This window comes from Schistocerca nitens, chromosome 7, assembly GCF_023898315.1.
Source record: "Schistocerca nitens isolate TAMUIC-IGC-003100 chromosome 7, iqSchNite1.1, whole genome shotgun sequence".
NCBI classification, from domain to species: domain Eukaryota; kingdom Metazoa; phylum Arthropoda; class Insecta; order Orthoptera; family Acrididae; genus Schistocerca; species Schistocerca nitens.
The window spans coordinates 210,633,010-210,705,098 of NC_064620.1; positions in this window are offsets into that span (position 1 = coordinate 210,633,010).

Consider the following 72,089-nt stretch of genomic DNA (forward strand, 5'->3'; position numbering starts at 1 on the left):
TGATGTACTCTACTAGGAGCCTTGTAGGCACAACACAAAACGTTAGCGTCATTACCTTTATTACTTTTACCACAAGTCCCCTTTCATTAGCAACTTTGAGCCAAGCACAAAATCAGTTACCTCTCTATTATATATCGTAAATAGTTTAGCAGGCTGGACATGGCGGTCTTAGTCTTAGTTTCTAGCTTTAACGTACCCTAATCTCTCCAACGTTTGCTGGCCGCTTATGCTGCCCATGTTCTAAGCTTGCCCGGGCATCCAAACTATCGTCTCCTGTTCCCGCGATCGGTCGTCCATCTGCCAGAACGTCGGCCCCGGTCTGGTTGTACAATCGCGGTCCGCGTCAAAGAGCTTCTCTCTGGGCTTCAGGTTTTCACTGTTCCACCTCCTTTCCGGGCCACTTTGCGTACACCTCCATGGTGTGTTCCTCGCCCTTGCCTTCGGCTCGACTTGGCACAGGACCCGAAGGACTCAGTCCCTCCAGAGGCCTTCCGCCGCCGCTTTTATTCCATCCTGGCCACGTATCAGGGCTCTGGCATTGTTTACACTGACGGTTCGATGGTTGCTGGTCGTGTCGGGTATGCGTTCGCTCTAGGGGACCATTCCGAACAACGTTCCTTGCAGGATGGCTGCAGCGTTTACACTGCTGAGCTGGTCGCCATCTTTCGTGCCCTAGAGTATATCCGCTCCTGCTCAGGTGAGTCCTTCGTTATCTGTAGCGATTCCCTGAGCGGTTTACGAGCTCTCGACCAGTGTTTTCCTCGTTCTCGTCTGGTGATGGCTATCCATGAGTCCCTGCATACTCTTGTGCGTTGCGGCCGCTCTGTAGTCTTTGTGTGGACCCCCGGTCATGTCGGTATCCCGGGCAATGAACATGTTGACCGCCTGGCGAAAGAGGCCACGAGTAAACCATCTCTCGATGTTGGCCTCCCAGAGACTGATTTGCGTGCAGTCCTCCGCCGAAAAGTTTTTTCGCTTTGGGACGCTGAATGGCGCGATCGGATCACGCCCAATAAACTCCGTGCCATTAAGGAGACGACGACTGTGTGGCGGTCATCCTTGCGAGCCAACCGCAGGGACTCAGTCATCCTTTGTCGGCTCCGCATTGGCCACTCCCGGCTGACACACAGTTTTGTACTGCGCCGGGAGGACCCTCCTCTATGTCGCTGCGGGGCGGCTTTGACAGTGGCCCACATTTTGTTGGCCTGCCCCCTATTAGCTGTGGTCAGGCAGACATTTGCGCTGCCTGATACGCTCCCTGCCCTTTTATCTGATGACCCTGTTATGGCTGGCTTAGTTTTACGTTTTATTCGGGCAGGGGGTTTTTATCGTTTACTCTGAGTGTTTGTTCTGTTCTTTTGTGTTGATTCTGGCCATTGGCCTACGATTTTACGCTGAGTTTTTAATGTGTTCTCGGTGGTTGGCTTTTCCGTTTTATCTCTATGGTCGGCCAACCACCATCACACTCTGTGTGATTTTAATTTGTCTTGTCTGATCTCTGTAGGAGTATTTCTTGTCCTGTGTCGTCTGACGTTTTTCCTGCTGTTCGTTTTTCTTCTCTTTGGGTGGTTTTAATTTTTTGGAAAAAGGGACCGATGACCGTCGCAGTCTGGTCCCTTTAATCCCCCAAACCAACCAACCAACCCTAATCTCTTCTAGTTAAGTTAGTTTTTAGGATGGTAGATGTTAAAAGCATGGTGAGCGATGGCCAGCGTCTTGAGAGTCATTCCAAGACACGGACTGCCGCCCACAACCAGGTGATGGGCAATATTATACCTATCTCTTCTCTATTCAATTATCTTCCTTCCTTCTTTCTGAATATCTAATTTCGTTTTGTTTATTAATATCTCACTCGATTTTGTATTAGTTATAAGTTTTTCTAATGCTGCACAAAAAAAATATCAAATGGATGTAAGCAAATAGAACCCGCCTCCACATGGCGGGACACGGGCAACGGTGGGAGTGGGGACGGGAGCCGGTGTGGTGTTACTTTCAGTCACACCGGACCCCGGACCCAGTCACAGCGGCTATGTGGCAACATACGACCCACCATAAGAAATTAGACGGTGGGTCATAAAAATTAAGCAGGTAGTGAAAAAAAAGTGTCCTTGGGGTTGGATACTGCCCCTAAAGTCGGAAGAATCAGCAATGACGAATGGCATGAGGATACAGAAGGCATTGGAAACCACTGCATTAAAGACCCATAATGTCTATCCACAGGGCATGTGACCTGTAATTGAATAAAGTGTCATGATGACCTCTCGGTTGTAAAACATTACGGATTAGCCCCTATTCGGATCTCCGGGAGGGGACGGGCAAGTGGGAAGTGACCATGAGAAAAAGACTGAATAACCAGGAAGGATAACGTTTTACGACTTGTGGCATGGAAAGTCAGAAGTTAGAACGTGGTATAGAAGCTAGAAAATCTGAAAAGGGAAATGTAAAGTCTCTACCTAGATATAGTAGGGGTCAGTGAAGTGAAATGGAAAGAAGTCAAGGATTTCTGATTAGTTGAGTATAGGGTAATACTAACAGCAGCAGAAAATGGTATAGCGGGAATGCGATTCGTTATGAATAGGAAGATAGGGCAGAGAGTATTTTTACTGTGAGCAGTTCAGTGATAGGGTATTTCTTATCAGAATGGATAATGAACCAACAACACCAATGATATTGCAGGCATAACCGTCGACGTCGCAACCTGAAGATGAAGAGATAGAGAAAGTATATGAAGATATTAAAAGGGTAATAAAGTACGTAAAGGAAAATGAAAATCTAATAATCACGGCGGACTGAAATGCGGTTGTAGCGGAAGTGGTAGAGGTAAAGGTTACAGATGAATATGGGCTTGGGACAAGGTATGAGAGGAGGAAGGCTAATTTTCTGTAATAAATTTCAGCTGGTAATAGCGAAAAGCTTGTTCAAGAACCACAGGAGGAAGATGTATGAGTGTGAAAAGCTGAGTGATACGGGAAGATTTCAGTTAGATTACGTCATGGCCAGACAGAGATTCCGAAATCAGTTACTGGATTATACTCGTAAGGCGTACCCAGGAGCAAACAGAGACTCAGATCACAATATAGTAGTGATGAAGAGTAGGCTGAAGTTTAAGATATTAGCAAGGAAGAATCAATACGCAAAGAAGTGGGATGTGGAAGTACTAAGGAATGACGAGATGAGATTGAACTTGTAAAAGGCTATAGATACAGCAATAACGAATAACTCAGTAGGCAGTACAGGTGAAGAGGAATGGACATCTCTAAAAAGGGCAATCACAGAAGTTGGAAAGAAAAATGTAGGTACAAAGAAGATAATTGCGAAACAACCATGGGTAATAGGAGAAATACTTCAGTTGAATGATGAAAGAAGAAAGTAGAAAAATGTTCAGGGAAATTCAGGAATAGAGAACTACAAGTTGTAAGTAGGCTGTTTAGGTTTTTTTATTGGTAACGCCACCTCTGTATGAAAATCACTGGCTGTGCTGTGTGCAGTCTGTGGCTGCTTTGCATTGTTGTAATACTCGCCATTGTAGTGTTAGGCAGCTGGCTGTGAACAGCGCGTAGCGTTGCGCAGTTGGAGGTGAGCCGCCAGCAGTGGTGGATGTGGGGAGAGAGATGGCAGAGTTTTGAAATTTGTCATGAACTGCTATATATATTATGACTATTTAGGTAAATACATTGGTTGTTCTCTATCAAAATCTTTCATTTGCTAACTATGCCTAATCAGTAGTTAGTGCCTTCAGTAGTTTGAATCTTTTATTTAGCTGGCAGTAGTGGCGCTCGCTTTATTGCAGTAGCTCGAGTAACCAAGATTTTTGTGAGGTAAGTGATTTGTGAAAGGTATAGGTTAATGTTAGTCAGGGCCATTCTTTTGTAGGGATTTTTGAAAGTCAGATTGCGTTGCGCTAAAAAATATTGTATGTCAGTTTAAGCACAGTCCTGTAAAATTGTTCAAAGGGACGTTTCATATGTCGACCCTTAGCCGAGGATACCTCACTGGAACCTTCTGATTTTTTTCTTGTAGTTTGTGTAATTAGCGTAGATTTTGTTTATTGCTAGCGCGTAATTGTAGAATCTCCTTTGTAGTTGCAGTCTTTCATTGTTGTACAGTAAAACAGTTGTGACATGCATGTAGATTTGCACCAAGTATTTAAGTAGACATTATTTCCATTTCTATGTTAATGTGTTATCTTATTTTGCTTTTCAAATTGTGCTTTTCTGTGTTATCGTGTGAAATATTGTGACAATAATGGCGTGTGAAAAACGTAACACTAGGCTCCAAAGTAAACTGAGAAATAATAGTGACGACGAGCGTAGCTTGCCAGCACCACTGTGTAATGAATTAACAGACGTTCAAAGTAGTAATTTGGTAACTGTGCATATGGAAATGGAGCGGGCTGCAAACAATGGCGTGGACAGTGAAACAATTAGTGAAGAGGGAAGCATTATCGATCGATCGGTCGGCAACAGCTCGCCTCAGGAATCGGGAATGACAGGACACAATTTTGCAAATATTGTAGACTCAGGTTTTGGGTTCTCACCGTTTTCTCAAATGAGTCAACACACATTTTCCACTTGTCAAAACGTGAATGTTGCCGGTGCAAATTCACTGCCGAAAAGCACTGGGGAACATGTTTTAGACACCAGTGCATTGTTATTACAATTAATTCAACAAATGGGACAAAAGCTTGAAAAATTAGACACAATGGAACAAAATCAGAGACAAACACAGCAAAAGCTTCAAAAATTAGACACAATGGAACAACACCAGAGACAAACAAAGCAACAGTTAGACACAATGGAACAAAATCTTCAAAAGTTAGACAAAATGGAACAAAATCAGAGACAGACACAGCAAAAGCTTCAAAAGTTAGACACAATGGAACAAATTCTTCAAAAGTTAGACACCACACTTGAACAAACACATGAAGATTTAACTACTGAGTTACATAAAATCCAATCGAAATGTCAAAAAGTCTGTAATGACGTAAAAACACAAATTTGTGAGCATTTCCAACCTATTATTTCGCGTCATGAAAATGCATTACAGAATCATGAAGCAGCCATAAAAGAACTGCAAACTATTGTTCATGAAAATCACGACACCCTACAAGCTAAAATTGACTCAGTTGCATCTACCGATTCGGTTATGCAACTTGCAAATCTTAGGAAAACTTAAAAGACACAGTAGATACGATTTCAACACAAATGGACACTCTGAAACTTGGTTCAGAAAAACACACAGAGGAAATAATTTCACTATCGGATAAAGTAGCCGAACTTTCAGATCAGTTCACTAACTTATCTACAAAGGTAGATGATGATCTGAATGACACAACACCTGTAGCCTTCACTGACATTGAAGAGTATGAAGAAATTAGAAAATTCAAACAAAATCAATATCAAATCAATACACAGTACAAAAGAGAAATCCGGGAAGTACAAGATCATTTGGCACAAGTAATACAAGAATTACGTATTTCAGAGGACACTCGCGCTCCAGTACAGGAAGAGGGACATAGAAATACGGAACAGCCACAAAATAACAACACAGGGCACTTCGGAAATTATGAAAGAAATTGGCAAGGTACACCGAATTTTGAGATGGAACCGCCGAAACGACGTAACAATGACCGACATGCGACTCGCCGACATGATGACTTTGACTATAAGCTGTTCATTACTACACGGAAATTGAAAACGTTTAAGAATTCTGGCAACGACATTCATCCACAAGCGTGGCTCCATCAATTCTCTCATTGTTTTCTTCCCACTGGTCATTAGAGCATAGATTAGAATTTATGTGTGGCTATTTAGAGAATGAACCAGCTGTAAGAATGCGATCGGTCATTCACGATTGTCACAGTGAAGGAGAATTTTACCATGCCTTCCTCTCAGCCTATTGGTCTCAAGCCACACAAGACCAAGTAAAACGTAGCATCATAATGATGAAACATTTCGAACAATCTGAATTTTCCAGTCTTGTCGAATATTTTGAAGACATTTTGCATAAGAATCAGTATCTTTCAAACCCATACAGCCCCTCAGAACTCATCCGCATTTGCTTAATCAAATTGCCTGATCATTTACGACATATTATTTTGGCAGGACGTTGCAAAGACGACATTGAAGCCTTTCAGGGGCTCTTACAAGAACTGGAAATTGACACTGACAGTCGCGGAACGCGAAAACAGGAGCACAACAATTACAGGTCACATCCATCGCAATTCCGCTATGAAAGAAATAATAACTGGACACGACAAGGCTATTCTCACCACACAAATCGTGACCAAAACAGACACCACCCATATGACAACCACTAGCAGAGTAATAATAGTTACAGAGAAAGATCGCATTTCCGTAGTAATGAATATGACAGAGATTACCTTAGAAACAGACAATATGGGAACCAAAACAATTATTATCAAGGGAGACAGAATAACTTCAGACGCAACAGTTCGACGCACAGTTACGATTCAAGGAGAAATTCTCCACCACGTGACAAGGAAGAAACTACGGAATCTACCAACATGACGACAGACGATGTATTCGTAACGACAGACCTGAATTGCATCAGAACTGGCGGGATTTAAACAGGGCAGGGCCTTCTCGTCAGAGTGAATTTGTAGAAGTTAGGTCTCCTAATCCCAATAACGGCGCGCGCCAACAAAGAGACAGACAATGACTCGCACAGCAGGCAGCCGCGTGCGCCCGCTGGCTCTGAGAAAAATAACATAAGACGCTAGCCTTGAGAAAAATTTTTGCATTCTTTACCGATGTATAAAACATGACAATTGCTTTTCAGTTGAAAGTCTGAGTACTATGAAGAGTAAAGGTTTACACCACATTTCACATATAAAACCGTTTATTGAAAGATAATCTGCTTTTTAACTATGTCTTTGCCATAAAACGTTTCACTTCACATTTCTAGTATGCTTTGTCAGACTTAAGAAACTTTTAACATGCAACAATGTTTGAAGTTAAATATCCAGTCAAGAACCAAGTGAACTTATGTAAACAGAAATTACGAATGTATTGTTAAAGTGAACACACGACACAGTGTTGTTATTTGTACATTCTTGCTTGTTAGTTGCATGATTACGTAACGACTATCAGGCTTACATACTTAGGACACATACTGGTACTGCTAATGAGATTTTAATGCAACATTTTGGTTTACTTGAAAATACATTATGGATTTAAAGTGCTTTCTGAGAGATACCAGATGACACAGTGGTTAGTTTATGTGACAACTACACCGTTTTATCACGACGCTACTAATGAGTGACAATTTGCAATGTTGCTTTTGCGGTGTTTCTGTTTTATATCTGCACAGTTTTTCTGCATTATTTTGGAAAGTAAAACATGTTTTAATAGTAACTTTTGTGGTATAGCTACAATGAGACTGCCTTTTCCGTAGCACAACAATACGTTACATCACAGTACTTTCCTCATCACGGCAATAAGCGTAATAACTAAGATATCTATACGCAAAGCATTTCACTTTTGTGTATTATGAGGTAAGTACATTGACTTCTGCAGAACTTAGCTTTCGGAGGACGATAACTACGACACTTCCACAGAGATTATGTTGCAACAAGACGCACATTTAGCGCTACAGGACACATATTTGAGTGATTAATTTTGTACTTAAAATATTTATTTTTAAAGATATTTGGAGTACAATGATACAAAGGTTTTCCGTGATACATTTCATTCCATTGCTGTAATCTGTAACACCTAAGGGTATAATTACATTAATCCTCAGGGGGGTACACGCTTACTTTGTGTACCATGTGTTTGGCAAGCACAAGGAGCCCTAGCTAATATGGTATTTGCTTATACAACTTTACACATCGGTACCATATTTCTCTAACACATAAATTACACAGCTACCTGATCATTTAACAGAGAAAGAAACATTTTTTTTTACTACGTCAGTGACATATGTTTACGTAATTACACAGTTGGATAACTTCACACTTACGAAATTGTATGTTGTTTGTACTTTGTGAACTGTTCATATTTTTTTGGAACCATTGTGATACTATGAGAGCTTTGAATGATATATTTGGTATGGGATCACGATTTCTAAAGTACGTTTGAGGCAGATGACACTTTTGACATAAGCAGAGAGTTTTATTTTAGGTTTTGAAATTATTGGAGGAAGCTACGACGATTTTGAGAGTTGGCTGAGGTGTTATGATATTATTACGATGACTATGTGTATTATGCTGTTGTGGTATGTTTATGATCAATAAGCTGATGCTATATGAGTTATTTGAGTATGCTACGTATCTGTTATCATAAAATATTGAAGAAGTGTCGACGAATAAGGTAAGGAATAATGAGTAGTGGTTAGGGACTCACTCTGGTTTGTGAAACAGGTTGTTGGAAACCAAGAATCGTACTTTAAGAGTTATGAAATGTATGTAAATGCGTCAATGTATTACAATGCCGACGAAAACTTTTTGGACACTGTTATATCAATAGGATTTTGTTTCTACAGATTTGTACGCAAATTCTTGACCTGTGAAATGTTTTTATACGAGACTGCCACTGTAGCGGAAACTGTTGTCGTAAATATTTCGGTAAGAAAGGTAAGTGACCTTGACGTAATGCGTCTTGAGCGGCCACGTGTGCCAGCCACCTGGAGAAACAGCCATTAGGTAAAAAAAAGGCCATTAACCTCGCTATTGACATTCCTTTGTAGAAAGCATCGCAAATACGACAGGCTCATTACTTGGAAACATATGATTACTCGTATTTTGTGCTACTTACTGAAATGCTTATGAATTGATGGGAAATATTCGTACAACTGCACACCTGATTAGCACAAGTGTCTTTCTACGAGAATTGAGAGAATTTCTACTAACTTATGAAATGTCACATGACTATTGAATGATATTTTTATGCTTTGTTTTTCATAGTTGCTTATTTCATTTGATATCTAGTTTCCAGCTGTGTTGCAGCATTGCTTTTATAAAATAAAATGCATTTGCTAATGTGAACACTTTCTGTCAACAGATCTATTAAATAATAATTTTGTAATCCACATTCTTAAAAAAAAGGGAGCTCTTGGAATGGAAAGAACAATAAGAAGGGATTAATAACAGTAACTGCATACATAATTTTCTTTTCAACTACTTGGTAATTTGTTTTGGTAGAGTAAGTTATCGTGAAGCATCACTGTAGTGTTAAGAAGTGACGTAGGTATTAAACATGACCATTTTTACTGTAATATTTTTTCTGCTTGAGCTTTGTCATGTTGAGATATAGGTCCTAGCATTTACTGCTGTTTTTTTTTGCCAGGCATAATATTACTGATTCTGACTTTATATTACTGTGTTAAGCCAGTTTTACTACTGATTTATTTTTCTTGTTTGCTGCTCATTGCCTTATATTAGTTGTAATTTATGCTGCTTGCTTCGCCATTTGTGTTTTTGATCATTGGTGTTTGTGTTAATTGTTTTGTGCTGCTGCATTGCCTCGTCCCTTAGTTTAGAATCTGAGATCAGTAGATTTAAGTTAGCTTAAGAGGTGGTAGACTATATAAGAGAATGATTTGCGATGAATTGGAAGAAATGCATTGAGAAGTCATACGAAAAAAGTACAGAAAGCAGGTATAGATAGGACTTTTTGGAAATAATGAAGAACGAAGGGAGATCTCCGAGAAGTAAAGAAAGTTTTGTTTGCAAAATACTGCAGTAAAAGAAACCCTGTCCTTTCCTTGTGTTATCCCACTATGTGTTTGTGTTCCCTTGTGTATTTGTGTTTTTTCCTGTCTTTATGTGTTTAGCTAATAAGATTCATGTTGTAGAATTTTTCAAATACTATGTTATTTTCTTCATAAAGGTGTTTAGACATTATTTATTCTGTTTTGTTTTAATACTCATGTGTGAAGTTGATGTTTCGAAAGTTATTCTGATCTTTATGTATGTACTTATGTCATAATTTCGGTAACACTGATGTATCTGTTTATTTCTATTCTTTTGTAAAGCCTGTACCACTACAGAGTTATCTGTATTGTTATGTTCTTTAATGATGTATTTTGTACCTTTGTTATTGTATTCCTATGTTATAAAATTGTAATTGACACCAGGTCATCAAATTAAGTAACTTGTAAGTTCCATTTCACTGCACACGTTTCTGTTGGTCATGGTGTATGGACAGTATGTGAGCAGTGTGGACTGTTAGTGTTTGGACGTGTGTTGGTAATTCAGCAAGAGACTGGATAGCAGCATTGCTGGTTCTAAGGACAATTCCAAAAATTTTGTGAGTGCACAAGTGGTGGTTATGGACTTGCTATATAATCCGCAAGACTCTTCAATGGTGATGGTGCACCTGCACAATCACAACAGATGACAGCTGGCCATCTCTACAAGGACTACAGTGAGTCTGTATCTTTGATGACCCACCAGTACCATTATCTCTAGAAGGACTACAGTGGGTCTACATCTTTGATGATCCATCAATACCATTATTTCTACAAGGACTGCAGTGGGTCTGCACCTCTGGTGGCCCACCAATACCGTAATCTCTACCAGGACTACAGTGGGTCTGCTCTGTGATGACCTACCTACCAATACTTTTCAAAATTTCGACTGACTCTGCTGTGGGTTTGCTCTGTTGTGGCCCATGACCTGTCTGCATGTCGAGAGTCAGCACTGTCTTTCCGTTGGAAGCAAAACGCTACTTCTTCAAGACTGCATGGAAATCCACTACTTCCGTGTGCATTTTCTTTTACTGCTCAGACTTTGAGAAAAACACTGATATTTTACTGTGATGAACGATTAGGACTGTCTTCATGGACTGTGAGAAAGTTTAGCTTTTGACCAACTTTGTATCAATAAGTGTGTGCATTTGATTTCTTTGTTATTGTAATTATGAAATTTTTTTTCAAATCTGTATTGGCCACTGCCCAAACCAATTTGTAAAATTTTTTGTGGGGAGCATGGGGGCTATGTAAGTAGGCTGTTTAGGTTTTTTTTATTGGTAACGCCACCTCTGTATGAAAATCACTGGCTGTGCTGTGTGCAGTCTGTGGCTGCTTTGCATTGTTGTAATACTCGCCATTGTAGTGTTAGGCAGCTGGCTGTGAACAGCGCGTAGCGTTGCGCAGTTGGAGGTGAGCCGCCAGCAGTGGTGGATGTGGGGAGAGAGATGGCGGAGTTTTGAAATTTGTCATGAACTGCTATATATATTATGACTATCGAGGTAAATACATTGGTTGTTCTCTATCAAAATCTTTCATTTGCTAACTATGCCTATCAGTAGTTAGTGCCTTCAGTACTTTGAATCTTTTATTTAGCTGGCAGTAGTGGCGCTCGCTTTATTGCAGTAGCTCGAGTAACCAAGATTTTTGTGAGGTAAGTGATTTGTGAAAGGTATAGGTTAATGTTAGTCAGGGCCATTCTTTTGTAGGGATTTTTGAAAGTCAGATTGCGTTGCGCTAAAAAATATTGTATGTCAGTTTAAGCACAGTCCTGTAAAATTGTTCAAAGGGGACGTTTCAAAGTCGCTGAAGAATGAAATTAATAGGAAATGCACGGAAGTTAAGACGAAATAGTTGCATGAAAAATGTGAAGAAATCTAAAAATTAATGAAAACAACCTTTTTTGAAATTATAAGCAAGAGTGGTAACATTAAGAGTGCAACAAGAATTCCACTATTAAATGCAGAGGAGGGGTGGATAAGTCGAAAGAGTACATTAAAGGCCTGAACAAGGGAGAAGATTCCTCTGATGTGATAGAAGAAGAAATAGGAATCGATTTAAAACGATAGAGGATCCAGTATTAGTGTCAGAATCTAAGAGACTTTGGAGAACATACGATCGAATAAGGCGGAAATGATAGGTAACATTCCATCAGAATTTCGAAAATCATTGAGGGAATTGGCAGCAAAAAGGCTATTCATGTTGGTGTGTCGAATGTACGAGTCTGGCGGGAAAATATCATCCTCGCTATTCCGAAGACTGCAAGAGCCGAAAAGTGCGCAAATTGTCGCACAGTCAGCTCAACAGCTCATGCATCCAAGTTGCTGATAACATTAATACACAGTAGAATGGGTAAGAAAATTGAGAATGTGTTAGATGACAATGAGTTTGGTTTTAGGAAAGGTAAAGGCACAAGAGAGAGAATTCTGACTTTCGGCTAATAATGGAAACAAGACTAAAAAAAATCAAGACACTTTCATAGGATCTGTCGACCTGTAATAAGCGTTCAACAATGTAAAATGGTGCAAGATGTTCGAAATTCTGAGAAAAATATGGTAAGATGTATAGAAAGACGGGTAGTATACAATACGTGCAAAAGCCAAAAAGGAATAATAAGTGTGGACGACCAAGAACGAAATGCTCGGATTAAAAAGTGTGTATGACAGGGATCTAGTCTTTCGCCCCTACTGCTCAATATGTAAATCGAAGATGCAATGATGGAAATAAAACAAAAATTCAGGACTGGAATTGAAATTCAAGGTTAAATCATATGAAGGATATCATTCGCTGATGACATGGCTATCTTGAGTGAAAATGAAGATATATTAAGTGACCTCCTGAGTTGAATCATTAGTCTATTGAGTACAGAATACGAATTGAGAATAAATCGAAGAAAGAGGAAAGTAATGAGAATTAGCAGAAATGAAAACAACTATAACTTAACATCAGAATTGATACGAAGTAGATGAGGTTAAGCAATTCTACTACCTGGGCAGCAAAATAACCAATGACAGACGGAGCAAGGAGGACATCAAAAGCAGACTAGCAATGGTAAAGAGGGCATTCTTGGCCAAGAGAAGTCTGCCAGTATCAAGCACAGGCCTTAGTTTCCGACAATGTACGTTTGGATCACAGCATTGTATGGTAGTGAAACATGGACTGTGGGAAAACCGGAATAGAAGAGAATCGAGGCATTTGAAATACAGTGCTAAAGACCAATGTCGAAAATTAGGTGGACTGATAAGGCAAGGAATGAGGAGGTTCTGTGCAGAATCAGAGAGGAAAGGAACATGTGGAAAACAATGAGAAGGTACAAAATGGTATAACATCGCTTAAGAAATCAGGGAATGACTTCCGTATCAAAAAATATGGCTGGAGAATGAGATTGGAATACATCCAGCAAATAACTGAGAACCTACGTTGCAAGTGTTACTGTGAAATGAAGAACTTGGCAGAGGAGAGGTATTCGACGTGGGCCTCATCAAACTAGTCAGGAGACTGACGACTCAAAAAAAAAAATGAAAGAGGATGAATAACTTATTGTCATAAATAATTTGCTTTTTGAAACCCATCATGTTGCGTAAAAATTTTTCTCAAAATGATAACTGTATACGATAATTTTCGTCAAGAAGCAAGTGCGCGACGCCAGCTATTAACATACTGACCGATGTGTCTAGGTCAGTCAAGGATATAGTCAAGGTCAATGCCATATCAGACATAACACTGTAGTAGATGCTAGCAATTGCAGCATCAATTTACTGTGACATGCATTAAAATCTTTCGTTGCAAGTAAATTAGTGAGCTAGATCGTGAATTTCCATATATCCAAACGTATTACGTTAAGAAATTGTAATATAAAATATACCATAACTGCCGAAACTAAATCAGGTTAAGTCGTAGAAAACCATTTAATGACATCAGTGAACCACGTAAAACCACACCGGCAATGTTTTGTTTATTACGAAACATCGTAATTGCCGAAAAATAAGTTAGCTATGACATACTACTGAGCTAGGATGTTTTTATACTAACAGATAAAAACCAAAACAGCATATACAAGCAAGCATATACAAGCAAGTAAACATCAGCTCACAAAATGTTGCAACGTAATAAAGAAAGCCAACCTCACACAGTACCCTAAACCAAAATATATTATAACGGGAACACACATTCCTGTTACACATAGATATTAAAACTTTATTACGCTTTTAATTCCACATACCGAATGAAGAAGAATGGGGGCCGGCTATTTGAGCGTGTGGGGATTGGGGACATGTCTAAGTTGTAGAAATTTTTTGGTGAAGAATGTGTACATAGAAATTCAAACTTTATTACACTATTAATTCCTCATATCCAGTGGTGGTGTTACGTGTGAGGGGGTGGGGGAGGAGGACCTTTCTAAAAGGTTGAAATTTATCAACGAATGCGAGTATAGAACGCACTACAGAGAGAGCAGGGAAAAACAGTGCTAATGTTTATTATATATGTTTTATTTTTTAATTATTTTACTCTGTTATCTTATTGTTGTTGATAACCAGGGTCCATGGCTTCTTGGGGTCTGCGTCACATTCGAACCCTACCATCAGCTCTTATGACCTGAAATTGGGACTCATCTTACCAGGCCACGGTTCCACGGTTTAGCAGTTGTGTACGCTTCAACCGATATGGTCACGAGACCAGAAGAGATGCTGCAGACGATGTCGTACTGTTAGCAAAGACACTGACGTGGGTCGTTTGCTGCCATAGCCCATTAAACCCAAATTTCAACGCACTGTCCTAACGAATAGTTTCGTCGCATGTCCCACATTTATGTATTTTAAACATAGCTGCACAACAGCAAAGGTTCCACGTAATAAAATTATAAACAGCCGACCAGTTGCAATGGGTAAAGAAATCTTTACCTAGGTATCAACAAATTTAAATTTGTCTTCTTCAGAAGGTGGCCTAAGGACAATCAACATCATAGCTTACATTAGAAAGGTATGAAACTTAAGTCAAGAATAGATTTTAACACAAATTAGAGAGCTCTTGCATTACAAAAATATGAGAACGACGACTGGGACTTACAACTTTACATTAGTATGGACTGATGTATCATCGCCGTTTTTACAAATGTCGGCATAAATCCATTTGTCAAAATTAAAATATAGCCCTAGAAATAGGGTTTGTCACGTAAATATAAATTAGTACATGGATGTTGCAGAGCTCACAACCGACTGTGTGTAATCGGCCGGCGTAGTTACTCTGCGGCCAGGGCAGGTGGCGCTCATGGCGCGAACCATGTGCCGATTGGCGTACAAAAGCAATGTAAAAATTATCAGTATTAATAACGTCCTTAGATAAAGTAACAATAAAAACAAGGAAAGCGTTTAACACTCCCGTTATAACAGTATGGGAGCCTTCGTACAATTAATGTAGTTATACATCAAAAAGGCAAGTGGCGCTTACGCCGAGAGAGTTACGCACAGTGGCATATACAGTCAGAATATAAAAATTACATTACTATATTAGTGAAGCCCAAACACGGTATATATGTCACAACTTTAAAATTGGCAATAATGGCTCTTAAGACAGAATTACGAACTCTGGTCCCCAATCCAGTTAATACACATTCACAGGGAAGCCACGTTTTAGAGCCAGACAAAATCACATAAGGGCTGATGTAGTGGCAGCCATACATCGTGAGAAAACCACATCACATAAAGGGTAGTGAGCTTAAAGATTTGAAAGCGCATCATAGCTTCCTGAGAAAATAGACCACTCAGGTTACCAGCATTAATGTTATACCATAAACAGTACAGGTTTAAAGCCGTCGAAAAATTGCCTACATGCAAGGTTCAACTGGTCGTTCAGTATACTACCGTCTTTGAGCTCTAGATGCTTAAAAATTTGTAACTCTTCCCACAGATCTAGCCTACGCCCTTTGACTTGTCTGTGTAGGATAACCGTGTCTTCTAACTGTTTAGGCGTATGGCCGGCTGTCAAGAGGTGTTCAGCAAAAGTAGAGCTGTGTATATTCACTCCTTTTTTACCTAACAGGTGTTCTTTATATCTTGTTTTCACAGCTCTGCCTGTTTGACCAATGTAATATGAAGGGCAGTTATTACAGGTTAGTTTGTAAACACCTGAATTGGAAAACCAATCGCTGGCAATCTCTACTGAATGTACAAGATTTCTTTTTAAACTGTTATCTGTAGAGAAGGAGACATTACAGTTATATATTTTCTTTAGAAGACGTTTAATCCTATACGATATATTACCCAAGAAAGGAATGGAAATAAATTTTTTAGCTTCTTTGCTATCAGTGAGGAGGTTGTTGCTCAAAGTCGAACAGTTTTGGGAAATTTTTTATGTTTGAGAAGATTCTTTTTTACAAGGGCTATGGTTTCATCAACCGGGACATTTGTATAAAGACTGACGATGTCAAAGGACACCAGTCTAGTGTCAGGTGTACATCTTACAGTTTGAATGTTGTTAATTAATTCCTTACTATTTTTAACAGAAAAATTATTTTCAAATGTGAAAGCATCTTTAATTTTAAAATGGAGGCGCCTAGCAAGTGTGTGATGTGGACTACCTATTCCATTCACTACAGGGCGAATCGGGTGATTTTGTTTGTGCAGTTTAAACTGACTTCTAAGCACGGGTGGTTTCGGGTTCATATTTATAAGCTCTTTCTTTTGGAATTTATTGAACAGGCTGACAGAACTAGCTAAAGTACGCCGGATTTCATTTTGCAATTCCGCGGTTGGATCTACGGTAACCTCAGTGATGTCATTTTCCTCAAAAAACTTTACATTCTTTTCTATATATTCATTTTTATAAGCCACGACAGCGGTGTTCCCTTTGTCACTCTTAGTGACTAAGGCGTCGTGTTCTCTAAGCTTACGATTAATGCTTTTTACTATACTATATTCGCCCAACTGCCCATTAGGAAATAATTTAATTTCTTTTCCTATTATGTTATTACATTCATAGGCACATTTGAATTGCTCGGTTTTCTCTAATTTCAGGGATTCTAAACCGATTTTAAGATCTACAATAAGATTACAGATAACTGGATATTTATCGAGTTGAGCAGGCAAATTACATTTAAGGCCTTTACATAACAAGTTATTCTCAGCCTGCGTAAAAGTAATATTGCTTTTATTCAGTATTCTTTCGTGAAATTGATGTTTGACACTATTGCCTGCTGTATTAACATTTTTACTTGTGGTCCTATTACTAAACTTCAACAAGTTTCATTCATGTCTGGCTTTGATTTCTTCTTTACGATTAAAGAGCCATTCATTAATACTATTCCACAGGTGGTCAATTTGGAAATTACAAAGATCTTTAAAGGCTTTAGTTAAAAATAGGTGTATACAGTAGGCTTCACTACTAAAAACATCTTTTTTCTTGTACAAATTCACTGTGCTATCCGAAATGACTGAACGCACTAATTTCTTTTTAACAGAAGGCACTTTGTTACACTGTTTAAAGTTTAAGTACGCCTTCACATAATCAGGGGTAATGTCTTTATCTAGGCACTGTTGATTAAAGTCGATAGCCATACCTGCTTTCACAGTTTTTAATTTGATGTCCATGTACCTGGTTGCAGCTTTTGATACCTCGGCGGGCAGGAATTTCAGTATTTTAAACATAGCTGCACAACAGCAACGGTTCCACTTAATAAAATTATAAACAGCCGACCATTTGCAATGGATAAAGAATTCTTCACCTAGGTTTCAACAAATCGGCACATGGTTCGCGCCATGTGCGCCACCTGCCCTGGCCGCAGAGTAACTACGATGGCCGAGTACACTCAGTCGGTTGTGAGGTCTGCAACATCCATGTACTAATTTATATTTACGTGACAAACCCTATTTCTAGGGCTATATTTTAATTTTGACAAATGGATTTATGCCGACATTTGTAAAAACGGCGATGGTACATCAGCCCATACTAATGTAAAATTGTAAGTACCAGTCGTCGTTCTCATATTTTTGTAATGCAAGAGCTCTCTAATTTGTGTTAAAATCTATTCTTGACTTAAGTTTCATACCTTTCTAATGTAAGCAATGATATTGATTGTCCTTAGGCCACCTTCTGAAGAAGACAAATTTAAATTTGTTGAAACCTAGGTCAAGAATTCTTTATCCATTGCAACTGGTCGGCTGTTTATAATTTTATTCCCACATTTATTTCTGCGATTATTTAACGTAGTATTGCTTATCTTTTAACGCCGCTGCTCTCGCTCGTTAGGTGAAAGCCGTCGGCCACTGCTTTGTCCTTAGTGTGAGTTTTGGTTTTCTCGGCACGTTCTTGGGACCGTGGATATCGGAATATTGATTTCCCTAACGATTTTCGAAATGAAATGTCCCTTGCGTCTATCTGCAAATACCATTCCGTGTTCAGTCTGTTAAGTCCCGTCGTACGTCCATAATCACGTCGGAAAACTTTTCACATGAGTCACCTGATTACAAACTGCGCCATACTACCACCAGCTGTATCTATGCACGTCGCTATCCTCTGACTTCTGTAACCTGTCCGCCGCTGGTAGCTGAGTGGTGCCGGCACCGTAGCTCATTGTATTCGGTCAGAGAACTGGTTGGCCTCTGTAGTAAAAAAACTGAGTCGAAGGATCAACAAACTAACTTGAATTGATGTCATATGACGTCCACAACGATCAACAACGAAAAAAAAAAAAAGTGTGCTCAGCGTGACAGAATGTCAGTCCTAACGGCCCGGGTTATGTTACCGGCGGGGTCGGAAATTTTCTCCGCTCAGGGACTGGGTGTTGTTTTCTCCTAACCATCATTTTATCCCCATCGACGCGCAGGTCACCGAAGTGGCGTCAAATCGGAAGACTTGCACCCGGCGAACGATCTGTCCGAAGGGAGGCCCTAGTCACACGACATTTACATTTATTTTACTTCTGTCCCTCAGTGAGTGATACGTGCATTGTTGTGAAACTATGTATTGAGTTTACATTCGTCGCGTATATTATTTACATGGAAGCGTCAAATCGAAAGACTTGCACCCGGCGAACGATCTGTCCGAAGGGAGGCCCTAGTCACACGACATTTACATTTATTTTACTTCTGTCCCTCAGTGAGTGATACGTGCATTGTTGTGAAACTATGTATTGAGTTTACATTCGTCGCGTTTGTTATTTACATGGAAGCAGAAGGTGTGTTGCTGGTTGATTCACCGTTGCACAGGGTGCACATGTAGATTTCCCCATACGACCATTTCACGAGTGTACCGTGAATATCAGGAATCCGGTAAAACATCAAAATTCTGACGTCAATGCCGCAGGAAAAGATCCCGCAAGAACGGGACCAACGACGACTGAAGAGAATCGTTCAACGTGACAGAGGTGCAACCGTTCTGCAAATTGCTACAAGTTTCAAAGCACAACGAGTGTCAGGGTGCGAACCATTCAACGACAAATCGATATGGGCTTTCGGAGCCGAAGGCCCACTCTTGTGTACTTGATGACAACACGACATATAGTTTTACGTCTCGCCTGGGCCCGTTAATACCGACATTGGACTGTTGATGACTGGAAACATGTTGCCTGGTCTGAGAGTCTCGATTCGAATTGAATCGAGCGGATGGACGTGTAAGGGTATGGAGAGACCCTCATGAATCCATAGACCCTGCATGTCAGCAGGGGACTGTTCAAGTTGGTGGAGGCTCTGTGATGGTGTGGGGCGTGAGCAATTGGAGTGATATAGGATCCCTGTTAAGTCTAGATACGACTCAGACGGGTGACACGTAAGTAAGCATCCTGTCTGATCACCCGCATCCATTAATGGCCACATTGCATTTCAACTGAATTGAGCAATTCCAGCAGGACAGTGAGACACCCCACACGTCCATAATTTCTACAGAGTGGCTCCAGGGACACTCTTCTGAGTTTAAACACTTTCTCTGGCCACCAAACTCCCCAGACGTGAACATTATTGAGAATATCTGGGAGGCCTTGCAAAGTGCTGTTCAGAAGAGATCTCCGTCTCCACCCCTTCGTACTCTTACCGATTTATGGATAGCCCTTCAAGATTCATGGTGTCAGTTCCCTCCAGCTCTGCTTTAGACATTAGTCGAGCCCTTGCCACGTCGTGCTGCGGCGCTTCTGCGTGCTCGTGGGACCCTACTGCTGATCCTGAAAGCGGGCAGCGGCCTTGTTACTAATTGTAGAGGCAACATTCTGGATGTGTGACTGATCTGGCCTTGTAACATTAACCAACTGCTGCTTCCTACGGAATTGTAATTCTTACATTCTTCTTGATGTCTTAGGGTATTCCCCCTGTCTTATATATCTTGCACACCAAATGGAAAAGTTTTGTCATGGCTGGCTCTCCCAAGACTATCAATAGTTCTGACGGAATGTCGCCTTCTCCCAGGGCCTTGTTTCAGCTTACGTCTTTCAGTGCTCTGTCAAATTCTTCTCGTAGTATTATATCTCCTATCTCATTTTCATCTACGTCCTTTTCCATTTATTTGCCCTGAAGTCCATCTCCCTGTATAGACCCTCTCTATACACCTTTCAGCAATCGATTTTTTGTTTAAGACTGGTTTACCATCTGAGCTTCCGATACTCATGCAGCTGGTTCTGTTTTCTCATAAGTCCTCTCTACTTTTCCTGTAAGCGGTATATGTCTTTCTCCTTGTGATATAAATAGGCAAAACCTTACAATTGTCCACTATCTATACTCGCTTAATCATTTTGCACTTACTGACAATCTCAGTTTCCGACGTTTATTTTCACTTTCGCCTGCTTCATTTACTGGATTTTTATCTTTCCTCTTTCCATCATTAAAATGCAATGTCTCGTGTTTTATCGAAGGATTTCTGTTAGGTTTGTTACTCAGTTGCTCCTCTGTTGCTTTCACTACTTAATCTCTCAAAGCTATCCATCCGCATTCTACGATATTCCTTTCCCTTGTTCTAGCCAATCGTTGTCTAATACTGCCTCTAAAACTCTCGGCAACCTGTGGTTCTTTCAACTTATCAAGGTCTCACCTTCTTAATACCCGACGTTTTCGCAATTACCTTTAATTTTAATGTACAATACATAACAATCAAATTGTTGTCAAAGTGCATACCTGCCCCTGGAAATGCCTTACAGTTTAAAATCTGGTTCCGAAATCCCTGTCTTGCCATTATATAATCAGACTGAAACCATGTGGTGGCTCCCGGTCTCTCCAACGTATCACACAGCAAGGCCTTTTGGTTAATGTTACAAGGCCAGATCAGTCACACATCCAGAATGTTGCCTCTACAATTAGTAACAAGGCCGCTGCCCGCTTTCAGGATCTACATTTTTGTCTGCCCTCACAACAGATGCCTTTCCGACGTTGTTACAACTGATGTATGGCTATCTGTACCCATGGCACACACAAGCCACCCAGTAACGACCAGGTGCATGGTTCATGTAGTGTGTTAAATTAGCTAATATTTGTTATTAAGCTATAAAACATAGATGACATCACTGTTTTCATTATATGTAAAAATGGAACTGTAACAAGTTTCAAGACAATACTGTAAATTGAAACGGTAGAGAATAAAAGTAGAGACAGTCCAGAGAACACCATCTACCATCGTTTCTGTGTGGAAAATTGTGGAGTTGAAAATTTAGTTATCAGGCTAACGATTTTGTAGAGGATAAATAAAATATGAGGGTACTAACAGATAAATTGAGCTCGTTACTAGTTTTTAATTAACAATGATATAAACAACTTTGTAGTCATAAATGGTTGGACACTGCTTCCTAAGCTAGAAGCAGTTTTTGGGCAAGCGTTCACTTCGCCGACTACACCGAGGATATATAAGTAACGGTGTGTTTGCAGGTGGAGGTTATTCGATCGTTACCAGTCATACGGCAATGTACTACGCTCCGCTGTAGACCTGTTCGCATCCTATTAAGCCTCGAGTTGCTTTAAAATGGCTGACATCATCGTGTATCGGTCGAATGACGTATTACGTATACCTGATAACCTATGAAAAGTGAACGTACTTGGATTACGAAATTATCTGGGAAACCCGGGTTTCGTTCTCCGTGTTACGTTGTTTGTGCACCTGTTATGTTACAGAAAACCGTGTGGCAAGTGTGCAAGATCAGTCTCCACTTATAGGGTTAGTAACTAACTTTCCGTTAATGGGAACAACTAGTAGAAATCTTCCCTGAACTATTGCGAGTGCTGAGTACGATAGACAACCTTGTTGGAAAATTTGTTCACCACATAAGAAACTCTGATGACTTCATTAGTAAACTGAAATAATTGAAAATGACCCCTTTTGATATATTAGTAAGTTTCGATGTGATGTCTTTATTCACAAAGATTCCCCTTCCATAATCTCTACGACTTATTGAAAGAAGTTTTGATAAAGAGATTTTAGCTTTATTCAAACATGTTCTGATCTCTACGTACTTCTTATTTAACAACGAATGTTTTGAACAGACGGGCCGAGTCACCATGGGTAGTCCCTTATCCCCTCTGGTGGCCAATTTATTTAGGGAAGACTTCGAGGAGAAGGCGCTTGAATCTGCTGACTTGAAACCCACGGTATTCTGGAGGTATGTTGATGATACCTTTGTAGTTTGGCCCCATGGTGAAGATAACTTACAAGACTTCTTAAGGCATCTGAACTCCCTCCACGATCAAATAAAGTTCACAATGGCAATTGAAAAGGAGGGATGCCTTCCATTCTTGGAAGTTCTGGTTCGGTGCAGAGAGGATGACACTTTGGGACATGAAGTGTATCGGAAGCCGACACGCACACGGATTTGTATTTATGTGCAAATAGCTGCCACCATCCTGCCCAGACGAGAGTGTTCTCCGAACTTTGACTCACAGAGCGCATATTATCGCTGACGAAAGCAGTCTGCAACATGAACTTTCCCACTTACAGAGAGTGTTTGAAAACAATGGGTACTCCCCACAGCAAATACAGAAGGCACTGAAAATGAAACTGAAAGAGGCCACAAAGAAAGCAGAAGAAGATGAAGAAACCTTTAAATCGATGGCCTTCCTGCCATGTGTGGATAGCCTCTCATCATAAATTGGACGGATTCTCAGCAGACACAAAGTAGAAGTGATATTTCGTCCTCCACCCAAGACAGCTGCACTCGTGGGCTCCGTCAAAGATGATTTGCTGCTCCGAAAATCTGGAGTTTACAAAATTCCATGTGAGTATGGCCTTTCTTACATTGGACAAACAACTCGTACTGTCCAAGAAAGATGTACAGAACACCGGAGGTACACACGACTTTTACAACCTAACAAGTAGGCAGCGACAGAGCACTGTATTGACACTGGTCACAGTATGTTGTACGACGACATCGAAACTTTGGCAACTACATTATCTTTTTGGGACTCGATAGTTAGGAGGCAATTGTAATTCGCTTGACGTCGAATTTAATTAATAGAGATAATGGTTTCAAACTTGATAAATCAAGGAATTCGTCACTTGCTGTAATAAACTCACATAGACGCCGTCACAGTGCAGCTCACAATGATATATCGACATGGCAACACGGATCGACTGCGGAGTCACAACACGGATCGACTGCGGAGTCACAGATGCAACTCGCGCATTGTGCACGTCTCTGGAGCCGACCAAGGTCTCTGGCGCACTTGCATTTGTGGCCGCATGCCCAGTTGCGCGGGACACGAGTATAAAGGGACGACGTTATTAGCATTGGAGCGGCAGTCTTGCGGCTCACTCTGAAGATCGCTCAACGCTATACGGCCGAAATATTAGAAGATGAAGGAGAATTCTTGCGGCTGGACACCCGAAACTTAATGGAACAGTTTTTGCGTTGCCAAAACCTGAAGATTCACAACCTATAATGATGTTCATGCTTATTAATGTGCGTATTAACATTGATATTGTTTCCTTGAAGGACGGTATAATTTTATTTACTGTCTTGGTTCCTGACTCCCTTGCATTATTCTTAGAGGGTTAGAACCGTTTATTTTGGTTGAAGTGAGCTGAGAAGTGAGCCTGTGGAATGAAATGTTTGTGCAGTGCGTTATCCACCGCTTTCTGGCTCTCAGCACCTAGAGTTTTGGGGCTCTTGCAAAAGGCTGTGGTATCTAAAAATCGCACAAAACTGCTAAACGTTTCAGCCTCCCAAATTACCCGCAGCTCCACACAGCGACTATATTTACTAAAGCTAATAAAGCTATTAAGAAAAGAAGGGGAGCACTTATGCTAAAAAAATCAGATAAACTGTTCTTAGAATCCCTCTTAGATAATGAATGGATACCATTTAATTCCAATACGATGGACATGCATGAATTATGGGCAAAGTCGAAACTGATTGTTAATCGAGCTCGGGAGACGTATGTGCCAGTTTCGGGGAAGATCGCGCAAATGTGGACAGACAGAGGTTATTAGAATACAGTGTGTCTGCAAGAAGATCAGTGCACGAACGTACAACTACCAGAGTCATACCTCGATGAAATACGTTGCCGGGAATCCGAGGGAACTCCAGTCATAAGGAAATTCACTCGGGAGGTTGGCGGTTTCCACACAGTCACTCTTCGACCAGTCTAGTGTGGCAACAATTGACAGAAAAAGAGAAGCTGAAGCACTAAATTTCGTGTTTAAGAAATGATTCATGTAGTCGTATCGTACAAACCTATCGCTGTTTCATTGTCGCAAGGATTCCTCGTGGAGGTCATACAACTGGGCATCCATGGAGTAGAGAAGCAACTGAAAGAGTTGAGAACAAATAAGTTGCCAGAGCCAGACGTACCGCCTATTCTAATATACAGAGAGCACCCTATGGCATTGGCCCTTTACATAACTTGCATTAATCGCGAATTCACTCTCGTAGGGTAATGTCCAAAGCGACTGGAGAAAAGCGCAGGTGACACCTGCATGCAACAACGGTAAAAGAACGGACCCGAACAGTTGTACACTAATATCCAGAACATTTGTTTCCTGCAAAATTCTTGAACACATACTGAGTTCGAAGTCAATAAATTACCTTCAGACAGGAAAGCATCTGTCCGTAAATCAGCACAGATTTAGAAAGCATTGCTCCTACGAAACTCAGAATGCCCTTTTCTCATACGACGTCCTACAAACCATTCATGCAGGGCAGATTTCTGGAAACCATTCGACACGGTGCCTCACTGAAGACTGTTGACGGAGGTCCAATCATATGGACTAGGTTAGGAGATATGGTAGTGACTCGAAACGTTTTTGAGTAATCGAATTCTATACGTTGTCCTCGACAGTGGGTATTCATCAGAGACAAGCGTATCATCTGGAGTTGCATAGGAAAGCGTGATAGTATCGCTCTTAACCTCTATTTACATAAATGCTCTGGAAGATAGGGTGGCCAGCAATTTACTACTGTTGGATGATGACGCTTTGTCGTACGAGAAAGTGTCATCCTTGAATGGTAGTGTGGGGGCACAAGATGACTTAGATAGAATTGCTATTTGGTTTGTTGAATGAGAGCTTGCTCTAAAAGTAGACAAATGTAAATTATGCTGATGTGTAGGGAAAAAATTCTTTAACTTTAGAATACGGTAGTAATAGTTTGCTGCTTGAGAGTGTCACATCGATTAAGGGGACATTGTACATGAAATACGTTTAAATTTGACATTTTCTGTTTTATACTCCATAACGTACTTTGAACTCTCCTGAACATTTTGGTGTAAAATACATTAAAATCAGACAATTGAAGGGGTCGGAGAGATATAGTCATAAGCCACATCGAACTAGTTTTGAGATACAGCGAGTTTAAAGTTCCACAGAGGTCTCAAAATGTTTAATACAAAATAGAAACTTTATTTCTACTGCAAACACTTGCTTAATACTTGCGAGGCATGTTGTTAAATAGTCAACTCTCTGCATGCTATAAAATATTAATTTTAGAATGATTCTAATTAAGATGTAGTCAATGGTGGCTTATGACTATATCTCCCAAAAAATTGTTTAAAACATAAAGTATGAATTTGTAAGGATTTATTTTAACTACTCTTACACAGCAAGCAGAATATATAATTTTTACACATTAATATATACAGATCAGGTATCTGAGATATATAAATTACTTTTTCATTGATACAGTTACATCAAGGAAGTTCCTCTACCTCATCATTGTACACATTATTTCCAGTACATGACTGAAAGAAATCTTTATTTGCTTCAGGTATGTATGGCATAAGAGACAGTACATCATCAATTTTTTTCTGGTTAATTGGTAATGGCTTTCTGTACTTTATTGGCAGCTGATATGGATTTGGTTCGACTAGCCTTCCTTTCTTTTTGACATGAATATCCACTGACATGAAAGCTCCTATGTCTGAATAAGAGTGCTTTACACTTAGCTTGAAGGGATCTTCAGACTCAAACTTAAATTGAGTAGCTTCACTGAAATGGTGGGGATCTCCAGACGTGGATTCTGTACGCTTTGAGATCAATGTCTTCAGGCTTTCCAAACTTCTGAAGTCTTCTCTTTCCATTTTAGTTACAATGAAATGTTTTGGACTCGCACATTTTATTACTTCTGCCCATTCATCTGGAGTGTACACTATTGGACGTCTGTTTCTTGCATACCGTTCAATGCGACCAAAATCACGATTGCAAGGTAGCATGGTGCGACCTACCACAGGGAAGTAATGCTGGGCAGAATCAAATCTTTTGGTAGCAACAAGGGACCTTTCCAAAGCAATAATAGTCCAATTCTTTGTCTGACCCTTGCAGTTGTCTGTGATTATGTGGAGATGTTTTGTCTGAGGATTAGTTATCTCCAAGTACTTCAATAAGCAGCTCCCAACCTCATCTGAACCCTGTCCTCCATCTTCCTCGCTCCACAGAAACATATAACCCTTATTTGATCCACAGTCATGGATACCATATGTCCATATTTTCCTCTTGTAAAATGCTGGACCAACTGTTAGTTTAGGTGTGGGGAACGTTTGCTGCATATCCATTGCTATCACATGATGTTCTTTCGAATTTTCTTTAGCCAGAGCAGTTAAAGACGCAATCATATTTTGTCCTCTGTCAGCTTTTTTTAGATGCAGTTCATATTGTTGTTTCTTTTCTGTGACTTCTTCTGCACATAATTCTGGGTTATTTATTGCAATTAGAAATCCATCACATTTTGAACAGGTGTCTCTTTTTGGTAATTTGAAGCCTATGTTAAATTCAGATACGAAAATTTCTCTGAATTTACTTTCAGATACTGCAGGAACCTGCTTTTCCTTGCAGTATTCTGAGTATTTATCTCGAAATAAGGAAGCAGTTGTGAGATCACAATCCAAATACACTTTATTGGGGTTCTGTTGCCTACAGTAATGACATATTTCGGTATGGCGTTGAGAAATTCTCTAACACTTTGTACCACTTCGTCTTGAAATTTATGTGGGTAGTTTCCATGTTTTCCTGAAAGAAAAAAAAGATGAGCTTACATCCTCTTCCTAATAGAAATATTTGTATAGTACTCAGTTTGAGTACATCCCTAACTTATAGCACAGAGTAACATACATACCTCTTCCATCTTCTTTTGGCACTGAAAATCCCTGCTTCATTTGATGTTGCAAATTCCTCACTCTTCATGCATGTATCTGTAAGCCATGAACCCTTAGGGAAGCTTCCTTGCAGATCATGACTTCTATTCCGCATACCCTCACATTATAAGAAAATGTAACATTCCTGGATGATATTTCCTTGGAAGCCATTTTTGGATAGCTCTGAAAGAAATTATGACAAATATAACAAAATGAAATAAATAGGCAAAATATTAAACCATTTTTATTTAAATAGTGAACAAACCTCCGCTTTTTCGGTTTCATTTTCATACAGCTCATCAGGTAAGTATTCTGGGCATTAAAGTTTCCTATGTCCCAAAATGAATGAAAAATGTTTTCTTCCTCTCCAAGCAGTTTTGTGAAGCATTTATTTAAACAAGTACAGGGACTTCCTATAGTAGCAGCCTGAACAGTCTTGTGGGTTTTTAAAGACTTATACTGCTAACCAGCATTTCGTCGACGTTTTGCTTTATTTTTCTTCCACTGATCAACATTTCGCTTTCTTTTCCGTGAAGGCTTTGGTTTTTCGGGTGATTCTTCATTTATTCTACTTATTTCAAGCTATAATATGAAGAGCAAAATAGTCTAAGAATTTGTGTGAGATATAGTCATAAGCCACACAAAACATTAAATTTCGCTAAAATCACATTAATGAGAAAATATTTTTTACACATCTTTTGCCTTTGAAACTACATTATTGCACCATTAAGCAGTAATATAAATGTGCCCATCAAGTTTCATCATTAACACACAGGATGGCTGTCAAATGCGTTGGCAATGTTGAGAGAAACAAAGTCACAAGCCACAGAAAATTAATCGCCAGAAATAAACCGTTTTATATACTTACCGAAACATCATCTGAGCTGGAACTGCTGGTCGATGGATGCCAAGATTCATCACTGACAGGATCCAAAGGGTAAAGCTCTTCACTTCCACTACTGTCTGTGCCAAATATGCGTTGAAGACCCGAAGACGCTTCAGACGTTCCTGACCCACCTGCCATCTTGCCGTGGCTTGTGACTATGTATCTTCTGAAACTACTACCAGATGGTACAGCATAGAACTGCACTCTATCATAGCCTGCCATCTGATGCAGTAAAATGGAACTTTTTCAACACATTGTGAAGAAGATATTGTTAAGAATGCCGCAACATGAAAAACTCAATTTCGTGAAAGTTGTGGCTTATGACTATATCTCTCCGAGCCCTTCAATTGTGAGTGCTTCAAATAATATTTTGAATGTTGAGACGTGACTGTCAAGTTTCGCGGTTACGCATACACTGCCACAGTTGAGCAGTAATATCTTGGGAACTACACAGTTTAGACGGTTGTGAACTGCTTTGTTTTGTGCGTACTGCTACGACTCAGAAGTTGGCATTACGAATAAACAAATAATTCCATTCTTCTGATACTAGTTTCTGTTGAAAGACAATAAAATGTGCTGGAAGACTAACGGCCAAAGTAATTGATGAATTACAGGAATATTATGGGAAGGCCATTAGAGATAACTATGACAATTTAGAGAATATGACAAGAGCTATTTGGAGCATTTTCTTTCATCGAATGTCAACCGATGAAAAGCCATCTGATGCTTTGTGCCCACCTCCACCAAACATTTGCTGTAGATATAGGCAAGCAGAATTTTCTGGCACCCTTCATGAATTTACACATAAACATTCTCTTCCTCTGGCAGCAATGGAGGCAATCAACCCTATTTAAAGAGATCTGGCAAATCCTTAGCTACTAAAGAAGTGTTTACATGGGAGGACCTAGACTATGAATGAGTCCTTCAGTAATGTTGTGTCGTACCGGTGCCTCTAAATGTATTTGTTGGCCTTACGACTCTGAACTTGGCATTGTCTGATGCTGTAATAACTTTTACTGGTGAGACCTATGAAAGAATTAACGTTCTGGAGAAGTTAGGGTTAAGATTTGGACAGAACACAGCTAAAGGTCTGCGGGAACTGGATGAGCTTCGTGTACGTGAAGCAGAGTTAGCTGCTCAGCAAATGACAAAAGAAGCAAGAAAGAAAAGGAGACGGCAAGCACTGGGCTGTTGTAACACTGAAGAACACACAGATTATGGACCAGGGCAATTGTAATGCTTAAGAGACGCAGAAATGTAAGTGTGTAAAGGAATTTGTAATAAAAAAGTTTTAAATCTCAAAATCTCTGAACTACATTTTTTGCAATAAATGACCCGTTTTCTAAAAATGGACATGAAATTTTCACAGCATGCCAAGTGTGAGATTCAACATGTACGGATTAGAATAATTAAAATTACCTGAGTTGTTTTGTCTTTTAGTTCATTTAGTTACAAAATTCTGTCAAAAAGTTGACTGTTTGAAAAAAAAAAAGATAACATGTCCCAAAGTACTACTATAGTTATAATTCAGTGTATCTAGAAAGGTGCATTAAATTATTATGGAAAATTGTAAGATGATGTCTTACAAAGTTTCCAAGATAATGGGTCACAAAATTCGATAATTTAACATTGGCGGCAGAGGACACACAATGTCCTCTTAAATGTCTAGACGTTACGTTGCAGTGCGATACGAAATGGAGTGAGCGTGTCGGATTAGTTGTCGGGAAGGCGAATGTACGGCTTTGTTTTATTGGTAGGGGTTTGGTAAAGTGTAGTCCATTTTGAAAGGTGATATCATATAGAACGTTAGTGCAACACATTCTTGAGTACTGCTTGGGTGTTCGGGATTCCCATCCGATAGGATTAACGGAAGGCAGTTCAGAGGCGGCTACAAGACTGGTTACTGGTAGTTTCGATCAGCATGCAAATGTTGCGGAAATGCTTCGTGAACTCAAATGAAAATCCATGGAGTAAAAAACGAAGCTCTTTTCGCTAAGCACTATTGCGGATATTTTGAGAACCGGCAATTGAGGCCAACTGCAGATGATTCTATTCACGCCAACGTACTTTCCGCATAAGAACCACAATGATAAGATGACAGAAATTAGGGCTCCTACGGAGGCCTATAGACAGTAGTTTCTCCCTCGATCTGTTTGCAAGTGCGACAGGAAATGAAAAGATTAGTAGTGGTACGTGGTACCCTCTGCTATACACTGTGCTGTGGCTTGCGGAGTATGTATGTAGTTTTAGATATAGACTCCTGGAAATGGAAAAGAGAACACATTGACACCGGTGTGTCAGACCCACCATACTTGCTCCGGACACTGCGAGAGGGCTGTACAAGCAATGATCACACGCACGGCACAGCGGACACACCAGGAACCGCGGTGTTGGCCGTCGAATGGCACTAGCTGCGCAGCATTTGTGCACCGCCGCCGTCAGTGTCAACCAGTTTGCCGTGGCATACGGAGCTCCATCGCAGTCTTTAACACTGGTAGCATGCCGCGACAGCGTGGACGTGAACCGTATGTGCAGTTGACGGACTTTGAGCGAGGGCGTATAGTGGGCATGCGGGAGGCCGGGTGGACGTACCGCCGAATTGCTCAACACGTGGGGCGTGAGGTCTCCACAGTACATCGATGTTGTCGCCAGTGGTCGGCGGAAGGTGCACGTGCCCGTCGACCTGGGACCGGACCGCAGCGACGCACGGATGCACGCCAAGACCGTAGGATCCTACGCAGTGCCGTAGGGGACCGCACCGCCACTTCCCAGCAAATTAGGGACACTGTTGCTCCTGGGGTATCGGCGAGGACCATTCGCAACCGTCTCCATGAAGCTGGGCTACGGTCCCGCACACCGTTAGGCCGTCTTCCGCTCACGCCCCAACATCGTGCAGCCCGCCTCCAGTGGTGTCGCGACAGGCGTGAATGGAGGGACGAATGGAGACGTGTCGTCTTCAGCGATGAGAGTCGCTTCTGCCTTGGTGCCAATGATGGTCGTATGCGTGTTTGGCGCCGTGCAGGTGAGCGCCACAATCAGGACTGCATACGACCGAGGCACACAGGGCCAACACCCGGCATCATGGTGTGGGGAGCGATCTCCTACACTGGCCGTACACCACTGGTGATCGTCGAGGGGACACTGAATAGTGCACGGTACATCCAAACCGTCATCGAACCCATCGTTCTACAATTCCTAGACCGGCAAGGGAACTTGCTGTTCCAACAGGACAATGCACGTCCGCATGTATCCCGTGCCACCCAACGTGCTCTAGAAGGTGTAAGTCAACTACCCTGGCTAGCAAGATCTCCGGATCTGTCCCCCATTGAGCATGTTTGGGACTGGATGAAGCGTCGTCTCACGCGGTCTGCACGTCCAGCACGAACGCTGGTCCAACTGAGGCGCCAGGTGGAAATGGCATGGCAAGCCGTTCCACAGGACTACATCCAGCATCTCTACGATCGTCTCCATGGGAGAATAGCAGCCTGCATTGCTGCGAAAGGTGGATATACACTGTACTAGTGCCGACATTGTGCATGCTCTGTTGCCTGTGTCTATGTGCCTGTGGTTCTGTCAGTGTGATCATGTGATGTATCTGACCCCAGGAATGTGTCAATAAAGTTTCCCCTTCCTGGGACAATGAATTCACGGTGTTCTTATTTCAATTTCCAGGAGTGTATTTGATACAAATGTAAGGATCCTTTTTGGATGCTGAAACTTCCCCTTAGAAAAACTAATGAATTACTGTGCTGATACACCTCTTACATTATTTGATTTTCAAACAGCTGAGCAGAACTGAACGTACGTAGACATTTCGCTCTTTACCTATTCTGATCAACACTAAACTGACACACAATATTTTCAGCGCAACGCATTCTGACTTTGAAAAATCCCTACAAAAGAATGGCCCTGAATAACAATAACCTATACTTCTCATAAATCACTTACCTCACAAAAATCTTCGTTACTCGAACTACTGCAATACAGCGAGCGCCACTACTGAAGGCACTAACTACTGATAGACATAGTTAGCAAATTAAAGATTTTGATAAAGAACAAACAATGTATTTACCTTAATAGTGTTCAAAAGTCATAATATATATATATATCAGTTCATGACGTCCAGTCTTAACAAATTTACTGTCTCTGATGGACACACGTCCAGATCATCCGCTCTCAAAACTCCGCCATCGTTCTCCCCACACCCACCACTTTTGGCGGCTCATCTCCAACTGCGCAACGCTACCCGCTGTTAGCAGCCAACTGCCCAACACTACAATAGCGAATATTACAACAATGCCAACCAGCCACAGACTGCACACAGCACAGTCAGCGATTTTCATACACAGCGCTACGTGGCGTTATCAACATAAAAACCTAAACAGCCTACTTACAATGCAAAACATGTTAAAATGTTTACATTTTTATTCTGTTCAAGGCAGCACGATGTTCAGCCTTCGGGTTGCGGGCAGGTCTACTATTATCCGAATCGTTCGTGTGTCTGATGCTTTTTCGTGAACCGTGGGCTGGTAATACTGTTTATTTTTCTTGTGTTTAATGCTTACCGTAAAACACATTCAATACATATAGTGGCTGAGCGTTACACAGTACAATAGCTACCAGCCGCTTGTTAAGAGGCTGGAATTCTATATCTGATAGGTCTTTTATATATGTTCCTAAAGGGTTCTTAGGCCCATTTCCGAACCCCTTTGGGGTTCCCATGCTCTCTACATTATAGTGGCTAATCCAGTAACAAGCCTCTCTCTTCCATTGTTTCAGTATTCATGCGTACATTCACATACAATTTTCTGTAAATGCGGAGGTACAAGAGAGTAAAAACTGTAGCATACATGAACTGTAATGTATCCAACAAATAAATGAGGTACTTGGGTATAAGTGTTTCTGTAGGTGAAGAAGTTAACAGAGCAGAGGATACCTCAGGCATGTTGCATCAAATTGCTGAGAGTACTGATGACAAAATAATGGAGATCTTTGTGAACGGTAATTGTGTTACCTGATGATCATATGGTTATCGAATTTTAGTCATTATTTGATCACGGTGAAACTAAGAGTTTGATGTTAGTTTAATATGATTGTTCTTAATGTTCCTTTTAACAATAAAAACACCACAAATAACTAACATGTGTCAAAACTGAGGTTGGGAATTACATCATCAGGCAATATTTTCTCGTTTTACCTTCCACGTAATAGAGATCCACAATGGAACATACATTATATATGGAATCGCTGTACGAATGTGTGGAGGCTCCGGGAATTAAGAATGCCTGTACAATTCTCAATTTATTATTCTATTATTCACATGTTTTCATAGTGACGTCAGAATCGTACATGCTAAAGGCAACAAGATTTCTCAGTAACACCTCTCTCGCAAACTCTAATTGCTGCTCGCTCTGCTAGCAGTAATTGACGCTATGTTGTCAACTCAACATGTGTAATACATGCGTAGCACGCAGTATACTAGGAAAACAACATATTCTATGGACATCATGAAAAAAAGTGAAATAGAATAGATAATGAACTGAATTTTGACTGCTCTGTGATAGAATACCAGGACTGAACACCTGTTTGCGACAAAATCGTTAGGCAGTCCTTTCACATCTCCAACAAGTGGAAGAAAAACCAACGAATGGAAAAATAAGTATTTGTATGTATGCTGCAATCAGGACAAGTCTAACGACCTTACGAAATATGAAGACACCTGGGAGATAATGGATACTATCATTTGCTAACAGATATTTTAGTCCGCAGAATAACTTCGTATTCATATACGAAAAGCACAAATATGTGGACGTTATTCAGTACCTATTTAGTAATTTCGTCACTGATTTACAACTCCATCATTAGATAACAGTATGAGTGTAATTATGTTGTCAGCTATCCTTAATTCTTACTGTGGAATATTTACCTGAACTTCTTGGTGATGAGTTCCTCCCCTTTAGTGGCGCTATCTTCGGTAACGTCACCATTGTCGCTATTCAGCGAAGGTTGTCTTCCACATGCGTACGACGTGTGTATCCTCGGATTTCCTGCAAGGTTTTGAGACACAATTCAGCTGAGAATATTATTTCTCGCATCCCGCACTGATGTCCACGCTAAATTTAGAGTATCTGAAAACCGTTGGCAGTCATGGAGAACGTGCGCTCTTTTTAAACATGGCGTGTTGTTTTCATTCTTCTGCAACAATGTTATCACGTGTTTCGTGTACCATGGGGCATACGCTCCGCCATTTGGTAATTAATTTAGTATCGTTCACTTAACTGCTGTCAATCCTAATATGGTTGATGCATACATATCATACAAGGAATGGTAACTGCCTCTAAGGAAGACATTATGCAAACGCGTATCAGCTTTTTTAAAAAGTAATGGCTAGCGATTATTTTTGGTGGACTTGGATGTTACGCTATTTAGTGTCGCAGCAAGAACAGTGAAATAACTAATTACGGCATCCGTCATGGCGCTCACTACATTCGTCCACATATTTTAATTTTTTATTGTTTACAAAAACGAAAGTTGCCGTTGATTATGGAATGAAGTGGGCTGAACACGAGTATCAAGTTTAAAATAGACTCCTAACTCAGAGTTACAACCAGATAAGGAGTTTATGATTCACAGCTCTATTTACGGGACCATATAAGAGCTACAGCAAAGAGATGGCGGCATGGGTTCCTCTGCTGTAAGTGAAGTGGATGCTTCCAATACCATATGGCAACACTGTTTTACACCATGACTCGTGTGTGGACCATCAAATCACTTGAGCATTGTCGAATATAGAAACCAAATGCGATTCAAACTGTAGTTTGTCAGTGCTCTCGTGTTGCGTTAGTTATCTTACTACTCGAATGAGTGTCATGGTACCTGGCAGTGAATATACGTGACGGGAAGGGCTGATATTTGAGAGTTGTGTTACTGTGCACGATACACATTCACAAGAATGCCCCGCACCTGCAGTAAGATACCTGGTAAGTTTTATAGTTCAAGAAGACGGCCATTGGTTAAAGCAGTGAAAATGTGTGAAATCTTATGGGACTAAACTGTTTAGGTCATCAGTTCCTAAGCTTACACACCACTTAACCTAAATTATCTAAGGACAAACACGCACACCCATGCCCGAGGGAGGACTCGAACCTCCGCCGGGACCAGCCGCACAGTCCATGATTTCTGCGTCTTCGACCGCTCGGCTAATCCCGCACGGCTAAAGCAGTGAAAGAAACATACAACATGTATTTCGGGAGTCGAATTGGAGACCAACAAAAATCGTGGGATCCACGCGTGTGTTACACCCTGTGTTCTTGTACAAAGAATACTTGAATACATGTTAAAAACGTAACTATGAAGTTTGGTGAGCTTGCTATTTGGCGTGAACCCACAAGGCATTCATCGGATTGCTATTTTTGATGGTTCCTCTTTACAGGAAACGACTCAATACCGTGAGGGATACTCAGCTGCCTAACATCCCATCTGCCATTCGTCCTGCGATTCATAGTGAAGATCTAGAAGTTCCTGTTCCCTCACATGTGCCACGGTCAAGAAGTGATGGCGATGACGCTTAACTGAGATGTACAGCTGAAAAAGTGCAGACATCTGCCAAGAACACTGACCCTGTATTTGTACCAACATAGTTATTTGGAGAAACAAACAAAATCACATAATGTGAACTCAGTGATCTGATTAGAGTTTCAGATCTTCGAAAATGTAAAGTCGAACTTTTGCCTCATGACCGCAGCAGTGGAATTTACTAGCTGAGGCAGCAAACTAGTCTGTGTTTCGGAAGGGTCAGAAGAAAACTTGAGTGTCTTTTCAGTACCGATGGTGACTGTCGATTCAGCAGTGCCATTGACGGTTTCTTGAGGACCTGAAAATTATGTACAAACGAGGTGAGTGCGGACCGTTTATAGGTGGCTCAAAAACCATCCTGAAGTTGTAATCGATTGTTAATTGTGTTAGTTACAATAACCATAATTGGCTGACATTTGGAGATTTAAAAGTCATTCCAGTGCCGTTGGGTTCACAAGAGGGTTACGTTAAGTATTTCTGTCCCCTGTGTGAATGGGACAGTCGCTAAAGGGAAATCAATTCACACAGAGGGAATGACCTCCACGAACACCGTGGTGCATGGGTCAAAAAAATATTGCCGAAGATCCTCTACCGAATCCGTATATAATTGTTCACCCACCATGGCACATTAAGTTTGGACTGATAGTAGAATGAAGCATCATTTCGGTATTCGTGTAAGAAGTTTCCACAACTAATCACACAGAATATAAGAAAGAGGATATTCATGGGTCCAAAGAGGCGCTAGATGTTGGGGCAACACGCTGAGTCCACTGTAACACCTGCTCACCCGCATGTATGTCATCGTTTTCGCAACGTGATAACATTGTTCCTGGAAAACACAGACGTCATGGACGAATTGATTCATGCTTATAAGGTCACTGGCTGCAAATCGACCCTGACGATGCATTTCCTTTACTCCCACCTCTATGTGTTCCCAGTGATTAGCTGGGCGAGCGGTTCCAAAAGGGAATTTCCCTCATGGAGCAGTCGTACACATAACGGTGGACTACTGGTATGTTGACGATTTCCGCTGGATGCTAGAGACACAACCCACAAGAAGAAGGCAGAGAAGTGGCACAAATAAGCGAGGTAAGTTCATTTCATGTATATATCCTATGGATTACAGTAGCATATAAGTGAAACATGAAGACCTAAATCGCTTGTAACTCAGAGATATGAGACATTTTTAAATGCGGTATTTGAGCTCAACGCATCGGAATCTGTAAGAACAGTCTACATTAGTTTCTACAAAATGTCCACAGCGAACCATTGATATTTACTCATGACTGTTTATCGCTAAGCGGTCTAATTTGTTCTTCGTATGTGTTTTTGAAGTATTTGCTCAAAATAATTTCCGAGGAATTATTTGGTGCAATTTCGGGTGTTGCTTTATGCCCATAAACGACCTTGAAAGCATATTTTCGTCAAAATGTTAAGTAGGTTTAATGACACAGTCAAATACAGTAATATGACTATGGTACCTATCTGCAGACTCAAATTTCCTTTGAACCCTTGGGCAACTACATCATTTGGGGAATTTGGTGAAAGGAACTAATTATTAATTTATTGTGGTTGTTGAGCTTAACCTGTACTCGCACGAACTCAGAGCAACTACCTACTCTAATTTCAATACAAGGTAAACTACTATGAATTGCAATGAAAACGCGACAATCAATTTATTTTAGTCTGATCTTTCTGAAAACCATTATGGCTTTGGTGAAAATTACGGCTGAACGTATCTCTGGTTTTAGGTATCTTTCACTGCCTATAAGGATTCCTACCTTAGTGTTTAGCATATGGCACCCTTGTTCTTTCTTTACATTTCTATGACAATTTACATCTATAATACAGATATTTCCACGGTCCATCATCCTGCTGTGTTTGCCAATTTCCCTTTGAGGCGTACCTCAGAAATTTCCGGAGATACTGTAACCTAATGAATTGTGCGTGTGGCATATTTGGACGAGAATCCCCTTCTGGGGAGATCTGCCATCTAGGGGAAGTCCTTTTATTTGATGCCTCGTTGTCCGATGATGATGATATAATAATCTGATTCAGACCCTCCAGTCGGCTCTGTATAAAAATTCAGCAAATGGGCATGTCAGCGATGCCATAAATGGTGAGTACCACCGTCTTGCAAAAGAGAGTGGCTATCTTCACCGCTTCAGATACGTGCTGTACATCAGAGAGGATATCTTCTGTTCCTAAGCGACATACATCGCTGGTACCGACTTGAGCCACTACCTGTAGTGCTCTTCACGGCATCCGAAAGAACAAGTTCCACTCCAGGGATCTCTCCTTGTTGTGCACGTGGAGTGTGCACTGCACCTCTTCTTTTTGGCAGCATGGAGACCCCAAAACTCTTCTGTAGTAATTAATAATGACTTCTCAAACAGCAGTCTTCATACATGTGACATGGAAAGCTGTAAATAAGTGTGCTCTGGTTGACACTGTGGTTCTTAATTTCTGGAAAGCGTTTGTGTTGGTAGGCTGTATTAGTTCTGGTGCAATGTGCGCAATTTGCCACTGACATCATACACAGTTGTCAGATCTCCTCTCGTCTCATTCCTCTCCTTCACACCCTTCTAACAAAGGCCCATTTTCCTGTGTCTAGAATTATGGGAAAAGCAGAAAGTGTTGGAAATTCAATAATTGCAGAAAATTCAAAACAGCCCAGTCATGCTATAGGTTTATTCCCACTCCTATAAAATCACAGGAGAAGCAGGGTTGTTGTTCTATGACTCGGCAGGAAATTAAAAAATCCAAGATGTTGCATTGTCATCTTAGTGGGAAATTCAAAATAATCTAGGAGGCTGAACAAGGAACCTAGCGTAGTTCAATGATATCAGAATCCAAGACGTCGCTCCAGGATGGCTGACCAGAGATAAGGCACAGCTCTATGACAACAGAATGCAAGGTGGCGATCCTACATCCTTCCTGAGAATACTGGCACATTCAAAACATTGCTGTCAGATTTCCTGGGACTTCTGCAGCCCTCGTGTAAGCTTTAGCTACTATTCACATTCAGGACAAATGGTGTTCCTTTTACTTACAGGTCCCAACTTCCCAGTTACACAAATGAGGTATTTTAGTGATTCTGTATTCAAAGATCCATATGTTGAAGAAAGCGGTACTGGATTAGCCTGCACCATGAATACCTTTAAGCACTGTATAACAACGTTTAAGCACTGTCCTTTCCCATACAACATATAGGGATGTATGTGGCGGGGAATACGAAATATGAGCCCCTATAGTAACACTCACACTAGACATTATAAAGGTTCTGGATGTTCTGGCAACAATGATACATCACAAATTTTCTGTACCACACCTTAAGTTTACAAGTCGCCAAGTCCAGTACTTCTGCTTCGAATTGTTCCATGAAGATACGTCGATGATACTTTCGTTGTGTGGAGCCATGGTGAAGAACAGCTCGGTGACTCCCTAAGACACTTGAACAGCCTCCATGGCAACATAAAATCTACCATGGAAGTAGAGAAGGACAAAAAACTACATTTTCTAGATGTGCTGGTAACAAGGGACGACGAAAACCTGGGACACAATATGTATGGAAAACCGACACACACGGGCCGCTACCTGCACTCACTATCGAACCACCACCAGAGCCAGAAAAGAAGCAAGTTTAATACTCTCGTAACGCAAGCAGAACTAATATGTGAACCGCAGTACCTCAGGCGCGAAATACACCTGGGAAGTGTTCTGAGGAGCAATGGGTACTCCACGAGCTATGTTAGAAGTGTAACATAGCAAAACACTTGGTGAAGTGACAGATCAGAAAAAGAAATGTCGCGTACGGCCTTTATGCCATACGTTCCTAGAGAAACGGGCAGAATCGGCCCTATATTCCGCAAACCGACAAAGAAGATCAAAGAGTGTCTTAGATCGGCAAAGGAGAAAAGGGTTCCACTTGCAGTTTTGGGAATATGCCGCATATCTACATCTACATCTACATCTACATCTATACTCCGCGAGCCACCTTACGGTGTGTGGCGGAGGGTACTTATTGTACCACTATCTGATCCCCCCTTCCCTGTTCCATTCACGAATTGTGCGTGGGAAGAACGACTGCTTGTAAGTCTCCGTATTTGCTCTAATTTCTCGGATCTTTTCGTTGTGATCATTACGCGAGATATATGTGGGCGGTAGTAATATGTTGCCCATCTCTTCCCGGAATGTGCTCTCTCGTAATTTCGATAATAAACCTCTCCGTATTGCGTAACGCCTTTCTTGAAGTGTCTGCCACTGGAGCTTGTTCAGCATCTCCGTAACGCTCTCGCGCTGACTAAATGTCCCCATGACGAATCGCGCTGCTTTTCGCTGGATCATGTCTATCTCTTCTATTAATCCAACCTGGTAAGGGTCCCATACTGATGAGCAATACTCAAGAATCGGACGAACAAGCGTTTTGTAAGCTACTTCTTTCGTCGATGAGTCACATTTTCTTAGAATTCTTCCTATGAATCTCAACCTGGCGCCTGCTTTTCCCACTATTTGTTTTATGTGATCATTCCACTTCAGATCGCTCCGGATAGTAACTCCTAAGTATTTTACGGTCGTTACCGCTTCCAATGATTTACCACCTATGGCATAATCGTACTGGAATGGATTTCTGCCCCTATGTATGCGCATTATATTACATTTATCTACATTTAGGGAAAGCTGCCAGCTGTCGCACCATTCATTAATCCTCTGCAGGTCTTCCTGGAGTACGTACGAGTCTTCTGATGTTGCTACTTTCTTGTAGACAACCGTGTCATCTGCAAATAGCCTCACGGAGCTACCGATGTTGTCAACTAAGTCATTTATGTATATTGTAAACAATAAAGGTCCTATCACGCTTCCTTGCGGTACTCCCGAAATTACCTCTACATCTGCAGATTTTGAACCGTTAAGAATGACATGTTGTGTTCTTTCTTCTAGGAAATCCTGAATCCAATCACAAACCTGGTCCGATATTCCGTAAGCACGTATTTTTTTCACTAAACGTAAGTGCGGAACCGTATCAAATGCCTTCCTGAAGTCCAGGAATACGGCATCAATCTGCTCGCCAGTGTCTACGGCACTGTGAATTTCTTGGGCAAATAGGGCGAGCTGGGTTTCACATGATCTCTGTTTGCGGAATCCATGTTGGTTATGATGAAGGAGATTTGTAGTATCTAAGAACGTCATAATACGAGAACACAAAACATGTTCCATTATTCTACAACAGATTGACGTAAGTGAAATAGGCCTATAATTATTCGCATCTGATTTATGACCCTTCTTGAAAATGGGAACGACCTGTGCTTTCTTCCAGTCGCTAGGTACTTTACGTTCTTCCAGAGATCTACGATAAATTGCTGATAGAAAGGGGGCAAGTTCTTTAGCATAATCACTGTAGAATCTTAAGGGTATCTCGTCTGGTCCGGATGCTTTTCCGCTACTAAGTGATAGCAGTTGTTTTTCAATTCCGATATCGTTTATTTCAATATTTTCCATTTTGGCGTCCGTGCGACGGCTGAAGTCAGGGACCGTGTTACGATTTTCCGCAGTGAAACAGTTTCGGAACACTGAATTCAGTATTTCTGCCTTTCTTCGGTCGTCCTCTGTTTCGGTGCCATCGTGGTCAACGAGTGACTGAATAGGGGATTTAGATCCGCTTACCGATTTTACATATGACCAAAACTTTTTAGGGTTCTTGTTTAGATTGTTTGCCAATGTTTTATGTTCGAATTCGTTGAATGCTTCTCTCATTGCTCTCTTTACGCTCTTTTTCGCTTCGTTCAGCTTTTCCTTATCAGCTATGATTCGACTACTCTTAAACCTATGGTGAAGCTTTCTTTGTTTCCGTAGTACCTTTCGTACATGATTGTTATACCACGGTGGATCTTTCCCCTCGCTTTGGACCTTAGTCGGTACGAACTTATCTAAGGCGTACTGGAAAAGCTTATGGCAGAAAAACTGAACGATCAGTCAATACCAGGATCAAAGAACATATGCGACATTGCAGGTTGGAGCAGGTGGAGAAATCGGCCATGGCAGAACACGCAATGGGTGAGACCGGCCACATAGTAAAATTCGCTGATATCGAAGTTCTGGTTATAGAGAAGCACTATCACACCCGCTTGTTCAGAGAAGATATAGAAATACAAAAACACCGGAATAACTTTAACAAGAAAGAAGAATGCCATAAGGTATTCGGATCCTGGCTTCCCGTGTTGCAGCGAACGACCGTCGCAGGTAGCGGAGGAGAACAGCACCGGAAATGACCGCCGAGTAGCCCTCGGACGATGAAACTTGGACAATGACAGCCACTAGTACTGGCGAAACTTCAGTAAAATCGTCAGAAGAACGTCGGCCGAAGAACCCCGAAACAGAAGCCAATAGGCAGTTTGTCAAAGTATTTGCTGTTATCAGCTGGCATTAACTGCAGAACACATTCTGCCTGTCTCCTATCTCATTCTAACCCATATTCTCCCGTAACTCTTCTTCTACCCTTTCTTCTACAACATGTCGTAGTCGGCGTTCATTTGCTATCGAACCTGATGAGAAAAACATTATCAGTGAACAGTTCCCAGTAGCTCATTGTCTGCGTTACTTTCCCATTCATAACAAATCCTACTCCCATTATACAATTTTCTACTGTTGTTCTTATTACCGTGCACTCATGTGCACAGAAATCATTATCTTCTGTCCATTTCACTTCACTGAACCATCACAATATGTACAGTGCCCATTACGTTTCCTTTTTCAGGTTTTGTAGCCTTCCTGCTGCTTTCAGACTGTTGACGTTCCAAGCTCCAACTCGTAGCATTTTATCTTATCGTTGGTAAATCCATCTTTTTCCCAGGGTTATCGGCCTCTAGGCAGTCCTCTCCCACAGATCTGAATGGGAGACTAATCTGAAATCTGTTGACAATGGAGATATCATCAAGATACTTTTTTCAGTTGGAAGCCACACGATCTGTGGATACATGTAATACATCATTAATTCAGTGGTTTGCGGTGCCTTCTGAAGTGTGTGAAATGGCATATTGTGAGGCTACCTTCTAGAAAACTGTATATAGATATGTATTATATCTGTCTTATGATTGAACACCTGCTATTTAAAAGAATTATGGTATTGTTTACATTTTCGCATGAAAACTGTCCTGTATCCATAACGTTGTACCACAGGTATTGGAAAATGGTCTCTGACTGAAGCCGATGGTACGATCGTAAAAATAAATTGTACAGCTGCTTCATGTGTTGCACTATGTCATTTCTAACATTTCACATGATTTAGAGACATCAGCCAAACCAGACCAGTGCGGTCGCTGGCTTTTCTTTTGGGTGTTAGTGGCCACGCCTCCTACTACGACGTGTTTACTGTCGCGAGAGGAGGAATTGAGGTGTAAATGCTTTTAGGACGGGCTATTCAGCAGAACCCGCCCACAGCCGCCGCTACGTGAGCTGTCTGTGTCCTCCACGTCGTTTCGTTCGGAGGCCAGCGCTGTCTTTTCATACACTGCTGGCCACCGTAAATGCAACACCAAGAAAGACAAGAGGTAGCACAACAAAATTTATTTTGTAGATAACATGTTGACCAAGTATCAAATGATTACGTTTACAGACGTCTGTGACATGTGGTTCCTGCCAGAATCAGTAGCCAGAGTAGCCGCCATTGTTGGAGATCACCGCTGCCACACGTCTTGGCATTGAGTCAAAGGACTTTGGATGTGTTCCCGGGGTACAGCAGCCAAGCAGCTTCCACACGTTGCCAAAGATCATCTGGTGTGGCAGCTGGGGCTGTAATCTGGGTCACTCGTTGAGCAACCATGGACCACATGTTTTCTATCGGCGAAAGATCCGGAGAGCGAGCCGGCCAGGGAAGCAATTCAATCTGGTTATTTACGAAGAACCTTTGGACAATGCGTGCCACGTGTGGTCGCGCATTATCCTGTTGAAATATGGCTGTGGCCGAGCCCTGAAGGTAAGGAAGGACAACTGGCTCCAGCACCTCGGATATGTAGCGCCGGCTATTTAAAGTACCGGCAATGCGTACTAGAGGCGTGCGAGAGTAATATCCAATACCGCTCCATACCATAATACCCGGTGCAAGACCAGTGTGGCGGTGCATAATGCAGCTGTCCAGCATCCTCTCTCCACGGTGTCTCCACACTCGAATCCGACCATCGTGGTGCTGCAGACAGAAGCGTGCCTCGTCAGTAAAGACAACGTCATTCCATTCTGCCGTCCACATCCGTCTGTCATCACACCATTGGCGACGGAGACGTCTGTGGTTCTGCGTCAATGGCAGACGAAGCAATGGACGTCTTGCGGACTGACCACTCTGCTGTAAACGGCGTCGAATGGTACGCACAGACACTGGATGATGCGTTACAGACGCAATGTGCTGTGCTATGGTTCGGGATGTCACTGAGCGATCCGTCACTGCCATGCGCACAATTTGCCTATCAGCACGTGCAGTGGTGCACCGAGGTGAATGCGTTCGACCACGTCGGTCCGTCGTACCCTCCCGCATCCAACGGTCACATATCCGCATTACAGTTGTTTGGTTTCGTCCAACACGACTAGCGATTTCTCTGTATGATAATCCACAATCTCGGTAAGCCACTATCCTTCCTCTGTCGAACTCGGGATACTTGATCAAACGATGTTCGCTGTTGTCTACGAGGCATAACTGATCGTCTTGTGAAACAACCACAAGGTAAACACACGTGCCGAACGTACACTCGTCGAAATCGCCAAGCCTTAAATGGCGCTATGAGTTGGCGCCACAGGCGCGCGTGATGTGCGTCTGCGCTGAAATTCTAATCAGTTGCATATCTCATCGCTGCAAACTCATGGTGTAAGTTTCACTTGATTCGGATGCTTCCTTCAGGGTGTTGCATTTACGGTGGCCAGCAGTGTATTTACGAATGTATTAACAGTTACGGAAAACTAAGCTGAAGCCAAGGCTGTATGGCAAAGTGACTGTGTGAGAATACATAAATGTTATAAAAATGTATATGTGTATGTTCCACATCTCCTCATAAACCACAGGACCTATTCCAACCAAACTTGATATACACATCCCTTTTAGTCAGACTTCAATCGCTTTGAGGATAACAAACACTTTCATATCACTCAGATGTGAGAAAAATGCCGCAGTATGTATGATGCTTTGATACATTTATTCTTTACTACGAAGAAACCCCTACAGTCCAGTCAAGGAAATCCCTGGTACCTGGCAGTGCTTTTCGCAGGCATCAACTGCGAAGCGCAAACAGCTGTAGACGAAAGCAGTAGCTTCTGTAGTGTATGAAGAGGTGTTGCCATAGAAACGACTGTAGATCGCAGTATACAAACTATCTGGGATCATCTGGCATCGAGTCGACTGCATAAATTTTAAGGTGTTTTCGTTTATACAGCAAAATGAAATTATTTCGATATTATACTACAAAGTTCATTTTGTTTACGATTCTAAGAGAAAATTGGCAAAATGAATACACGGGTAATGCCGGGCTTGTCAGCTAGTTGTAGATACGACAGGCTCATGATGTGTCATACTGGTACAACACAAAAAAGCGTCAATCAGTCACATGGTCATCTTATTAGGTTACATAATCTGATAAGGATTATCGGGGAGCATAAAAAGCAGTGCCTGTTCTCTTAATGTGAAAGCGACTGTAGTATGGATAGACGATAGGAATCAAAGGTGCTTTTATAATAGACTGTGATTAACACGACTCAGTGCTCTTCCTCTAACGCCGGAACGTGTGAACGAATGAACTGAAAGCAAAGGAGCACAATAAATAGGTAGTATTTTTGAGACGGTAGGCCAATCAAACACAGAAAATGTAACAAAACATCTAATTGCACCACAGCTGATACAATGTAAGTGATTTAAAAATTAATTTTTCCACATAAATGAGTTGACTAATCAGCAACAGAATAATTTTTAGGAGAACTTGAATTACAGGAATATCATTTTTACAACACAGAAGCATGCTGAAGTTACAGAGAAGCGAGCTGAAGTGTGCAAGCACCATATGCTGACATGGAACTTTTATTTTCCTGATTCATAAACCTGACTCTGTTAATAAAGAGGTGGCACTGAAGCCAAGTAGCACTGTCGAGATACATGAATAAGGCAGCGTTAACGTATGTATGGCATCAACAATATTCGTTGCACTTCGAACAGAAAGCATGTCAAAGCCCAGCGATGGATTTCTAAACCGTCAGGGACGGTAGCTGATCTTATTTAACATGTAGTTACCATCACGTCTTCTTTACACGTTGACTTTGATTATATTGTCCTATTCTGTTTCCTGCAATAGTTGATCATAACAAATATTATATACGGTTTTTTGTAGCCCATATGGTACCTTCCTTATTATTACACTTGAAACCAGCTGTATGTAGGTCACGTGACCAACAACAGGTCGTATTAAAATTTCAACCTGCGTGAAAAAATGTAGCCATCATTTACTTGCAGATAACTGGTTAGTGCAGTCGTGTGCTGACACATGGTCATGTTGTGGAGAAAGTGAAATAGCGGGCGTAAATAGATACACAAATGTGAGAGGTGGGCCTCTCATTAGTCATTCCGTGCTAATTAGTGTCTCTGCAGCTAGCGCTATTACTGTAAATGCACGCATTACATGTTTGACGGATACACTCGTTGCTGGCTTGCTGCAAATACCATTTGAACTTGTTTAACCAAAAATATTAAATGGAGCTGATTATAAAAAACAGCGGATACCTGTCAGATGATAGCAAATACATAGCTACGCATTGGTTTTCTGTTGGTAATAATTACATTGCTGCCTAATACGTTAATTTTTAAATGAAATTCAGGAGAAACCAACCGACTCTTCGATTAATATCCTGTATTTAAATAGTAAATTGCGAATAAAAGAATATTTCTTAACTAGTATTTCCTTTATTCGTGTGAAGAGGAAAGGTATTCTGAATCATTTCACGGTACGTCTGTGGCAGTTCATCAACGAGAAATGATTGTTACCTAATTATACACTTTAGCTAGACACAGGAACGTACTTTACGATTCGCAAGATCTTACCTTGATTTACAAAATACCAATAATTTAAAGACTTTTCGGATCATTACTTGGCAGAGAAGTCACATACAGATAAGCACATGACAATGAACGTACCGCAGCTCATTGTTCTGACTTGCTTTAACTGTCTTCGTGAATTAAGGACTTTTAAGTAATGTTGACAGATACCTCCATTCTGTGGAGCGCAATGCTGTACAGCAATAAATAAGATATTGGACAAAAACGATAGAGTCAAGAAGGAAAACACCTCTTCTCCGAACAACGAAGAATAAGAGAAGATACATGGATGTAGTAGTGAAAGGCAATATATTTTAGATTGAAATTGATTTATTCCTTAACTTAGTCCTCTTCCAGGTAAAATGAGTTTTTTCAACGTCTTTCTAGTATGTATACTCCACCACTTAACTGGGAAGTACGGACAGTACGGCCTCTGTAGCCTGTTGACCAAGCACAAGAAGTTTTGCCTCTACAAAAAAAAATCGTTGACTCTCAGCTTAATTGTAAGTCCTACGAAATCAAATCCAGTGAATATTGTGGGTTTTTGGACAATCTGAACTAAAAATACTTCATCTAATTAATAAAGTGACTCAAAATTAGGTATCCATTCTCGAAAAATTCGTTATGTTAGCATGCTACAGCTACGGTGCCCATCCTGCACAAATCTTTCTCACAGTTAAATTAATGAAATGCCCGGTATTCATTCTTTCTGGCCGTCGGATCAACTCTTTCACTCAACTGTCAATTAAGGTTTCCATTTGCTTATTTGGATAACGATGAGAGCACGGTCCTTATGAAATGATTCAAACTTTCTATGAATTGATGGCTATACTAAAGACAAAAAACAACAGTTAATGATGTCGCAGTATTAAAGTTACTCCTTTTGGCCGAAAAATATAATGAATATCTTACAAAACAGTGAAAACTAAGATTTTCTGCATGTACAGTTGACATTTGACAATACTCGTATGTAGTAAAATATACGAGAAAGGTCAGGGCTATGAACATCTCTCCTACTCTGAATAACGGATCCTGTTTTCGTCTTCTTGCGAACTATTTGCCATCGCACAGGAAAAGGGGAAACGGTACGGGTACACAAAGCGCCCTCCACCACACAACATAGGGTGGCTTGCGAAGTATAAATGCGGATGTAAATGTATTTTGTTAGAAGCACTAACTTCCAATTGTACACGTGTAAGTCTGCCAAACATTTCCCCTGTTCCTAATATCGCCGACACCTGTTTGGACGGTAACTAGCAGACCATTTGTAATTTATAGACAGTATATATTATCTTTTTGTCATTTTATTTTTCTGTCTCAGCTGCAGTGAGAACTTGGGTTAATGGTGACTGGTCCTTTCTGTTAATCAAAATACGAAATAAATGTCGTTCATCCCAAATTTGATTCGGTACATCTTAATAGTTACTTGAACTGCCCTCCTCTTAGCAGAGCTGTTTAGGGTAGACGTTTGAGTTCTGTAGACGGCCACACCCAATACAAATACCTTCATAAAAAGCGTTCTTAGTACTAAAAGCTATGACCGACGTTAAAAAAATCATCTTTTTCAGAAACTGTTTCTTGCTGTTGCCTGTCTGCATTCTACAGTTCCTTCACCACGGTCATCGTTAGTTAGTTTGCTTCACAAATAGCATAACTGGTCTACTACTTTCCAGTTCCATTTCATAATACTGTATAATTATGTCGATAGAATCATACTTAATTCGATTATGTTCCATTACTCATGTTTTACTTTTCGTAAACTATAACATATACTGGTACACGGTAGTAATAATTAAACTTTCGTTACTTGCGAGGGCTCTAATTAAGAACGAGCTACCGTTGGATAATGAAGCAACGTACAAACATTTGTAAAGACACGGAGAAGACAAATAACGAATAAATCTATGAATGAAAGACATTTGAATTTTTGCATCAGAGGGCACCATTTGTTAACTTCGTACCATGTTCACTTCCCTCGTTTCAAATGTTATTCAATGTGCCGGCAAACTGCATCCACTGCTGCCTGTAACTTTGTACAGATATCATTTGACAATTATTGTTCGCAGCAGTTTTGGAACAGTGGACTACGGAATGTTAAGCTGTCCTGACACATCTCGTGCACTCTCTCAAGATGGCATATTGCGTCAAGCATTTTGACGGTACTTAACGGTTACTGCTGAGAAGTTGCTCTTCCCGACAGTAGTCCATACCAGCAAACTACTTGCGTCTTTATCTCTGATTACTCGTTCTTTAGGTACTTGCGCTATGCACTACTCTGTTTAAAAAAAATAGCTCCAAGCAGTCGCAGTCGTAAAGTCGAGCGGCGTGCATGATTTCATGTTCCCGCAGCTAATTCGCTGTAAATAATAACCTGTAGCTGTCATCCGGCAGTCGAATAGCCTATGCATTGGCTATAACTGCACATAAGTCTATTAAACAGAAATATAAAAGATAGATGATTAAGTGTTCTATTGTATTGCCTGCAATTGATTTCTACGACAGAGTTTTGTTTATTCAAGTAAGGACATCTCAAACAAACGGAAAGTGGTCCTACAATATTCAGTTCAAATACAGGCAGAAAATACTGTTATCAAACGCAGTTAAGTTAAGTTCGTTACAAGAATGGTAGCAATATCCGTGAAGTAAATAGTCATCAAAAATACGCAAAAACTAAGTCCATTTTGTTATCACTGTACACGAAATATTGATCAGCTCAAAATAGTTCTGGGTTCAACGTAATGATTCAAAAACTATAACGTATGATACAAAGAACAGTAACTCATACTCTGTCTATCTTCCATTGTGTAATACAAGCAGGAAAGGTTATAGTTCGACACCATAGCAGATTGTGACCTCTCATCATTTAGAGTTCCTTCAAAAGCTATTGTAACAGCTATTTACCACCTAGAATCGATCACCCGTCCATAATCGCCCCCTTAAGCTCTTCACTCAATCTGTTCCGGTCTCCATTCCTGTAGTCTTGCACTGCTGTCTGCTTTTCCACTGCCTGAAGGCCATCCCCATCACAGATACATTATTCTGATGTACTGCAGACATGATCTGACTCATCTTGACCACTTTCTAGAGTAAAATAGCACAAGAATACTTAAATAAAGAAGTGTTATACACATTCTGTGACACTCAGATAATTTATAATGACAATAAATAAAAGTTTGTCCATAAATAAATATGACAGTATCCTTGTGCAAGTACACTCTCCTTAAATGACAACCAGCTGTCCTTAAATATTATTCAAACATTTATGCCTTCTTCACAGAAGTGACGTTTTGCTCTTTAATCGAATCCTTTGTTTCAGAAACCCCCAAAGTGACACTTTTAACAAAGTGGATATTTTGATGGGATCGGTTTTAATCTGCCAGGAAGTTTCATATCAGCGCACACTCCGCTGTAAAGTATCATTCTGGAAACATCCCCCAGGCTGTGGTTAAGCCATGTCTCCGCATTATCCTTTCTTCCAGAAGTGCTATTTCTGCAAGGTTCGCAGGAGAGCTTCTGTGAAGTTTAGGTCGGAAAGGAGATACTGGCAGAAGTAAATCTGTGAGGGGGTGAGGGGGAGGGGGCTTGAGTCGTGCGTGGGTAGCTCAGGTGGTAGAGCACTTGCCCGCGGAAGGGAAAGGTCCCGAGTTCAAGTCTCGGTTCCGTACACAGTTTTAATCTGCCAGGAAATTTCAAGTTTCATTTTGATGGGATGTTATTATTTGGAGACAAACGCATAGTGTATTGCAGAAACAGCCCAGGTTCCATATAAGGATTGCTATCAGGCAGCTGTGTAAGTAAAGTGTTTATTTCAGAAAGAACCCAAACACCGTCACTTAGGTTCATTCTGAGGTAAATTCATTCCGCCACTCATGACGGTTGGCCCTGTTAGGATTACGTGTTTCGGGACCCTTATTTTGTTTTCACTGAGTCTGTTATTGTTATGGTAATAAACACTGTGCGATGGAGTGTGTGTTTGTTGTGGAATAACAGGTGTATTCAGTTATCATTACATAGTGTGCAGTTCTTAAAACATGTCGGACAGTTCAGACTATTAACCTAATCCTAAGCGTAAACGTTGAGTGAGACACGAAGAAAAATACAAGCAGAACTTTGTCCGGAAAGCTATGCAAGGACGGAGGTACGTGTTCCACAAATGGAAAGAGGTCGCCCAAAAAGCCCCACCGAACATTGTAAAGTGTTAAGTGTAGCGATAAATGTCATCAAACCTTACTGAAAAATCTGTACAGACACTCTGGAATAACTTTCATTCTTTGGAGAGTAAAAACAGGCAAGACAGCTACTTGCAAACATTGGTTGAGGCTATGCCAGTAAGACGTAGGCTTAAAAACCCTACCGTAGAGGAACAAGGTCAAGATGAGATTCAAGAAAACGCTGACATGCCTAATGATGAATTACGAACAACAAAAAATTACACTGTTATAAATAAAATTTAAAACTGAATGGTGTTTTAACTCCAATATGTAGAAATGTATTCTTGCAAGTTTTTGGCATTTCAGACAACAGAATTAAGAGAATCAATAAATGTTCCGTCCTTAGTAAAAGCCCAGTGGACAGGAGGGGAAATCCTGAAGCGGAACTGTGCTCCAAGTGGAATTTGTGTACGCATTCATAACAAATTGAGAAGTTTGATGTGAAAGTCACCCATCATGGAGGCAAACCCAAAAAATACCTGATGCAACACTTGAAGTGGTAAAAAATGTAAAATATGTTCATTCTAGGTAACCCTGATCTACAAGACAGAGTTAAGTATATTTTCTACTACAAATACTTGAAAGACCACTTCTCATATTCATTTGTTCGGCCACAAGTTGACGTTTGCTCAACGTGTGAAAGATTATCTGTAAAACTGAAAGATAAAGCTTTTAGTGAAGACGCTAGGCGGAATGTAGCAGCTGAAATGGTTTTGTATAACAGAAGATCCAAAAAATATTATTCTGCTGTGAAAGAAGACGATGACACTGTGGCACTGACATTTGACTTCATGAAAAACGTGCCTTTTCCTCATATACCTGTACAGGAGGTATTTTATACGAGACAGCTCTGGTTCAATTTTTATTCAGTACATGACGTAAAAAATAATCTTTCCAATCTTTATGTGTACAATGTGGGAGAAGCGCACAAAGGTCCAGATGAAATCTGTTCTATGCTGCTACATTACTTGGACACTAAAATTCCACGTAATGTGAAACAACCTCATAGTGTTTTGTGATGGGCCAACGGCCCAAAATAAGAATCGCACAGTTGTGCGATTCTTATTGAGTCTTTGTGACAGAGGTCGGTTTGAGACGATTACGCATAACTATCTATTTCGTGGAGACTCTATTTCGCCATGTGACAGGTATTTTGGAAGTATTAAACGACTCTTGAGGAAGGTGGACAGAATTTGTACACCACATGAGTATTCCGATCTCGTGTTTAAGGCAAGTGCGTCCGGACGTTTTTCCGTTTATCATCTTACCTCGGACGCCGTTTTAAGTTTTAAACGTCGGTAGCCCACGTGGTACAAGAAAACTACAAACTCTGATGAAACATCAGGCAGGGATGTACCAAGATAATGTAAGGAGTCATTCAAGGTACCTAGTTACAAACAGCTCCTGTACGCTAAAGGCCACGCGGAGTGGCCGCGTGGTTAGAGGCGCCTTGTCATGGACTGCGCGGTCCCTCACGCCAGAGGTTCGACTCCTCCCTCAGGCATGGGTGTGAGTGCTGTTCTTAGCATCAGTTAGTTTAAGTAGTGTGTAAGTCTAGGGTCCGATGACTTCAGCAGTTTGGTCCTTCAAGAATTCAGACACATGTACTCTAAAAGATACTCAAGGAAAAGTTGTGGCAAAGGTGTTTATAGGAGGATTTTCATCTCACTCTATTGAAAACTGACAGCCCACCTGAACTACTTTCTGAGAAGGCTTATCCATTGGGAATGGTATGTTGATTACAGCAATGTTGTTAGTCGGATATCCAATTAGTGAGGAAGTAAAAAGAAAGAAGCTAATAAGTATGCTTAAAAATGTTAAATATTATGAAATTTTGTAGGATTACAAACACTTACTGGGTTTTGCAGAAAATAGTTTTTGTTTTCAGATTCCAATCAACAAAAAGAAACTTGATGACCTGATAAAATTAGTGGACTACACCGTCGGTTATGAAGAATTTTATGACAGCATCATTCAATGGCCACAACCGAGAAAGAATCCGTCGAGGACATACCAGAGGCTGACGTTTACTGTACAAATTTGTGTTTTGTGGATCATTAATGTATGCCTGTTATATTTTTATAAATAGAACGCTGTTATTTACTTAATCTTTCTTCTTAAAACCTGCAAAGATTAATCAGTTTACGTGTCTGTTTCTATATTATTGCCATAGAAACTAACAGGAAACGTGGTTTATTTCAGAAAAAACTTAAGTGCAATATTTTAAAAAATTGTTCATAGCATATCAATTTTCTTTAAAATTATTTAGTGTTTGGTACACATTTGTAGCAGCTTAAAGTTTTGTTCAAAACTATTAGAAGGAGATCGGACTTCAACTTACAATGCTACACAGGTTATTTTAAATTCCCAAGATCCTGGAAAAGCGTGCTTAGGGGGTTTCTACACTCCTGGAAATGGAAAAAAGAACACATTGACACCGGTGTGTCAGACCCACCATACTTGCTCCGGACACTGCGAGAGGGCTGTACAAGCAATGATCACACGCACGGCACAGCGGACACACCAGGAACCGCGGTGTTGGCCGTCGAATGGCGCTAGCTGCGCAGCATTTGTGCACCGCCGCCGTCAGTGTCAGCCAGTTTGCCGTGGCATACGGAGCTCCATCGCAGTCTTTAACACTGGTAGCATGCCGCGACAGCGTGGACGTGAACCGTATGTGCAGTTGACGGACTTTGAGCGAGGGCGTATAGTGGGCATGCGGGAGGCCGGGTGGACGTACCGCCGAATTGCTCAACACGTGGGGCGTGAGGTCTCCACAGTACATCGATGTTGTCGCCAGTGGTCGGCGGAAGGTGCACGTGCCCGTCGACCTGGGACCGGACCGCAGCGACGCACGGATGCACGCCAAGACCGTAGGATCCTACGCAGTGCCGTAGGGGACCGCACCGCCACTTCCCAGCAAATTAGGGACACTGTTGCTCCTGGGGTATTGGCGAGGACCATTCGCAACCGTCTCCATGAAGCTGGGCTACGGTCCCGCACACCGTTAGGCCGTCTTCCGCTCACGCCCCAACATCGTGAAGCCCGCCTTCAGTGGTGTCGCGACAGGCGTGAATGGAGGGACGAATGGAGACGTGTCGTCTTCAGCGATGAGAGTCGCTTCTGCCTTGGTGCCAATGATGGTCGTATGCGTGTTTGGCGCCGTGCAGGTGAGCGCCACAATCAGGACTGCATACGACCGAGGCACACAGGGCCAACACCCGGCATCATGGTGTGGGGAGCGATCTCCAACACTGGCCGTACACCACTGGTGATCGTCGAGGGGACACTGAATAGTGCACGGTACATCCAAACCGTCATCGAACCCATCGTTCTACCATTCCTAGACCGGCAAGGGAACTTGCTGTTCCAACAGGACAATGCACGTCCGCATGTATCCCGTGCCACCCAACGTGCTCTAGAAGGTGTAAGTCAACTACCCTGGCCAGCAAGATCTCCGGATCTGTCCCCCATTGAGCATGTTTGGGACTGGATGAAGCGTCGTCTCACGCGGTCTGCACGTCCAGCACGAACGCTGGTCCAACTGAGGCGCCAGGTGGAAATGTCATGGCAAGCCGTTCCACAGGACTACATCCAGCATCTCTACGATCGTCTCCATGGGAGAATAGCAGCCTGCATTGCTGCGAAAGGTGGATATACACTGTACTAGTGCCGACATTGTGCATGCTCTGTTGCCAGTGTCTATGTGCCTGTGGTTCTGTCAGTGTGATCATGTGATGTATCTGACCCCAGGAATGTGTCAATAAAGTTTCCCCTTCCTGGGACAATGAATTCACGGTGTTCTTATTTCAATTTCCAGGAGTGTATAATAAGCGATTCAACTGTGGTGTCCGCTAACACATGCGGTGGACCACTATTAATTTGGCGCAAGTTATTAATATCATTTCCACGAGACATTTAAATAAAGTTACTAGCAAAATAGTCAATTTTTCGTTAAAGAAAAACACAAGTATGACAAAATATGAGGTATTCAAGCTATGTTTATTAGCTGTCTAAATGTGGAGAATACGATGTTCTGACAAACATTTGCGTAATAAGAAATATATAAAAATGTAATAAAGCAATAAATGAAACAGATACGTAGTTTTCAGGAATGATAGGTATAGTGCAATCTTATTACCTGAGATATCACTTGCTGATATAGCATACAGCGATTAAAAATTGTTAATTCAGAGGTTCAGTGTGTAAATGTTTAATCGGTGTAGAATATTTTAGTTTTAAATATATTGCTGTGACAATGGATGCGCCTCATTTATCTGAAATATTTTCAGATATGTATTAATATTTTATGTGAGCTATTGCTGAATCCACTAGAACTGTAATTTAGCCATCTTGAAGATTGTCTGACACTGCATCATTTCTTGCAGCAACTTCCGCTGAAAAGCCAGGCGACCAACACCTGTCTTAGGGATTTTCCCGTTTCCAGTCGCGCGTTCCTCGTCTCTGAACCTTCGCTCGTCTGGGGCCGTGGCGCGACGTCCTCGTCTCAACTCGTACCCAGCAAAGCAAGAACGCCTCAGTAGAGTTCTAGGTGGACGAGTAACTCACCTACATACCCGTATATTCACAATTCTCTGCCATGGCAGTAGTAAAGTCTTTAACAATTTGTGGCACAATTGCCTGTCAGCCTCTCCCAGCAGATATTCCCAAGTGACCAGTAATATGAAGTACCGAATCATGTTTTTCAGTACCAGTACGGGAAGAGTACCCCCTCGTAATCCTTTAATGCATTTGTATACACGAATGGCAGCAGCACTGTTACTGGTGTTTTGATAGAACAGCCTTACGATTAGCTGCTCATCTTGTCCAGACCCATGTTGACTGTCTGCGACTGTAATGCACACTGATGCTTACATTTTAGCGCTAAGTCGCCATACCAGTGCCGCCGGCTAGCGGCAAGTATAATGACTCCTCTTCTTACTAGGCTAATTACTGTTTAGCTCCACAGGGCCATTATACTGAAATGTTTCCCCACACCACCTAGTATTGTCTTTCTATGTGTGTGAGTAACTGTATGTTCACTGTTGTGGGTAAATACATACAGCGTACACAGGGCGGTGTGTGAAACTGATGGCGATTACACGCTTCCGCTGTTGTAGAAATCTGTTCCAGATGCTGCAGATACCGTGTTGAGCTGAAAGTGGTAACCAAAGTACGGAGAAATATTCTTCGGGACTCTGTTGCATAGCAATCAGATTGCTTTCAGTTCTGAGAAATGTCCAGTTACTATTGTGGATTTGAATGATCCATGAAGTGACTTCTTTTCCGAAGAAAACATCGAACTATTTCACTAGAACTGAACGCTCCCGTCGGAACTGTTCTCAACTGGTGTTTAATAGTAAATCACAATAGCAGTACATCGCTGGGTGTATAATAAGACGTACCTTCTTGAAATGAACAATATTTTATTGTTCTATTAACTGATTTCCTTCCATATGCACTTATATTTTACAATGTGAATCAAAAAACTCGCAATGGTGTCGATTTTTTACATCCCAAGAATGGCTCTCCTCCCCTAAAAAATTACTCTTAACAAGAACAAAAGAACTCTATATCCTAAGAATAATTATGTGAGCGCTGACCGCCACAGAGTAATAAACAATATCTTTGTCTCTCTCTCGCACTGTCACAGCAAGTTACGCTGCATGATACATCATACAAGTCATGACACTAACACTTCTAACAATGCAAATCCTGCAGCACACAGGATGAACATCAATCCTATAAAGTTGGATAACTATTCGGTAAATAGTTTTCCGTCTCCCTGGATCCAGACGTGTAAGTTTAATGAAAACCACACTGTAAAACATACTGACATTATCAAAACGTTCCTTACAAAGCATTGTAGTTCGTAGATGGTTATTGTGCTTATAGAAATATGTTCGAAAAAGCTTCCTTTGAATAGTAGCGTCTTTGAAATGTGGAGGAAGGCACAGGCAATATGGACAACACATGCTAGGCAAGGAGTAAAGGGAACGGAGTGCTGGAAATAATAGTACAATTTACTTTGAAGGTGCTGTATACGACCGCCACATACTTCAATATCTTTTATGTATTGGATGACGGTATCTTGCCGTACCCTTTGAAAGAATCACGATATTAGGATGAATCTAGCTGCTACTTGTATTCGTGCTACAATATCTTATGGTGACACCATGGGTATCTCTTATACCAGCGATTTCATGTACACACAGAAATGAAAACGCAGTAATGTCAGGTCCGGCGAACGAGGGGGCGGGCTATTGGGCCTCCACGTGCAGTCCATCCGTTATAAAAGGATGATAAAAGGAGTAAAGGGACCCAACTAAGGGTCATCAGTCCCCTAGAGAAGCTGTCATTCAAGTGGCCACATACCAAATTGTGAAAGTGCACTGGAGTTTCATCCTACTGGAACCAAATGGCACAACTGATGTCCAAAGCCAAAGACCTCTTGATGAATTACAATTGGGACCATCAGAAGCCACGTGCATGAGGTTTTGCCAAGATCAGGATTGAGATCTGCCCACACGTGGTAGCAAAGCAAACTTGGTCGCCTCGGATACTCAGCCTGTGATGATGTTCTACCATCGATACATGGCTGTTTCTGGTGTTAAACATGGCTTCCGTGGTAAAGGTGTAACATTCTCACAGACAGCACAGTGGTATGCATTTTGTAACAAAGGTGTATTCAATAGATAACAGTACACTTCATAGGAAGTGAAGACTCAGCCCACTTTGTTCACGTAGCCATTGGTAAAGCTCGACGCAACAAGGAAATTCATCCTGAGTCATCGTGTGAGAATTCAGGTGTTTAACTTTTCTTGGTCAGTGTTCAGAGTAATGTGCAATTTTTAAAGGAGGTAATGCTGTAAGTTGTCTGTTGAAATTATTTATTTCACTATTACAATTTTGTCCTTTGGACCATTCTTAAATGGTGCTACAAAAGATTGTGCTTCATCACATGCCATACTTCAAAATCCTTCAATATGTATGCATGTCATCGTGATTTTGACGATGACACCTATTCTTGCCGGATGATTTTAAGTTTTGGCGTATTCTGAAATACGCCAAAAGTACCACTTGAAAGAGGCACAAAGGCCGAAATGACAATAGTGAAGTACGTAATTTCTGCAATAAAAGGCAAATGTAATTCGTTTGAAAAAACTTTATTATTGTATAGAGATGAAGGTGCTCAATATGCAGCACCTTAAACACTGGTGTATAGCATGTCTGCGGGCATCCATTGATGAGAATGTGGGAACGTAAGCTACCCGTTTGGCGTAAACGCCCCTCCACTCTTGCAAACATAATGTGGGCTGCGTAACCTCTGTTGAGGTAACGTTCTTCACAGAACCATCAAGTCTCCCTTGCATTTCTTTCGCCTACCCCGCGCACTAGAAGCACATCTGTGTACTCTGCAGCTCTTTACACAATCTCCGTTGCACTTTCCCTTTTTACGACAGCCATAAGGAAGAATGAAAGTCACGTACAGTATCAAACTACCTAAGAAGACAGCACAGTACTCTACAGCTTTCAGCATAAAACTGTGGAGAGTTTTGTGTGTCCTGTAACAAGTGAAGCAGTACCGTAACACTGTTAAACAGTACAACCTCATAGTACACAATATACGCCCTCAGCTGCATGTCTGTGTTGGTTTCTTTGTCCACATTCCGTTTCCGAGAATCTGTCAACAGTCCTTGGGCGCTGGCACTTTACACTACTGGCCATTAAAATTGCTACACCACGAAGATGACGTGCTACAGACGCGAAATATAACCGACAGGAAGAAGATGCTGTGATATGCAGATGATTAGCTTTTCAGGACATTCACACAAGGTTGGCGCCGGTGGCGACACCTACAACGTGCTGACATGAGGAAAGTTTCCTACCGATTTCTCATACACAAACAGCAGTTGAACGGCGTTAGCTCGTGAAACGTTGTTGTGATGCCTCTTGTAACGAGGAGAAATGAGTTCCATCACGTTTCCGACTTTGATAAAGTCGGATTGTAGCCTATCGCGATTGCGGTTTATCGTGTCGCGACATTGCTGCTCGCGTTGGTCGAGATCCAATGACTGTTAGCAGAATATGGAATAGGTGGGTTCAGGAGGGTAATACGGAACTCCGTGCTGGGTCCCAACGGCCTCGTATCACTAGCAGTCGAGATGACAGGCATGTTATCAGCATGGCTGTAACGGATCGTGCAGCCACGTCTCGATCCCGGAGTCATCTGCACGAACGGTTCGACGACGTATGCAGCAGCATGGACTACCAGCTCGGAGACCATGGCTGCGGTTACCCTTGACGCTGCATCACAGACAGGAGCGGCTGCGTTAGTGTACTCAACGACTACGGGTTGTAATCCACACGCTTTGATGCGTGAGTTTGCGAGTGTCAAAATATTTGACTTCAATGGCCGTCTTCGCAGGGAATGGTAGACGTGTCAAGTTGAAATTTATGTCACGTATTAAGGTCTATAGGCCCTTGGTGGCGTCATAAATGTAAGCTTCTAAGTCAAAGCAAAGATCATTTAGATAACATGGTCTGGTACTCGTGAACTTACTCATCACAACCTCTAGGATACTTCCGGTGGACTAGAATCATCAAGTTCGGCAAAAGGTAAGGTTTCACAGTAAAAGTACAGGAAAAAGTCTGAAAATTGTTGATCTTTAATTAAATCATACGAAAATATTTCTTCTGTCTTTTTTATCCGACGTCAATTTGAAATTAAAACACTCAGTAGTTCTGCATTCAGGCTGACTGGGTCGCAATGGTAAAAGTCAAACATCAGGCCAGGAACGACTTACTGCTCGTATGACGCATTTCGGAATTTATCCGTCATCAGGCATCCAGGAGAGTCTACTGCACGTAGATATGGCGTTTCAGTTGTATTTGAAACAAACATTCGCAGATCGGCCTGCATATGAGTGATAAAGTCATTGCTTGCCAATGTTTGACTCTTACCTCTGTGACGTGTCATCCTGAATGAAGATCTAATGATTATTATAAAAATGATCGCCTGCCTCCTGCATGAATTTATGTCGCATTCATATTATTGAAATAAATACACTCTCGATAACGTTGGAAGTCAGTATCGATGTCGATAACAGGCGTAAATGGTAGGCATTTTCAGTCCGGGTCTGGATGTACTATCTATATACGTACGGAGGCCGCAGTTCCCGAGTCCTACTAACACCTCACCAATTTTTTTCCATCGGTATCCTTTTAATTTGACTGCCGCTGATACACTGGTAAGCCAGAACATTATGACTACCTACCTATCAGCCGCTATGTCCAACTATGGCACGGATAACAGCAGCGACGAGTCGTGGCATGGAAGCAAAGAGGCCTTGAGGCCTTAACAGGTGGCTGGAGGGAGTTGGCACCACATATGCACACACAACTCACCTAATTCCCCTAAATTCCAAGAAGGGTGGCGGTGATCTTGACGCCATGTTCAATAACATCGCAGACGTGTTCGTTCGGTTTCAGATGCCGTGAGTTGCGGCGGGGGGGATTCAGCACGTCAATTGGATCTCGACATTGTGTTCCTCGAAACACTCCATTACGCTCCTGGCCCTGTGACATGGCGCATTGCCATGCTGAAAAATGCCACTCCTGTCGGGAAACATGATCGTCATAAGGATGACGATCTAGGTCGTCGTGGTGCCTTGCACGAGCTCCACTTGACGCGTGGATGCCTACGTGAGTGTTCCCCAGAACGTAATGGAGCAGCCGCCAGCTTGTCTCCATCCCACAGCACGGGTGTCGAGGAGATATTTCCCTGGATGACGAGCGATTCGCGCCCTGCCATCGGCATGATGAAAATGGGATCAGGATTCATCAGACCATGCAACGCTCTGACACTTCGCCAGTGTCGATTGTGAAGCGCCCATTTCAGTCGTAGCGCTACAGAGGCCCATCATTAGGAGCGTTCGGTACACCGTGTGGTCGGAGACACTTGTACTCTGCCCAGCACTAAAGTCTGATGTTAGTTCCGCCATAGCTTACCACCTGGCGTGTATTACCAGTCTGCCCAGCCGACGACATACGACATCTGTAATAAGGGACAGCTGCATAACTGCACGACGTCTGGACTTGGTTTCGCCAGGTGTTGAAAACATTCACCACAGCACCACTCGAACATCAGACAAGTTGTACATTTGCCGAAATGCTTGTGCCGAACTCCCTCAGTCAAACATGGATAGATAGTGCGCCTTCCCATTTCTACACATTTACAGAACGCTCACTGAAGCCACATAAACCTTGTGTGTGTATGACTAGCAGTCATTCCTCGCCTGGGCGGGTTTATATCGACAGTATATCGGTGGTCATAATGTTCTCGCTGATCAGTGAACATACAGCCCAGAATGACGCTGTAAGAGCCTGTCAAAGGTGGCAGCACAGTGGGGTAACTGCAGCGGATGCCGCCGTATTCCGCAGAAACAGTGGCCAGCTCAGGCAGGCGCAGAGCACCAGGCCGAGCGCCAGAGCCGGCAGATAGGGGCGGCCATTTATTCGTGTCGGCCGCTGTTTGGAATCGGCTGTCATGTCACGCATCCTATCGATGCGGCCGCCACCGCCACCACCACCGCAGCCCTGTAACAGATGACCGGCCTCCGGGGGACGCGAATCCGCGAAAGCCGATCGACGTTGCGGAAAGCGGCGCGTACTCTGGCCGAGGATAAGCCGGTGCTCGCATCCATTTGCACAGTAGATGACGACTAGCGCAGCCACTTTCCCGTCTGAGCCGAATTGTTACTAAAATTAATTCTGTTACTAAAATTAGTTCTGAGTGATATGCAGCCTTTTTTTAAAATGGCTGTTGCGCCATCAGCTTGTGAAGATAGCTCTGTTAATTTCGGGTACTCAAAACGCAGAGTCGGCTTACCTATAGTGGATATGATGAATGCGCTCAGAGTAGCTTAGCCCAGACCTGCGCACACGGGATGGTAAGGGAGGTGACAATGGTAGTGGTAAGGGTACGGCTGTTTGCAGCCATCACAGCTCGGTGTCGTACTCTTTCCCGTTGATTTTCCCAATAAAGGAAGCCACAACAGTGGCCGTGGCAATGAAGATTGATTTGTAATAGGAACATCATTTCAGTTTTATGCAACCTCAGAACTGATTGTGTACATAGTACACAGCCATGTTTATATGCTTTTTCTATTATTGTTAGTGAAATCCACAGTGCTTTTCATTTGCTAAAACACTGACAGGGGAAAAAAACGCAAAACCAAAAGTAAATAATGCAGAGTAATGAAATTTCGGGGATACATTTGTCTCGGTAACAATTTACAGTGATTAACATTTAAAGATCACAGACTAACGTAAGCGCGAGGTAAACAATTGCAGACCTGGAATTCTGGTACAGTGTAACCACCAGAAAGCTGAATGCAGACATGCCAGCGTGCACGCATTGTGTTGTACAGGTGCTATATGCCACTTCGTGGAATAAAGTTCCGTGTCATGTTGCAGTTGGTCGATCAGTACAGGGACGGCTAATCCTGTTTGCGGATGGTGCTGGAGTTACCACCCGCTGATTTCCAACATGGGCTCAATTGGAGACCGATACGGTGTACGATAAAGTCAAGGCCACCTGTCGACACTCCGGGGAGCATGGCGTGTTGCTACAGTGGTATGTGGGCAAGCATTATTCTGTTGGAAAAGATTTTGTAGTAGTATTCTAATAATAAATCGATGAGCTGTGTTTACAGTTCCCTGTTTTCTGCTAAAATCGACTGCGGGTAAGGGCAAAACAGCACATCGTTGTGTATAAAGTATTGGTTTAAAATTGTATACAAGCAGAAAGACTGTATATGGGAAAAAATGTTTGTCTAATTGTTTAAATGCACTGCAGTCGTAGATAAAACTAAATGCGGGGATGAAAAATAAGCAACGCATTTTTGCAGCAGAGCACAGCATTTTCTTTCTCGCAGTTGGTTTCAAAACGAAACGTGGACGTAGTTGCTTGAATAAATATCTGCACTATGTGAACGGTTATCAGAGAGTATCGTGTAAAAGTACAAAGGAAATTGGGCACAATCTTTACGAGGTCTTCCCTAACAAATTTTTTGATTTATATCTTAATATTAGTTTTGTGTTCTGGCACTTTACTGATTGTCATTCGCATTCTTGCTCCCCAGTACAATTCTGTTAACTCCGAATTGCAATCACTTCATTTTGTACACTCTTTTAGATATTCTTCTTTCATGATCGAACTACTCTTATGACAAGGAACTCATGTACACACACAGACACATACACAGACAGACAGACAGAAACACACACACATACACACACACACACACACACACACACACACACACACACACACAACCGTCCTTTAGAATGTTTGTTACAGTCTTGCATAAAAATTCGAATTCAATCGGTCCAGCACTTTAAAAGATTTTTGCTACCAGTGGTTTTCTTTTTATATATTAGATACGTATTTATGTATAATAAGAAGTGCGTACCGCATATACATCTGAATGTTTATTAGAATACTTAGTAAAAATCTGAAGTGAATAGGTCAAAAATTTTCCCGAGGTTTTTGCTGCCAACTTTTCCCAAGTATGTTATACATATTTATGTACTGCAAAAGTCTGTAGCCTATGTCCGTCCGGATGTTTGTTAGGGGATTGTGTAAAAATTGTAGGTGCATTGGTAAAAAACTTTCCGAGGTTTTTGTAACTAGATTGAACAACACCTATTCGTTATATAGTATTATGAATTTTATGTACATATACTTAAGTATCATATATGTTATTCACATGCAGCCTCTGTCCGTCGCAAAGTTTGTTAGAGTATTTTATAAAAATGTGCTGTATATAGATCAAGAACTTTTAGAGATCCTTGGCTACAAAATTAAAATATTTATCTTTAAGTATTAGTTTAGATAATTACAAACTTTCAATTTAATAATTTTTTTCTTTATTTTTAACCATTTTGCTATCTGCAACATTACTGCAGCTAAAGGCTAAACTCCGTGTAGTATTTTGTGAATTTTATTTTCCCATGCAATTTTTTGTAAGAAACCCCAAGTTTTTTAACATCTTGAATCCCCGAGTCTCTATGTATTCTTTTTCTCCCTCCGTTATTACCAGCTATGCTTCATCATCACCATTTGGTGGAAAATGTACCTCTGCAGCACACATGCGGTAAAACAATCGGAATTTTTCTCTATCCCAGCAGTCCTCTGCTAGTCCTGGTTCATATATTTCCGGCCACAGCCATCGGTTACACAGAATATTTAAACCCGAGGGAGGTGTCTCAGGGGTCTCTGTCTTCATAGATGTAATTTCAGCCATTTCAAAGCGTAGCACAACAGTTTTCAATGACCAACTAGTCATGTTATCTTTCAGTTCTGAAACAAAAACCTTAGATGTATGTTGTGAATCTTGTATGAGAGCAAAGCAAATGAAATAGGAAGTACCTTCTTTTCTGGGTCTGTGCTACCAGTGTAAACGTGTATGATGCAGAGTTCTTCGAACTGCTTCAAACAGCTGTCAAAAGTCAGGTCTTTAACAACAGTTCCAATTTCACACACAATGTTTTCACTTCTTGACAGCCGAACATATGGATTCTTTTGTGAGACGCAGGCCTATCGTAAGTTATCAAAACTGTTACCTTCAGATAACCTCAGATTTTTTTCACTCAGATGAATCTCCGACTAGTGCCTGCGTTCTGAGTCGGCTCATAGATTCTTTATTGCTTTACACAGTGGAATCTAGGGGTTCTCATAATAGGGCGTGTTTGAGGCGACATCTAAACCTTTATCTTTCATATATTGAAGCTCCTCTTTAAATATTTGGGAACTGGCAATGTGTTTTCTTCGTGTACTCTTTTCCTTCGGTTACGAATTCATATCTTAATGTACATTTTCTTGCGTTGACAACACCTTTGCTACTCAGTCATTCTCTAGCAGTCTGCAATGGCCTCGGTATTTACTCCGTTCGGAACTCAGACACAACCAGTACTTATACTCATCACATGTTCTGCTTGCCCGGTAGCGATGACCGTCCTTAAAGGGGGATGTAATGGATTTTGCTAAAAATAAAAAGATTTTAAAAGAAATATTACTTTCTTCATCTACACGGCTTAATCTAGGCTTTGTGTGAATTTTGTTGTGATAACATCCTTAGAAATGCCTTAAAATTTTTAAATTGATTAACTCTTCTCTGGCGGCCACTCCCACCTTTTCCAACATTTGAGAAACTGTTTGCCTCAGCGGAATTTTTGTCAGTGTGAAGGCTAATTTTCTTCGAAATCTTTGGCTGACATCTATATATCTGGTTGACATCTATATCTTTGCCTTAAAACTGCCTTGCATGGAGTTTATTTACGTTTTGACAATACTGACACATATTAGTAGGTGGAAGATTGAATTCGCAAACCTTTACGTGGAAATCAATATTTATGCATAATCATTGGTGGAAAAACTGTGTTTAGGAAACGGAGTTTTCATTGAAATCGGTTTAACAACGAAAAAGAGGAAGCAGCTCGAAATGAAGAACATAACCTCTCAGCCTCAGCATCGAAACTTGGGACACGAGAATTGTACAGGCACGTGAATGATGTTGATATGGACTCCACTGGACTCAGACTTATTCATTTAGAGCTACTCTGTCAGGCTATAAATTTCATGTTCATATTTTAGCTGTAAAAATGCGGAATGAATGATTGTTGTTGAAGAAAGAAGTGTGGGAATAGTTCGTGATTTTAAATTAATTTATAGTTTGTGTGGCTATGAATTTTAATTTTCTCCTCCAAAAAAAAAAAAAAAAAAAAAAACTGACACTGGTACCTATGAAAGCAATTTTAAGTTAGCATATGCTCTGAGATGCCTTGGACAGGGCAGGGAAAGAGGTAATTTATTGTGTGGTTTCCTGAACATGGCTCCACCTTGTGTAAAGTTTGAAAAAATAAGTAAAGAAATGTCTCATGCTGAATGTGATACTGCCAAAGTTTATGTGAAGAGAGCAGTGGAGAAATTGGTGGAAATAAACAAAAAAAAGAAAAATAGATCCTGGGGTAGATAATCATGAAAGTGAATCTCCTACAAATGTTACTGACATATATGTCTGTAGATGGGACCTGGAAGAAAAGGGTTCACACATCGCTGTATGGAGTTGCATCTGTTATTGGTTATGACTCAGGTAAAATTTTAGATGTAGAAATTATGTCTAAATACTGCTACCTGCGTGAAACAAGGAAAATGTCCTACAATGAAGACACTGAGAAACTGTGGCAAGAAAAGAATGCAGTAACATACTCTAAAAATTATAGTGGCTCCAGTGAAGTCACGATATCATAAATACCTTGGTGATGGGTACTCCTCTTAGTTCAGAGCTGTAACAGATAAAAATCCGTACAATACAACAATAGAAAAGTTGGAATGAGTTGGCCACATCCTAATTAGACAGTGTGTAACACCATAGCTCTAATGCTGTGCTGATTTATTTTTGCTTTTGTTTCATTTAATGTTACATTGCAATGCTTCTGTAAATGTGTTTTTTTGAATAGATGACACAAAATTGTATACTCTTTCCTTTGTTAAAACTTTGATGTCATGATTTGATTCTATGCAAAGTAGTGTATCTGTCGTTAAATGCTTTGTCCCATTTGGAGGGAACAAAACTTACTGTATATGATTGTAATTTTGTGTGAATAATTTTTGGTAGAACTGTCAATATGTGCAAATGTTCTGTTTTATTTAATGTATTTGGTTGCTGTTATTTAAACTGCTGATCCTCACTTAGGATTCTTAGTTATTCTGTATGTAAAAGTTGTTGTGGTTCCCCTCGGGAACGGAACTGTGTAGCGCGCGCAAATTGTGGTTGGCCTAGGTAGGAAAGGTGGAACTGATAGTCAGTCGGGACGAGCCACCGGTCGGAGGCGAGCTACGAGTCGGAAACGAGCTACGAGTCTGTGCACTGCCATGTAAAAGATGCATATTGTTCTGTTTCTGAAAGAGGCTTTTTCTGCTACTTTCCAATGCCTCGGATGGATGGATAAATAGCTGGAACGATTATGGATTTGGTATTCATCATCGCCACCAAGAAGGGCCAGAGTCCAGCAATTCTGCCTGCAATTCCTCCTACCAACATGCAGTTGCCACCACGTTGCGCAATCACTGTAACGTAATACTATAATGATGTACAGTGAAGGATCAGCTTAATGGATGTGCTAATGTGCTGAAATATAAGGTAATTTATACCTGAATTCATGTACCTACCTTGATTTTTCTCCTCATCATAACACCTCTCAGGGTCCTCTCCGTTTTAACTAAAGTGATTACCGAGTGTCCTTACTGAAAGTACATTAAAACCCAGTTTTCTAATTAATGCCGCTTGAATAGTAAAGAGAAAGTTAAAGTTAATGTGGCAAGAGAGTGAGGTAAAGTTAATGATGCTTGCTGAAATAATTTTCCTAGTAAAACTGCTTATTAATGTGTTGTTGCCAACTTCAAATTAAAATTTCTTAAGACTGGGGTTTATAAAGCAAAAGATCACATAGTTGTCTGTAGTAAATTCTAAAATGTGAGTCAGTTTCTTGCAATTTTGTCAACATTGTGTTTCGATGTAGTAAAAGTGAGTAAGCTGCAATTGTGAAACGTTATATACTCATGTTTGCTAAGTGTTTGTCTCTCTGGTGTATTAGAAGTGCATATTAATAATAATGTTATAAAGATCATTCACTTTGTGTAAGCCCTGAAAGTAATAGTGTGTTCCAGTAACTATTATAATTTTGCAAATTGTTTCTGCTGCTCTGTTAGTTCCAATCTTATCGTAAACATATGTATGTGTAATAGTTCACTGCACTCGCGTGTGACAAAGTATAGGTTGTGTGGATCCGTTATAGCTACTGATAACTATTTTCTTAAACGAGAATGTTAATCATTCTCTTGCCTCGTTAGGCTGGCGACCGTTTTCTTTCTCAATTGAACAGTACAGATAGACAAAATTTTGTTACTACTGTTCAAATATTTACGTAGTTCTGACTTTCATTTTCGATAAGCCATTCCCGTTAGGTACAGCACGGTCAACCTAACAAAATTCCTCTCAGAGGGTAACACTGCTCTGTTGCTATATACCATAATTGCTTGAACAAAATAGTTTTATTTCATAACCTGTTTCCAGTTTTAAGGTTATGGTGTAGCGGTAGCAGAGTGGAGTGTTATAAGTGGTAGGCTTCATCGCTTGTTGAAAGAGAAGAAAGTTGAAGTACTTGAGGATGGAAAACACCTAGGTCGAAAGGCAGGCTTACTCTGAAAGAAATTGATTATCTTCAGTTATTTTATGGGAAAGATATCAGGAAAAACACACATCATTTAGGGGCAATGAGGCATGCAGTGTGGGTAATTTTTTTTCACAAACTGTCCACTGACCGAACACCAATGCACAATCTGTGTTGGAGAGACGATTGGTGTAAGTTTCCCCTTCCTTTTAGCCGTCGCAGTACCAGCACAGAAAGGCCTTTTGGTTAGTGTTACAAGGCCAGATCAGTCAAACATCCAGACTGTTGCCCCTGTAACTACTGAAAAGGCTTCTGCCCCTCTTCAGGAACCACACGTTTGTGTGTCTTCTCAAGAGACACCCCTCCGTTGTGGTTGCAACTACGGTACGGCTATCTTTGTGGCTGAGGCATGCAAGCCTCCCCACCAACGGCATGAAGTGGTGACATGTGTGGGGGGGGGGGGGGAATGAGGTAAGCTTATTGTATGTAGAAGTATGACAAGAAAATCTTTTAACCTCATTTTCTGTGTTTTACAAAAAAAATGGCTCTGAGCACTATGGGACTTAACTTCTAAGGTCATCAGTCCCCTAGAACTTAGAACTACTTAAACCTAACTAACCTAAGGACATCACACACATCCATACCCGAGGCAGGATTCGAACCAGCGACCGTAGCGTGTGTTTTACACTTTTCACATTATTAGAAGCCTTTTCTTAAGAACATATATGAGCAAATGCTATGGAATTATCAGGAACTGCTCGCAACGATACAATTTGTACCATAAATTAATAACTGTAGTTCAATGATGTTGTAACTTTCTCAGGACGCTACAATAAAATTTTTAGATTAATTGCATGATTAGAATTTGACTTATAGCTTTTTATAAGAAAGACAATAAAAAAATTAAAAATTCTAATTTCCGTCAAAACGTTAATCCTGAATATTTTATTACATTTTTCCGTTAAAACACAGTTCTTTAGGTTTACACATGCCAAGATTTTCATTTCTACATGTATAAATATGGCTCTAAAAATTTGTACATTTATAAATATGGCTCTAAAAAATTTGTTTTATAAACAAATATTAACATTTTCCGTTACATTCCCCCTTAAGAAGACCTGGCCTCACTTTTGTTGTAATAATTAATTGCTTTTCCCAGAGAATGTGCAGCTTACACGGAGACAAGGAGTGTCGTTAAGGTCACTCTCTTCGACGGTAACAACACAAACGCTGCTGGTAAACGACGCGTAAATGAGAAGTGGGTGATGCGCTGATCGGAAGACCCACAGTGCGAAACTGCTTCGTTGCAAGTCCCATAATATTTGCTCCGTCTGCAAAAGGGTCGGAAACACCACGGTCGGAAAGCCGACGTAGCCCGCAGCTCGACAGCTAAGCTCTGCTCAGAGACAGAACTGTGCTACATCTAGATGGTTTGATAATGATAGTATTAAAACGTTATGCCATTAAAACCAATAATTAGACTAGGCAGTAGTCAGTTACCTTTTAAGAAAATCGATGTAATGGCTTGTGAGATTACCACTTCTAATAGACGAAGCGCACAGTTCTGCAGGCGACAGAAAATTAATGCGACTGCGTCTTGAAAGTGAGGCGTACACTAGCCGAATTTTGAGAACGAGGATGTGTTCCTTCATGTTGGTGAAGTTATTTTGTGAGAGCTGGCAGTGGCCTCACAATTTCGAGACAGTCTGCACAAGTGAGGTTCGCCTCCGAAGCTATGTTCAGAGCGGTTGACTGTCACTTTCGGGGGAGGCCTGTTGAGGAGCTACGTGACCGAGTAGCGGCGGTGTTGCTACTGCTATGCCGACAACGACTGTGGAGTGGTGTGCCTACACTACGCCCTTGCACGTGGCATCTCGATGGAACCAATCCCTGAGGATGACACGGCGGTCAGTCGCGCCCTATTAACCCGTCTGAGGCCAGAACAGCGGTGGTTTCCTTTTCCACCTTCTCTGCAGGGTGTTCAAAAAGGTGTAGAATATTTGAGAGATGGTAGTACTCATCACATCCTGGATCTCGAAAATGCCTTTGATCGGGTACCACACAGTGTCTGGCTAGCACTTCGACACAATGATGTGCCAGAGCAGCTTATTACCTTGGTGCAGTTACTTTATGCACGGCCAAGAAGTTATGTCCGAACAACCTCAGCATCATCCAAGGGCTTCCTCATCACAGTCGGCGCCCATCAAGGTTCTGCATTATCACCACTTCTGTTCATTCTTGTAATGGACACTGTGGCAGCTGACCTGCACCGCCCATTACCATGGACCCTACTTTATGCTGACGACGTGATGCTGGCACCAGAAAACAATCTTGATCTGCAGAGCCTAGCTCAAGAATGGAGTGACCGGTTGGCGCAACACGGTTTGCGCCTTAATTTGAAGAAGACCACGTTAGGGAATCAGAAAGATATGACAACGAGAACCATCACGATTAATGGTGAAGATTTGACTCGTTGAGTAAGTTTAAGTACCTAGGTTCCACGATCACCGTTGACGGCCGACTCACCGAAGAGGTCAACACCAGAACTCAGGCAGCCTGGATGAGGTAGTGAACAACAGCCGGAGTCACTTGCGACCACAGGATGAAAGATAATTTAAAATCATAAATATATCGCCTTGTACGTTTGCGAGTGCTGGCCAACTACAGTTGATACAGATCGCCTCCTAAGTGTAATACACTCCTGGAAATGGAAAAAAAAAACACATTGACACCGGTGTGTCAGACCCACCATACTTGCTCCGGACACTGCGAGAGGGCTGTACAAGCAATGATCACACGCACGGCACAGCGGACACACCAGGAACCGCGGTGTTGGCCGTCGAATGGCGCTAGCTGCGCAGCATTTGTGCACCGCCGCCGTCAGTGTCAGCCAGTTTGCCGTGGCATACGGAGCTCCATCGCAGTCTTTAACACTGGTAGCATGCCGCGACAGCGTGGACGTGAACCGTATGTGCAGTTGACGGACTTTGAGCGAGGGCGTATAGTGGGCATGCGAGAGGCCGGGTGGACGTACCGCCGAATTGCTCAACACGTGGGGCGTGAGGTCTCCACAGTACATCGATGTTGTCGCCAGTGGTCGGCGGAAGGTGCACGTGCCCGTCGACCTGGGACCGGACCGCAGCGACGCACGGATGCACGCCAAGACCGTAGGATCCTACGCAGTGCCGTAGGGGACCGCACCGCCACTTCCCAGCAAATTAGGGACACTGTAGCTCCTGGGGTATCGGCGAGGACCATTCGCAACCGTCTCCATGAAGCTGGGCTACGGTCCCGCACACCGTTATGCCGTCTTCCGCTCACGCCCCAACATCGTGCAGCCCGCCTCCAGTGGTGTCGCGACAGGCGTGAATGGAGGGACGAATGGAGACGTGTCGTCTTCAGCGATGAGAGTCGCTTCTGCCTTGGTGCCAATGATGGTCGTATGCGTGTTTGGCGCCGTGCAGGTGAGCGCCACAATCAGGACTGCATACGACCGAGGCACACAGGGCCAACACCCGGCATCATGGTGTGGGGAGCGATCTCCTACACTGGGCGTACACCACTGGTGATCGTCGAGGGGACACTGAATAGTGCACGGTACATCCAAACCGTCATCGAACCCATCGTTCTACCATTCCTAGACCGGCAAGGGAACTTGCTGTTCCAACAGGACAATGCACGTCCGCATGTATCCCGTGCCACCCAACGTGCTCTAGAAGGTGTACGTCAACTACCCTGGCCAGCAAGATCTCCGGATCTGTCCCCCATTGAGCATGTTTGGGACTGGATGAAGCGTCGTCTCACGCGGTCTGCACGTCCAGCACGAACGCTGGTCCAACTGAGGCGCCAGGTGGAAATGGCATGGCAAGCCGTTCCACAGGACT